The sequence below is a fragment of the Strix aluco genome, chromosome 1 (assembly GCF_031877795.1).
Source record: "Strix aluco isolate bStrAlu1 chromosome 1, bStrAlu1.hap1, whole genome shotgun sequence".
NCBI lineage: Eukaryota > Metazoa > Chordata > Aves > Strigiformes > Strigidae > Strix > Strix aluco.
The window spans coordinates 25,704,768-25,765,715 of record NC_133931.1 but is presented as its reverse complement, the minus strand read 5'-3'; the positions used below and the strand labels follow the sequence as shown (position 1 = coordinate 25,765,715).

The window sequence follows — 60,948 nt, the reverse complement described above, 5'->3', positions numbered from 1 at the left end:
CAGGACATGGGCTTCCAAGCACGGTCAGTTTGCTGACTGTCCCAAAGCTTCTTTGCATTTAGCTGAAAGATATTGCATTGTCTTACAGTAAGGTCATATTGCTTGCCTTTAAGTAGAGATCGAAAAATTCTATGGATACTTTATAAATAACCTACCACCATTCAAGAGCTAGGTAACATTTTTTTTCCCTCTGTAGACAACTACATTTTCAAATAGATGTATTTAAGGTACTTGGAGCTGGAATATTATGCATTTGTTTGACCAGTATGAAAATGTCTTCCTCCTCTCTGCCTCCTAGTTCTTTAGCATAAGCTCTGAGGCTGTAAAGGTTTCAGTTTCACTAAATTCTCATGAAAAACGTCAAGATCATTTGCTTATATTTGAATAACAGTTACAAACCACTGGCTAAGAGTTTTTTAGCAGCCCTGAATATCTTAGCTCTTATATCTAAATATCTGACTATAATATCTAAATATAATATCTGACTATCTTAGCTCTTGTATCTAAAAACCTATCACCAGAAAACAGGTTTCAAAATACTGCAGGAAACCCTTCTCACAGACTCTAGAGGAAAAAAAACCCCAAACCCAATTGAACATACTCAGCTCACGTGTTCCACAGCATCCTCATGTGTAAAGCAAGCAGGTACCCTCTGCGGATGAAACGCCTCCTGCACTTTGCTTCCCTTACACAGCTCAGATTCCTGGGATGGAAGTGACTGAAGGGCAGTGGATGGGGGGGGGGTGTGCATTCACCCCCATCTTCTGGGCCAGCCCCTGGAATTGCAATCTTAAAGGCTCCTAGAAAGGACACTTCCCATATGAAGCTTTCTCCTTGCTTTTGGCAAATTGTGGGCATTTGAGCTTCTCCCTATTTTTATTTCTTTCACTTAGGTGTGCCATCTTTAGTTTAGAAGCAGACAAAAACCAATGGCTTATTTCTTGCCTGAAAAAATGTTTTCACAAAACTTTTCTGCATGCAACCTCTCACAGTGTGCTACTCAGCCTTGCTTGTTCCTGTTTTCTCTACTAAACTTTTTGTTCAACTATTTCTCCTATTAGAAGGAAGTAAAAAATGAAGCGTGAAAGACCTCACCTATGGTGTAACTAGACTAAATTTAGATGATGCTCCCTATTTTACCAGTAAAATAAGCAAACTCTAGTTTCATGGTTTAGATATATTTATGCTGCTAGTTAAAAGCACCTCATCACTTCTACAGAAATAGACACAACTTCACTGATTATCAGAGATCACATTTACTCCCCTCCACTATAAATCTGCTTTATACATTCACACTTACTGCATTCCCAAAGAACCAGAAGAGAATTCAGAGCGTGAGACTTCACTGAAACCTTAGCCATGGCTCACAGCCGATGAACTGCAGGGTGCAGGTCTCTGGATGATTCTGCTATTTCTCAGACTGCTCTGCAGCATCTCTGGTCTACATTGCTTTCCTACATAGACACATTTTTTTGGTATTTCTAAATCTCAGCCTTTTACTATTTCAAGATCTGCAATCTTTTCATGTCTTGGGTGATGTGCCATATAAATTATGTACTGAACATTAGAAGATCCTAACATACACAACCTCTGCTTGCCAAAACTACTTAACATTTTCAGGGAAAATTAATTTGGGCAGGGTGAAAGGTAAATCCTGAAGCAATTTAGTTTTTCCACTGATGTTAGTAGAGGAGAAACACACACACACACACACACACGTTTTTATGCTTCTTTAGCTGGCAGCTAAAAAAGTTAATCTGCTTCAGTATTGGTCAAGGACCACTTGAGGACCATTTGGATGAAGTCACACAAAAATCAAGTGGAGTTGCCACAGCTCCAGCTACCCCACTTATAATCACACTAGTAGGAGACAAATGCAAGAAGCCTTGGTCAGTTAAATGTAAACCTTCATTATTCCAGAAAAAAATTAAGTATTAGCTTGTATTAGTGAAGCAGAAGCCTGAACTGTTAACACTCAGCGGTGTTGCTCTGCCCTCTGCAGACTAGACTGTATAATCACATTTTACCCCAAATTTTAAAGCACATCCAGCGCAACAGAAGTTGTCAATGTGAACTAAACATACATGGACACTATCTTCTAACGATGCACTGTGGCATGGCAAGCCACAAATAAAGTAAGTCAGGATTCAGTGAGTATCAGTGGGTGTTTTCTGTGTGTTCTCACCGAGGCCAAGCTGCCCGCTAAGTCTGGGAAATAATTAGTGCCTGAATAACACCTGGCATCCAAATTCAGTATGTAGTATAGGAAATATTTATGTCTGTTACTCTAATGTATGGCACACAGCATTTCTTCATGATGAAGAAACAAGATTTGTTCCAACTCCTATATGTAGAGCAACTTCTTCCAGGTACTAAGAATGTTTTTTTACAGCAAAATCCAGGGATGGCAAATGCTGCGATTCCTTGATTGATCTCCCTAAGTGACCAGTATGATGCTAGTGATAACCTGCCCTGACTGATACACAAAGGTACCAGCATCCCACTCTTCAAGAAGTTTATGTCACCACCTTTTACCCTAGGTAAACATCCAAGAAATGTGGTAAATGCATCCACCTTTATGAGCTCTCTATAATTCAGTGCACTCTCCTCATGTTATCTGGTAAAGAATGTTAAAGCTCATTTAATTCTTAGGTGTTTGCTGCATCCCCATTGATGTGAGAAAACTTATTGTACTAGTACTTACTGTTTTTTATGGGCTCGACGTTTTTGTACTAAGAGCACTTCATAACCCTTCTGAGAGAAAACATGGTTCTGCATCATTTTTATAAGGCTTCTTTTGGACAGGAACAACACAACAGAATTTACACAACACACAGTTCAGACTTGTTTCAACTTTTCATTTTATTGAAGTGTTGACATTTGAAAAATACTTTCCTTGAAGCACACATGCCAAGTCCCAGGCATCATATGTGGCCTGCACAAATGAGCAGCACCTGACACTCCTTTACTCCATCCCCCACGGGTTGGCCTGTCTGCAGTTATCGGGTGTCACACCACAGACAAAACTGGTCAGGTCTTGTGCAAAGAGTCTGGTAGGAAGAAAAATTTGCCTACGCAGCTCCCAACACAGTCCCTCTCCCATTGTGTGACTACCACATGTACTGGTTACGTGACCCAAAGACTCACATGTCAGGAAACAAGAGAAGTGAGCAGTCTTTCAACAAGTGGCAGCTTACAGTGCCTAGCATTTGAGAATACCTTCAGTACAGAACTGAGTGCTCAGAAAAAAATAGTATCTTTATTCAATTTTATATAGTGCAGAGCTTGCAATATGTAATGCTGTTATGCTTCTGTAAGTTCAATTTAACGGCAGGGCAAGCTCTTTAATAATTACTCTTCTGAGCTGTATTCAGCATCTGCGTTGGACACCCTCCATGCTTTGCAGGTAAAACAAGTGAGAGGTAGTCAGAGCAGCACATTGAAATTTGACAACCAAAAGCTGTAAAAATGCATTATGTACATCTGAATTGGGTTTCTATCCAGAAGCACTGCAGGAACACAGATTTAGAAAAGCTGTTATGACATTAAACCGCTGACTAAATTTCCAAGCGAATGCTTTTGTGTGGATTCTCATTTTGTCATCCTTCATTGCTTTTGTTTTGTTGAGGGATCTGCTGCAGACTAATACCGCAGCCTAGAAAATTTCCAAGCATATCACCTAAGCAAAATGAAAGTCTCAAGTTTTCACCTTGCTCATTTCACAAACAGAAATGGTATTATTACTTCCAAAGCAAAAAACTGGAGGAAAACAATGGTCACATTTATACTTAGCAAAACTGTTCTCCAGTACTTCCATCTGACAACAGCTGAATGGCATTCTTCAACAAAATTCTTTACATAATCCCTGCTATCTCAGATAACTGACACGGAAGTATCACTTAGGGTCTGGGCTACATCTTGAAAACCTCGTGCAATCTTACAATACCTTCATCAAATGAACATTCAAGCTCTAATTTTACCTTTCTTTACATTCTTTTCATCTGAGGACTTTGGAGTGGTTTCTAACATGTAACTGAAGAAAGCAAACTCAGGGAATTCTTAATACCACTCCTTTTTCCAACAAATTGATTATATTTAATGACATAGTAACTGTTCTCAGATCTAGAAATATGCTAAATTCTGTAATGAAAACCAATACAATAAGCACTATTTCTGCACCTGTTTAAAACTTCACTTGGACAAAGAGCTGCCACAGCGCACCATTCTGACCAAGGCCAGAAACAAGTAACTACACTTGAATAAACATGATGATTTCAGGGGAATGCTCATGTTTCCACATACATTTACCAATAAAGATTATCTTCTAACATTTTCAGTGCTTGGAGCGCGGTCTTAATGGCATTAATGACACAATTGCCTGACAACAATCTCAACCCAGAAAGAGAGCTCTTTCTACAACTCTCCATGCTAACAGAAGACTGAGGGATGAGGTGGCCTAGGAGAAACGCTGACTAATGCTGTCAGTAGATACTGGTGTTAATCCCTTGATTTCTCCTACACTCAGTCCTTTTGTCTCAATTCCTTCCTGGCCTCCACTTTCCAAGTGCTGCAGGCCATCTTGTCATAAAAGTCACCAGAACTGATGTCTTGAACTTTTGTTTCCGCATGATTTGCTCCACACACTTGGTAGTACAAACTGTTCAGAGAGGGTGACTATTTCTGTTGTTTAAAACAGGGTACAGGAGACATGTTCCTTTTCCAAGTCACATAAGACTTTGTCTCATGAACCAAGATGGGCATTAGGATTTTCCCCATTTCCTGCTCACAAGTTGCAAGCCCAACTTGTTCCCTACATTGTGGCACAAGTTCCAGTGCAAATCCAGGCCAAAAGAGCACCTTGTGGGGATACTTCGTCATCAATTTCAAATGGCCTTGGAACAGGCAAGCCAAGGCAACTCAGCACTTTCTGAAGTGCATTCTTCTTCTTCAAGAAGAATAAAAGTTGGTTTCTTCTTCACTAGAGCCTGTTAATAAACTACACACTACTGCTGGGTTCTTCCCTTACTGTTAGGACTGACGTTCTCTGGGAATGGAAATCGCTCAGCCCCCCCCTGAAAAAAATCCAGGAACACTTACTGCTTACAGTCCACACAGGGGTTACTTCTTCACAAAGGACAGAAAGGCAAGCAGACATCTTCCAGTAGCTGCTTGAGCATTAATCAACTGGTCTCTGGTTCCCTCTGTCTCCTGAACCTGCAGTTTTAGGCTCTAGCAGTTGAAACTTCAGTCTGAAACACCAATTGCATTGAAAACAATACATGACCCTAAATATGTCTGTACCATTATGCTAAGTGGTACCTCTCCAATGCCCACTCACCTCCGAACCTACTAGCAAGGCTGCATGTGGCACTGGAACACGCACTCTAGAGCACCAGAGCACTGTGTACGTCCTCTGCAGGTTCTAAAAAAACACTCATGGAGGGGGAAGGTGAGCAGGATGCAGAGTACATTATGCCTCTGGTCAGTACCCGAATCTGCTCTTTCAGAGGGGTACAGACAAAGTGACAGATTCGACTAATGACCTCTATAAGAAAGACCATGCAATTGTTTTGGAAAAACAACAGATTGACAATGCACAGATTAGGGCCATGAGCAAAACTTCACAAAAAAAGACATAGCTCTGTATAGCTAGAATTGCACAAAGTAATTAATTTTGAATTTATCTGTACAGTATCACATACTGCATAGGAAAAATACTGACAGACTTCCCATTTTGAGACACTTTTCAACGTAGTAATTGCCAGGACTGGTAATCCTTTCCTTCCTCTCTGCTCGCCCAAAACCCAAATCCATCTCCTGTGTTATTTATACATAATGAAAAGAAAAAGCTCATGAACTATAGTGACATTAACTGAAATCAAGACAATTCACCAACCAGTAACATGATACTGGAAGTAGTTTTACAATGTTACTGGGGGAAGGGAATGTGTTGAAACAGGACAGTTACACTTTCTGAATACATAGTATTTTGAAGTGAAGCTGAAGTGAAAGCTAAGTGAAACTGAAAAAAATCCACACTTGAACATCAGTGGGGATATATATTTTCTCACTCTTAAAATAGCCTGAGCCTTTTTTCTCCCTTGAAAATATTGATAGTCATATACTCTTCAGAATCTCTTTAAAATTGCACATTATTTAATAATTGCACAGTAACTTGTTCACCTCTTGCAGTGAAGGCTGAAGGGAAGTCCAAGAAATTCACTGTGGTAAAAGTCTTTAGTCAGCAGAAAGTGCTTTGAAGAAAGCAGTAGGAACTGGAAGGAAATTTCCAGCACCTGCAGTTTCTGGCTATTGGTAGGTAAAAGAAAGTGAAGTTTTGGGGTGTGCTAAAACCTCTGAGGTGAGAACTGATCTCACAGTAATTTTTTAAGAGGTCTACAATCACTTGCTCATTAACAGCTATGAGCAAAGCAGAACAGCAGTATTAATTTATGTGCGGAAATTCATACGCTTGTGAGTCATGGCTGCATCCCAACCCACCATTTTGAGTCCAAGATTCTGCAGATATGGGAAATAAGGCTCTCTGCTACACAGTAGGAACAGTCTCAAGGAACTTTGCCCCACACCTAAATCTGCTGATTTCCTCTTCCTTTCTTTAACATTACTGTCTATGAGCTTTAACTTCATTTAGCTTCCAGAATGCCTCCAAATTGGTTTCTTCTAATAATTCAACTGCCCATATTGCTTGCAAGGCAGTTAAATTGAAAAAAGGCTGAAGATGGGTGTTATAATCTATTTCCAGATATAAGTATTCAGGTTTCCATCTGTTCTCAGAAAACTGTGTGGGAAACAAATTGAGTTTATGACCTACTTCCACACAAGTAGGTACCACACACAAAAGGACTTCATTCTGCATGTTTACCACAAACCCACCGAAGCTGCTGGTCTGCTTGGAGGTCAGTTAATTCATCAATGGATCGCCAGCTGCACTGACAAGCATATGCTCGTGCTCCTTTCTTCTTTATCATCTTCGCTCTTAGTTTACTGAGCTCAGGCATGTTATTCCTGCCAATCAAAAGAATTCAGTTTAGGATCATTCATTTTTTGTAACGAAAAAAGATTAATGAAGCCATTTCAATTCAGAAAAGCTCTTGAACATTTCTGAGTACCACTGTCATGAATGAATTTAGGGATATGTTCAAATTCTGTTTTGAACACAATTCTTTCCTGAGAGCAGTCTTGTTGCATAATTACTGTATTCTCAGATCAACTGGAGACTGATGTTTTTGTAAGCAACGTTCTCTGTTGGGATTAGAGACCCTGTGTCAGCCTCCAGAGAAAGAGTTGGGAAGAAAACCAGGTAGAGTTAATTCTTGTGTTAAGAAATGATCCAAAAATGTATTTATCTTATCAAACTTACCATAAAAATACCTATGCATAATGGGTACAATGACAGTGTTAAACTTTTCATCAGGAGCTGTTACTCAGGATGGTTGTTAAAGTGACTGAAATTAAATGGCCATAAAAGGAAAGAATGTACATCAAACCACAAATAATCCCTGGGCAAGCATCAACCACAACAAATGAAAAACCAGCATGGCTATTATAAAACCAAGTTGTTTAAAAACAAGTGAAAATGTACCATTTTAACTATCCCTGCCCTCATGACCACCTCCTGGCCATCAATTACTGGCCACTGAATTGCTCAGTTGCTCAAAACCAGCATGAATAAGTTCAGCTAAATAAAGAAAACCCCAAAAAAACATAAAAGAAAGAATTTTTAGAAAAAGAGGTCAGACACCTATTCATGGAAGGCAAATGTTTAATCTTCAAGTTTGCTTTTTAAAATTCGGGTTAGTCAAAATAAATAGCTAAATATCTTGCTAAAGATTACAGATTTTAATCAATGTTACAAGTATCTGATACAAATGCCTTCCCTGTCTTTTTTTTTTTTTAAAAAATCTTAATTTCAAGATCTCAGAGGCAGAATTAATTTAGACTTTGAGTAAGTAAAAGAACCATATTTTTACTTTCATCTTTCCAGCTACCAAACTCATCTCAGGAGACTAGTGCAGCACTGTATTTTTAATGCTGCTTTAAATAACAGGAAAATAAGATTTGCATTCAAGGAGAAATACAAATTTCGAAACTGGACGGAAAAATACAGGAAAAACCTAACGTGTAATAGAAGAAAAATAATAATCCAATACTGTTCTACTCCGGCTGTCCCACCCCCTGGTGGCCAAACTCTGAACACATCCACTGCCTCCATCAGTTAACGGGCACAGACAGAGACTTGATTAAAATAAGAGGAATCCAAATTCAATGTCTGTATTAGGAGCACAACTACTACGTTATCTTTCACTAAGTCCTGGCATTAGACAGTTTTAGAGAAACTGGAAATAAGAATTCCTTAATTTTAAGACCTCAAAAAAACTGAAATAATTGAAGTCAAAGACATCGCAATATATAACAAGAAAACAAAAATCCCACCCCTCCATTTAATCAAACCTTGCTGCAAAAAGAAGTTTGTTAAGAAATCAAACTATTTGATTTTACACTGAACGTGACAGCATAATACTTGATACTGGAAGAAAGAAAATCTGACTTGAAATAATCACAGTCTGTATGAGTGAAGGTATGGTGAGAAGTGCGTGCTGAACAGTCTGCATTGATTTTGCAGGCATCCTGCAATGGCACACCAGAGGCTAACCCATCACACAGATTATCTGCCTGTTTCAGCAGTCAAGTTGCCTTTTGATCCATGAAACTTGAATTCTTTCTAAAAGCAGACAGGAGAGTAACAGGGGAAGAAATGGAAAGGCATGAAAAGAGATTATGGGAGATGTTGCATCTCTCTCTCTGCAGACTTTCCCACCTGATCCCCAAACAGGTTGCACACATATTCCTGTTGAGGTGACACAGGAGTGCTCAGGACTTCTCATGTTTCCCATTGCTATCAAGCCCCAAAGCACAGTAACACGATGCTAATACCAAACCCACCTCAGACATACCTGAAAAAAAGATAATCACAGGACTGATCCCAGATGTAGTCATTGAAAAGTGACACACGGAAGTCACAAGCAGTACAACGTAGTTCATCACATGTTCTGGTCAAAAAAGATCAGAAAGCTCCAAGAGCTTATTACAATCAGAGAAGTTACACAGATCATAACTGTTTTAAAGTGCAGTGCTTATGCAGAAATACTAGAAGCAAGGTTACCCTGCAATCTTAATTTTTTTACATCTCTGGTACATTCACTATGGTATGTGTTTTAACTATATGATCACGTATTATTTTTATAGGTTCCTAACCTCACTGAACACAGAAAACAAACTGATATTCTCTTGATATATTCTCTTCAGTCTTCCTCACTGGTATGGCACCTGACTAGCATCCAACTATGCACCAAGTGCACAATTACTTACTACAGAAAATCCCAAATGGAAATGCAATAATGTTCTGTAGGATGCTGAGGATAAATCTTTAAAGTACCCTTCCTACTAAGTTCAGCTTCTGTCGCAAAGCACTCTGGCTATTTTCAGTTCAGGCTCTGGGATGATTTAAACTAGCCCACTGATTTAAGTCACATACTTGGCATCACATAGAAAGGTGAAGAGAGGCAGGGAAAAATAACAATACTTTACAGCAACAATTCCTTAACTACATGTTACTGATTTCTAGAGTCTCATGCCTCATTTGTACACATCTTTCAACTCTTCAAATGAACAAAAGATCTAGTGGTCAACAGCAGAGGACTGGAAGGGACCGGCTGACTTCAGACTGCAGTTACAGACAGCCACATGTTTAGATGAATGTAAGGCTGTCCTGTCCAGTCCAAACGTGGAACTGTACCATCACAGAAACACGGTTGTGAATAAATTAATAAAGCAAGTGGAACATTTTTTTCATGTTTCCTACCTTTTTGAAATATTTGTTCCTATCCCATATGGTGAAGAGCTTCCACCCAGGTACACTGGACAGCATCTATATGGATTTCATTAAAAAATGTTTAATTATAGCAAAAAATTTTCAAGAAAGTAGTACTATGCTTCTCCCAATCTAACAACACGATATTTCTAAAATAGTATTTATTAAATATAGGCAAAGCATCCAAATACTTACAAACTACAGAATTTTAAAATTTTCATTACCAAGGTGTTCAAAGAAAAACTCTATGACAACCACTCTCTATAACAAAAAGAGATGGGACTATATATTGCAGCATTTGATAAATGTATTTGTCCATACAGCAAAGGAAGCTGTTGTTCAATAACTTAAATAATTAATAAATGTATAATAAATAATTTTGACCACATGAAAGCACATTAGTAATTTTAAAAAATTATCTTTATCTTTGGGTTTTTTAAAAAAGAGTGCTTCTCTAAATACTGTTTCTTTCTCTCAATACAGATTAAACAGTGGCAATATTATTAAACTGACAAGCTATAATCAAGCTATGTTCAACTAGTCAAAACATTTTTCATTTACCTTTTTCTATGAGCCTGTGCAACAGCACTATTTCTTTCAGGTGTGAGACTTGTAGAGTTAGACTTCAATTTCTATTTAAAAAGCAATCAAAGAATAAAAGACAGCATTACAGAAAGGTAACAATATTCTGTTTTACTTAATAAGCAGGAGCCAGAAAATCTCAGTCACAAAAGGGGACGAAGAATTTGGGAATTTTCTTGCTCAGGTTTCTGTGAGGGTTTCTGAGACAAAAGCTGCTGAAGTAACCGATAACTGAGGAACGAGGCTTCTCTTCCCATAGTGAATTCCCAGAGCTGCCTGAAGGAATTCAACACCACATGATCACTTTGACTTTACAGTCAAGGCTTAGTATTTCACACCCTCTTTTTAATAATTTTGCTTTTAAAGACAGTTTTAATTTAGTAACCTTCTCCCTCACTGTTTTTGAGCTTTTGTGTTACTGAAAACACATCAAGAACTTCTATTATTCAAAAAGGTAAAATGTCATTGAAAAGTTTCTTATTTGCTGCACATAAAACAATTTATTTGAATTCTAGAATAATAGAATTCTAGATTCTAAATGGGAAGTCCTAGGGATATAAAATGATATAATTATACAAATTTACTGACATAATTCTCTCTCACTCAGACATACATATTGTGGTATATGAGTGTTTGCTGTTGGTTGAGATTTAGCCACTCTGTAAGGAATCCAAGACAAACAAAGCAAAACCAGTGTCACTCATGAAAATAAAAACAATCTGCACAGGGGGTTATGAAGTATAAATAACAGTTTTCTACTGATGATACCTAAATGAGTATCTGTTTTCAATGTCTTCTATCATTCTGTCTTGACAATGTAAATTTGCAGCTTCATCTCCATCTCCTGCTGTCAAGCAACAGAAGTCATTTGCAGATGACACAAAATGGGGAGCAGTGGTTGGTATGCCAGATGACTGTGCTGCCATTCAGAGGGACCTCAACAGGCTGCAGAAATGGGCTGAGAAGAGTCTCCTGAAGTTCAACTAAGGGGAAATGCAAGCTCTTGACCTTAAGGAGGAATAACCCTCATGCACCAGAACACACTGGGAACTGACCAGCTGGAAAGCAGCTTTACAGAGAAGGCCGTGGGAAATCTGGCTGACCTTAAGTTAACCATGAGGCAGCAGTGTGCCCTTACAGCACAGGTGGCCAACAGCATCCTGGGCTACAATAGGAGGGATGTTGCCAGCAGGTCGAGGGAGGTGATCCTTCCTCTCTACTCAGCACTGGTGAGACAGAATCACACAATCATTTTGGTTGGAAGGGACCTCTTGAAATCATCTAGGCCAGTCCCCCTGCTCAAAGCAGGGTCAGCTTCAGCAGCTTGCCCAGGACTGTGTCCAGTTGGGTTTTGAAAATCTCCACAGCCTCTGGGCAGCCTGTCTCAGTGTTTGACCACCTTCGCAGTAAAAAAGTGTTTTCTTGTGTACAGATGGAACTTCATTTATTTCAGTTTGTGCCCATTGCCTCTTGTCCTGTCACTGGGTACTACAGAGGAGTCTGGCCCCTTCTTCACTCATCAGGTATTTACACACATCGGTAAATCCCCCTGGGTCCTTCTCCAGGCGGAACAGTCCCAGCTCTCTCAGCCTCTCCTCATATGAAAGGTACTCCAGTCTCTCTTAATCATCTCCATGGTCCTTTCCTGGAGGCTCTCCAGTAGCTCCATCTCTCTCTTGTACTGGGGGGCCCAGAACTGGACACATTACTCCAGATATGGCCTCACAGACATGTCTGAAGTGCTGTGCCCAGTACAAGAGAGACATGGACATAATGGTGATTAAGGACTTAGACCATCTGACATACAGGTAGAGGCTAAGAGAGCTGTTATTATTTAGCCTGGAGAAGACAAAGGTCAGGAGAATCTTATCAGTATATAAAAATACATGATGAGGAAGAATAAAGAAGACCTAGCCAGACTCTCCTCAGTGGGGCCCACTGACAGGAGGAGAGGCAATGGGCACAAATTCAAATACAAGAAATTCCAGTTAAACATATGAAAAAACTTCTTTACTTCTTGGGAGGGTGGTCAAACACTGGAACAGGTTACTTAGACTGTAGAGTCTCCATCCTTTGAGATATTTAAAAGCCATCTGGACATGGTCCGGGTCAATCAGCTCTAGGCAGCCCTGCCTGAGCAGGCAATTGGACCAGATGACTTCCAAAGGTCCCTCTTTCAACCTCAACCATTCTGTGATTCTGTGATATTTGACACTATGCTCTATCTTGAACTGGCATTTCCTTTAATTGCCTGTTACTGCCTGGGTAAGGCTGTCTCTTTATATCTCTCCTGTTCCTCACTATAAGATCGTTGCATTTTCCTTTCTGCTTTTATTTTCCAAGTTCATCCCACAGCTTGTTTTAGTTCATTTTTTGCTTTAAAACAGTTTTCGTTTATGGTGCTTTTCTTTCCATCGCTGAACCTCATCTGTTCTGCATTTGTCCAGACTCCTACTCACCAGAGGTGTTTTGGTAAAGCTGCTGTCATTACAGATTTCATCAATAATGTCATCTATATCTTCTTCACTGCTGTCAGCACTCATTAACAGTTTAGCTGATCTGAAAAACAAACAAATCAGCCTTCATTTTGTAGCATGACCAGAACAATTCTAAGAATTGTAATTTAAAGCATAAAATTACTTACAGCCTTTTTCCTCTAATATATCTGCAGTACCTAAGGCCATCATGACTGGACAGATGTAAACTGCACGATGATGCCTTTCAGTCCCTGTTGAACTGTCCCATCATATTTTGGCTTGCTTCTTTTATTTCCAACCACTTCTAACCCTGAATAAAACTATGATAATATAACCCATGCTGCACTTACTGAGCAACAGATTGGACAGCCCTGATTTTTCACATGAATCTTCAGCAGCAGGAATATAAAAAGGTTAGAGGAAGTTCTCTCCTCATGCTATACAACTTCAGGGGTTCTGAAGAAATTCCTGTCAAATAGTATGGATTTAGAGAAATCATCTGCACTTTGCTTTCACTCAGGTGAAGAGTCTTGTCACTCAAGTCTGCTATTTGCTAGCTCTTTGTCAAAGAAAGGGAGACCTGTAGTACTGCTGCATCAACCAATCAAGAACAAATCTACTGAGAAAGAACACCACTGTGATTTTTAAAAACATTGTAATTAGATTGACTAAATTTGGGTGCTCATCTAACCATTATGCAAACAACAGGCAAGTTCAGTAACGTGGCCAAAGGCAGGGGGCTTGTTGGTCTTGTACTAGTCATTTGGCTCCCCAAGATCCTTGCCTGGGTCTCTGAGATGCCTGTTGGGTAAGTGCTCTGCAGTCCACCTGTGGAGACATCTGGCCAAACCCCCCTGGTCCACAGACCTTCCACCTGGAGTCTGAGACACGAGGGATGGAAACCTGGGAGACACCTGTGAGGGCTGGGATGGAAACCTGAGGGCAGGCTGCAGTGTGGCAGACCGCTCGGCAGTGCTGTCAGCAGTGACCCTGTAACAACCAAACCTGTCGGTATTCAGACCACCATTTTGAAAATTTTGAAATTTGAGATGGCTGCATGAAAGCATAGAGTGTAAGTTGAGTATTTACTGTAGAAGATACAGTTAATAGAAAAAGTATGAACAGAATACATAGATGACTGAAGTATCAACAGAATAAAATGTTTGCTAATACTACTGCTAAAGTTCTTCCTGCACTAAATCACAAGATTTATAGATATTTTACACATATCATGAGGTCAGTTATAGAGCTATGTAACCCTTGGTCCTAACTCAAGCAAATTAGTGGAGCTTTTAACGCCATATTTAATCCGAGGTTGGGATACTCCCAAGAAACAAAGACTATCTGAACTCAGCTCGCTGGCACACGACTTGGGTGTTTAAAAATAAGTACTACAGGGGATACTCGTTGCCCGCCAGCCAGTGTTTCGGCCCCCGAGCCTCAGCATTTTCGGTTCCTGAGGGGTCTCGCCGACCGCCTCCCGCCTCACCGGGCGGGGGAGGGGCGGGCTGCGCGCCACCCCAGCGGCCGCCCGCTCGTCGGGAAGGTGCGTGACGATGCCGGGACCGACGCCGGACCGCTAACCTGCCCTCCTTCGCCGCCGCCTCCGCCTCCTCGCCGCCGCCGTGCCGGTGGCCGCCCGCCGCCCCGCGCCCCGGCAGGCGGCAGAGCCGCCTCTCCACCTCATCCAGTAACCGGTCCAAGTCGTCCGCCATCTTGCCGTTGCCAAGGCGGCCCCGCACCGCCCGGCGCCGGCAGGGGCGGGGTCTTCCCGCCGCGGCGGGGTGTGGGGTGCGCCCGTGGGGTTCCCGGGGAGGTCGTCCAGAGCCGGGCCCCAGCCTGCCCCGCCATCCCCGGGAGACGGGATAAAAAAAAATATACGCCAGTTATCACACTCCGGCCGTAGTCGGCAGGATTCGAACCTGCGCGGGGAGACCCCAATGGATTTCTAGTCCATCGCCTTAACCACTCGGCCACGACTACGCATGCTAGAGACATTCTCCCCACCGCCACTAGGCCTGACTCGCCGGGCCGGGCCGGGCCGCACGGCTCCGCTCCGCCTTGGCCGGCAGCCTCAGAGCGGGCCGCAGGGCACGGCCGGGCCGCCCACGGGATCGTTGCAGGGAAACGTTCCCTGGTACAACGGTGGGGATTATGGTTTGGTATTTAGAGCACGTCTCCTCACGGGGTGGAGTGAAAGACATAAAATAGAGTTAATGTATTTGTAATATTGTTCACTATGCCGTATATCAGTCTGGTTTAGAGCAAAAAGCAATGGTTACACTTGGCTAAGTCCCACGGGAGAAGCCCGTTTTTTCGCATAGATTAAAAATACTTGTTGAGAGAATGGCCCTACCTCCCGTAGGTCCAGGTCTGCTCCCCGGCTGATGTCCCCGACAGCCCTGGGGGCCGGCTCTGGCACAGACCGGACCGCTGGCAATGCTGGGCTGGGGGGTGGCTGGTTCCTGCCGGTTCTGGCCGGTTTCAGCTGGGGCGTGGAGGGAAGCGGCTGCGGCCCTGTGCCACCTCCCACCCGGCCGCGGGGGTTCTGGGGCTTCATGTAGTGGTACTATGGGGCTGCCTTTCACTGACGGACAGACAACTTCAGCAAATGGGATTTTTTTTGGTTTTGCACTTTATTTAGCATTTTTGAGGAAAGTCCCATAAAACAGGGTCTCGCCTATCGCCCTGTTAATAAAACCAGACAAATGTAGGAGGTGTCAGTCACCAGCCTTCCAATGCATGCTCCAGCCTCTTCTGACTTCAGAGACAAATGGAAGGTCAAATGTCTCAAGGTGGGCACACCGCCAGCATTGTCAATGCCGATGCTTCAAGAGAAATGATGGAGGTGAATGCTGTATATTATTATATTTGTTTAGAAACCCAAGGAAACGAGAGAGAGAGAGAGAGGTCCCGTTAAGCAAAACAAAGCATTGCCGTCTGCTCAGGTTAGCCGAGACAGCTCAGTGCTTGCACCCCCCTGTTGCCAAGACCGTTCAGAATTTGTCAGCCAGTGAAGTGGGGGCTGCAGTCCTTAACAGCTCCAAGCAAAGCCTCTCAGTTACAAGGTGTTTTACAATTCTCCTGGTATCCCATGTAATGAGTTGCAAGCCCTGTTTGAATTCCCTCGTACTTAAGCTTTTATTTCATCGTTCCATTTTCCTCCCCATGCATCTCGGGGCTCTGTTAATACCCCAGCCTGTATCATGGCAGTGCTGCTGGGGGAGATGTGTTGGGTAGAACAGTTGTGAGCCTTCCCTGGGTTGATGTGACGGAAGAAACTAAATAGTGTTGATGCTGCTCCAGCTCTTTTAAGTGGTCCCTTGGTCAGGACTTGGTGTCGTGTAGGTAAATTCAATCCAGAAGAAGTGGATTTTTGGGTGGAATTTTTACATTCATCTCTTGCAGCTGTGGAGAGTTTAAACTAATCACAATTCTCCCTGGTATGCTATCATCTCTGTAATTTGAAAAAGGATCAGGAGCCCACAGGCTTGGAAAATCTTGAAGAAACTCTTGTCCTGAAATACATCATCACATGTGGAAAAGACCACTTGCTGCATCATCTTAAAGGAGCTTAAGAATGCCGAAATCCAGTATCATTCTGGCATTCTTTCAAATGGCCTTAGAAATCTGAGTACATTCTCTTTTGACTGCAAAACAGCTTCTTTCCCTTTCCATCAATCCTGTGGCTGTCAATGTGTCTGCTGCAAGGTGCCAGAAATGTATGGAGTGTCTATGGGATAACAGTGCCAAAGTCAGGGGTGCCTCAAGGCCTTCTCCCATGAACCCACTGCAGCATTTGCTCAGTTGGAAAGCATTTGAAGCCAAAAAGAAAAAAAAAAAAAAGGCACAGACCTTTAAAAATTCCTTAAACTGCAAAGATTGTTTTTGTGCAGATTGCTGCCTGCTGTTTAGATCCTTGTTGTTCAAAACTTCTGAAAGGCCTGATTCAATCAAAGAGACTTACTGGGTCAAATTGATTCCAGACCAGTCCCTGGAATCACACCGAGGTGAATTTGACATACTGGGCCTTCAGCTAAGCTGTGGCTGGAGAAAGGAGTTGAGGTCACACCCTGAATTTTGCCCTCTCTTAGGAAATGAGTGAATTTGCTTGTGCAAATCACATCTCCCACTGACTGCTTGGGGTTTATATTGGTGCAAACAGAAAGGTTACTGACTGCTGAGGGCTGGAAAAGTGCAGAATGACCACTTTGTCTGATGATGATGCTTTTTTTTTTTTCTTGATACTTTCTCAGTGTATCCTTAGGAAGAGAGGACACAAAGCTGGAAGGCAGTCCTGGGTGGAAGCCATCATGATCTCTAATCCTCAAGCTACTGTAAGTGTTCTCGGCAGTGCTGATGAAACTGGATTTTGCCACCACAGTGATGAGGACAAAAAATCTTCCTAGGGCAGGATGTTAATTTGTCTCTTCTGTTTTCTCTGGAAACCAAAGAAAGCCCTAACTGAGGTTGAGCAGAGCTTTCCTCAGCCCTCTTTTCTGAATGATGAACTCTCCACGGCTCGGGTGATGATAGAGGTCAGCAGAGCCAGGGAATACCAAAGCTGTCATTTCCTAGTGCTACGTGCTGCCAGCCAGGAGAGAAATGATTGCAGGGAGATTGCATCTTCTTTTTGATGTGGTGATGGCATGTTGCAGTCCTTTTTGCCTTCCCACCTCTTGCCCCAGAAGCTGGGATGGAGGTAGCTCAGTGACTGCCTCTCACCCAGGTGTTCTGCTGCCTCCAGCAAATGTTGAACCAGTTCAACTCCTTGCTCCCAGTCACAGGATATTGCTCTAATCCTGTTCCTGGTCACACTCCAGTATAATATAATTTTGAGTGACACCACACGTATTTTCCAGTAGTGGTACAATGCATCACCATGAGTGAATTCGGGCCGAATGTAGATTCTTGGCCATAATTTAACCACTAGCAAGCATTTCTGTGGATGAAATTATTCTGTGTAAAGGTATCAGATCAGGAGACAACTTCTTGAAAGACCGCTTGGCAGCAAAAATAGCAGTGTGTGCAAGATTCCTCATATAACATTATTCGTCTGTGATGTTGAGAGACAGCCTTGGATCAGAGGACAGTTTAAGCTGGAGGCCAATTCAGTCTTGGACTTCACTGCTGATCCTTCCATCAAAGGTGCTGGCTCAGAGGGTGGATTTTCAGTTTGCTTTTCTGGCACAGCTGCCTCACCCATGAGGGACCAGACTGGCATCAGAACTGGAACAACTTTCAGTTATTTCCAACCTTTCCTTGAATTAATCATTTCAGGGTTAGGGTATGTGAGCACCCACCACCTGATCCCTGGGCACCTCAGTTCTCTTGCAAAGGAAGATACTCCTGAGAAGAGCAGGTGAGTGTCAATCTGAGCCCTTGCTGTAAACATACTTTTCTGTCAGGGGTAAACATACTTTTAGATGCTTGTAGCCACACATGCCCATTTTCAAATGAGTGCGACAGTGTGGCACTTACCGAGGGAAGCAAAAGTTTTTCAGGACAGTATACAAAGCAAAAAATTACTTGTCTGGGGGCCTTTTAATGAACCTGGCATAGTCCTGAAAACTGCTTATAACCATGACATTTCAATCTCCATGAGGGCATAACAAACATTGTAAAGTCATTTCTGGAAAAAAACTGTTAGCTTGTAAGGCTGTGTATCAAGGAGGTCACACTTCCAAATCAACGATAATTATGTGTAACTTCAAATAAAAATGGTGTTGCCAGGCTCTGCGTGGCTTTACTGCACCTGCATTCTCTGGCACCAAGGGTGTCTGTCCCTCTAAAGCAGGGCAGGGGGAGCCCATGGTGATAAAGCAGGTTAATGCAGAGGAAACATCTCATCACAAGGAAAAAATGTTTCCATTTAAAAGATAGAAATAATAATTAGTAGTAAGTATAAAATTAATTGGTCTGCCAGGAAGGACCGAAGCTGTGGAACATGAGTTGTAAGGAGAAAGGGTTCAGCAGAGGGGACTGTGGGCTATTGTGAAAAAAAAATCCTTCCTACTTACTGCCCATTGCACAGCTGCGGTGAGAGACCAACAACACGCAAGACCATCCTTGCTGAGGGACACAGGAGCTGAAACTAAAGCAGCGATAGTGTTACATCACCCTTGCCAAGGCTGGAAAATATTTTTCGGGGATGATTCTCCAGCTGGGAATAACTAGCCTGTAAGCCATGGGGTTGTGGCGCCAGTATGCATGTGAGGGGCAAGATTGCTGTTTGTGTGAACTCCAAGCTTAGAATCTCACTCCTTGGTAGGGTTCAGATTTTTTCTTCCTCTGGCCCGAAGATGCTGCATCTCAGAGGCAGTCGGAGGTGGCAGTTGACAGGGTTGGTGTTCTCACACATCAGGTTCCAGATATCCTCCTTTGTTTTACTGCATAGCATTTGCCTGACTTCGTTTTCTCAGTAAAAGAATCCTGCTCAGTGAAAATATGTTAGTCAGAATCACACCTGTGTAACAGGAATGCTATTTGCATGTGTGATTTTGTAAAGGCTTTTACCGTTAAAGTGACTTAGAAGAATGTCAAGAGGAACAATGTCTTTTGCAGCTGAAAGCTTCCTTACAAAAGCTCTCTCTAGGAGCTCAATAAATGCTAAAAGGAGATCCTCGTGTCTGTATCAACAGTTTTTTTCCAGTGTAGCTAATAACAGTGCAATTTTCGAAAGGGGGCGTGTGATTAAGGGCAAAGTGAAAATTAAAAGCTAGAACCCCACTGATTTCAGCGGGGTCAGGATTTCACAGAGAAGGTGAAAATTCAGTCCATGTCATCGCAAGTATTTGTTCCTTGCCCGAGGACACGAACCGGTAGCTCTCCTTCCAGCTCCAAGTTGCATCTCCCAGCAGAGGGCATTGCAGGGTGACATTACTGGTTTTTAGGACAATCTGGCAGAAGGTAAGCTGAACTTTAAGGGGTTGTTTGGGCGGTCTAAAATTTATTTTAACGACCTCCACTGGGAGAGTAGATTATCAGTCATTTAAAACCAAAAGATGCTGCTAGCAAACTCTGGAAGATAAAAGGAATTTTTCCTTGCACTCTAAAAGACCCTAATGCCTGAAAGAGAAAACTAATGCCAGAAAGAATTTGTTCTTCAGTGTCTCTATCACACAATTTATTTTCCTGTTTTAAATGACAGTGTAGACTGAATTGCAAAGGCTTGTTTCGGGCTGACATTCTGTAAAAAGTAATAAACGGTTTCCTATAAAAATGAAATGCAGAATTAAAGTAAAAATTATGTGAGCACCAAGGAGAAGGGCGAAACTTCATAATTTGTGGTAGATGTGAATGAAAAACACAATTTCCAAAAGTGGATGTAAGAAAGGAGATTTTTAAAAAGACAAGGGTGTGCTGGTATCAAACCAAGAAGCTACAGGGTACCCAGGTACCCCCAGGCAGTACATAGCCTTCAGTGCCAGGTTTCTGTCTTTCCTGCCATCTCTGCCCCAAGCCCTGCAGCCCCTCACATTACATATCAGGAGCACATCCAGGGGTCAGACAGGGATGTAGCCACCGCGCAGGGCAGGTGAAGTGTCCTATGACCCTTTCCTCATAGCCTGGCCAGTCCTGTCCCATAACAGTAGTGAAAATCTGCTTTCTGGAGGCAGTGGATTTACTGTACATGATCAGATTGACTCCACAAGACAGGCATCCTGTTAGGTCTCTGTCTGCAGGCAACTTTTAGTCCACCTTATTGTGTGGCCATCTAGCAAAGTGATTGGGCACGTGCCTTGGAAGAGGAGAGTGAGGGACTGAGGGGAGAAGGGGAGGCTGAGAGGTGGGTGGAGCAACAGTACTTTCTCTTGTTTAGCATTTATTCTTTGGCAGGTCACAAGAGGATTCAGTATGTTTGGAAGTCAGTACTATCATTGTAGTTTTACAGGTGGGGAAACTGAGGCACTCAGGAGGTTGTATCCTGCCCAGGCTCATCAGATAAAATCGGGACAGAAGTACTAAGAACACTCACATCTCTCCTGTTGATGAAGCCTCAGCTCAGTATGCTGTACACTCACTGGGCTACACGATATTTATATGCTGTGGTGAGAAACACTTGCAAAGTTAAAAAAGTGCAGGTGGGCAAGAGTTAAAAAGCAAATTCCCCCACCTTGATTTTTGATAGCGTTCTCACTCAGGTTAGTTTACAGTGTTAAAACCAAAGGGACTTGAACAGAGCAAAGGTCCTGAATTTGAATTTCAGTGAACGATACTGAGGGAGTGGTTGGGGTATTTTATAAATACCCTAAAAATGCCTAATAGGCATTCTGCTCTGGAGGACTTGAAAGGACCGTAACCTTTCCTACAGTTTAACAACACATTTCTCCATAAAACTAACTTAAGAGAAATTCCCTGCATTCCCACACTGAACACTTAGCAGTCTTTTCAAACTTATGATATAGCAGTAAATATAGCTTATAACCATAAAATTAAGGTTATGTGGACTTGTAACTTTTTATTTTATGCTAGCTCTGTGGGCCACTAGCAAATTCTACAGAGGTTACTGTCCTGAAGTCTGCAATGAATTACATGAGTAAAAGGAAACAAAACGCCAAACAGAAAACAACCCTCACTCTTTAAACAGACACATTGGGTGTTTAAGGGGAGAAGAAGGGCAAACAAAGGGAAGGGGAATCCACCATGAAATTCACAACTTCTCATGCTCTGCAATTTCAATTTCTTTGTGCTGTACAGGGAACTTGCTAGCTTACATGGCTGTCATTGCACTCATGGGGTGTTTAATGGCTACAGAACAACTCAAGAAAGGGTGATAGATCTCATATATAATGAGTAGTGTTTTCTTGGAATGCTACCAATGAGATTCTGGCAGCCTGTGCCAGTTGAAGCTCAAACACTGTGCAAAATTTAGATGATTTTTATTGTGGTGTATTAAAAAAATTGGTTTCCGTGTAGCTGCATCCTTGCAAACTGTATTATGGATTGTGAAGTTACAGAGCCCCTGGCTTCTAAAGAAAATGTGGACTGCTTTTATTATGTGGTTTTACAGTGCCTAGAAAACATTTGGCTTTCCAGTAATGTAACTGTGAACTAAAAGATAATAAAGATAGTTTGGTGGGTTTTTTTTTTTTTTCAGTAGTGACTGTAGAGTCAATGTGCCTCAGCTTTTGGGTTCCTGAACAGAAATTCTTTAAAGTCCTCTGCTTTTAAGAAGATAGGTGAGCAGAATTTTGTGGAAATTAGCCCTTTCTAGGATAAATTTGTGACCTTCTCCCAGCAGTGCTGTTGTCTTGAAAACTTTGAAGGCCAAGAGCCACCTAATGAACAGTTTTGTTTATCATGAAAGCTCAGTTTACTGAAATCTCTATCTGGCTTCTGCAGTGATTACAAGTATTTGGACAGCATGGAAATTGGATGCATCTTTACTGACTCAGGCCCTTAGCTAAAAGAAATATAGCCACAGCAGGAGGGGGCTAAGGAAGGGAGCAATTCATTTAGTTTTCCAATAGTATTGCAACAACATGGCCATCGTAATTTAAAAGCCTTTGGAACAGTCTTCTTCATTTCCTCCTATCCCACTCCCTCAACTTTTTGTCTTGGTCTGGCTTTTGTTCGCTTCACGCAGCCTGCCAGACCAACCCGAGCCTGCCTGAACCCAATCGGTTGGTCCCTGACGTAATCCTGAATGGTGACCTGTGAGGCCGACCTCAAGATTTGCCGGGCGGAAAAGGACCCACTCAGTTTTAAAGTGCTGGCTCTGTTTTGTGAGGAGCTGGCAAAGTATGTTTTTCTTTTTACTTTTATAGCTTGTTCCAAAGTCCATGGAGGATACACAGCTGGCTGGCAATACCACAGCTAATTCCATGGCTGCAAAGTCTTAAAAAGCCTCTGGTGATGATGCTCGAAAGCAATGCACAGGAGTAGTGCACACTATGTAATATGTATGCTGCCTACAGACCTGTGTGCTCTCCACAAATGCACAACATTTGCGAGGTGTTTCATTAATCTGTGGTGGAAATAAAGCACACATTTCTACAGATAGCAAGTTCTAAGTGCTCCTGATCTATGTCAGTTTTGATTTTACCCCACTGCTCCGTGTTCTCCCTGTCTAATGCCACTGAAATTGAATGACAACTTCCAAACCTGTTTTACATTTTGGAAATTGCTTGTGTCTGGGAGAGAGCAAGCTGTTGTTTTGAAACTCTTTAAATGAATATTCTGATTCCAAATGAATTAATATTTTTCTCTTGTTTGGTTGTTTATTGATGATAGTTCTGTTTTCTCTAGCATATAAATTTTTGTGGGCTTTCTTTTTTCTTCTTGACTTCTGTGGGTTTACCATTAGTCTGAAAAAGTCTACAGGACAAAAAGAACAAAAATTTACTGATATTTCATCTAAATCATGACCCAGAAAAGCAGCAGGAAGAGAAATGAACAGTAATGACCCTTACAGAACTAATCTCATTTTCTCTTTTCTGATTAAGGGGAATTGCAAACATAATACATGTCTCTGTAGTAGCAATCTCAATGACAATTCTATGAAACGTGGAAACTAGACACGTCTCCCAAACACTTGTGGTAGCTAGGATGAGGCAGTATGTATTTTCCTGTTGTTGGGTAAAGTCACCCACCCAGTCTTTACATAATGGCCACCTGTGAGCACTGACATGAATTATCTTGCTGTGAGCATGACAGAGCTCATCACCTTCACTCAACCAAATGTCAGCATTTCTTAATAACATAAACAAATCAGGATGAAGGTCACACTCCAGTTAGATTTAGGTACCTAAATCTAGATGGGTTTTAAGTACCTCAGGGAAGCAGCAGCATCAGAGCCGGAGTTTTGAGGATTTTGAAAATGGTGTCTAATTCTTTTTTTAATCTCATATTTCCTCAGTTGCTCACAGTTCTGCTGCTAGCAGGCTCATAGCCATCTGAGTCCTAGCATCTAAACTAGGTGGGGATCTAGAACTAGGTCTCCAAATAGGAAAGATCTTCTAGATGTTCTCAGAGCCCGTCTCTCAGGGGCAACATCAATAAACGCTGAAAAGGTTGCAGCAGAGCCTCCTTTCTTTCACAGGTTGTGGCTGTATCTTCTTTTAAGCCATCCCCACTCCCAAAGCCTAGAGATTAATGCCCTTACTGAGGATGTGGAAAATCCAGATTCAGTTCCATCCCCTGCTCAAAAAAACCCAGAACTATTTTTCCCACCTATTTTGGGAAAGGGTTTTAGTCTATCTTGTTTGGAGAGGTGTTCTCAGTTCCTCTTGTGGTGCAAAAAAGAAACCAAAACTCAATAGCTATCATTTAATGGTTGTTTGTTGTTACATTAGTGGAATTATCTTTGAGGTGCTTTTAGGGACATACTTCTCCAAGAGTGTTTAGAGTGATTTTTTTATTTCACACTGAATAATGAATGGATAGGAAGAGTTCTCTGTAGGCCTTGGAGTGCAGATTGCAACATGAGTCCCTCTTCCAGGTGAGTCTCCCAGCAGGATATGCAGCCATGCTTACATGACTTTCACCTGTGAGCCTGGAAGGGGTGTCTTGTGGTTAGGACAGTGAGTTTGAACCTTTCAGTCAGAGGAAAGAACTGCTGAAGTGTTCTGTCCAGTAGGCTACTGTATAAAACACTGATGGTGGGATCTCTGTACACCAGCTTTTTAAAGATCGTAATGATCTGTAGCTAGATTCTGAAAGAAGAGCTTCAGAAGTGACTCTGGATCTCTTGATCTCAAGGAGAAGGGTACTCTGCAGCACAAAGAAAGGAGCTTCAGCTGTGGGGTAAAAGGAGGCTGCTGATGCCTCATTGCTGCCCATGTTTCATGTTAACTAGCTCTAGATATGTGTTCCCTTGGTGCTGGGGGTGTTGGGATCCCTTCCTGGGATTTCTGACTCAAAATGCACACGTGGGAAGCCAAGATGTGGAGGGGTTGGGTTCTATTTCAGCACCTACAATTCAGGCACTGTGGCTTTTGGCATTCAGTTCTTGCTTCTTGTATTGTCAGAACTGCACAGTTGCCTGGCTTAGTTAATCTTGCTTGCCCAAGGTTAGAGTTCAGATATGCAGCTGTTCATGTCTATCTCAATGGGTTGGGATTAACAAATCACTTCTCTTTCAACCATTATCTTGCGAATATATCTGAGAGAACGTCCAGCTCCATAGTATTTTTATTTGTAGACAATCCAAGTTTTAACTGTTGGTTACCCGCAAGGCATAACCATATACTCATTCTGTGGGTACTGCTGAAGTCCACCCCGAAATAGGCACGCATCTTCACCCAGGTTTCTGTGAGGCCTCTTCTGTTGGCCCTAGCACAGCATATAATAGAAATCTAGACTGAAGTTGGCAAAGGGATAAATAAATGCAATGTAGTCTAAGACTGAGGAAAAGAATGGCATTGGATCATTAGCTTAATAAAGTATTTTTAGCTACAGCTCCTCTGGATCACATGATGAGCAGTGTTCTTTCACTCAGCGCTTTGGCAAGTGCTGGGCAGAGCCACTGAAGCAAAAGGTAGTGAGCTGAACAGCTGTCTAGGAAAGAAAATAACTTGCCTCAAGAGATACTAATTTCATAAAGGTAGAACATTGGTTGGGCATTGACAAGGTTCAAGAGCTGTGTCCTTTGTTTCCAGGCAGTGAAAATACTCCTAGCATATTTGTGTATCTGTGCTCTTGATTTTGACTTGTCTTTTTTCTCCCCCACCAATTTCTCTTCCTTTCCCAAGTACCTTCCTGGCCACAGGTACTGAATTACTCCTTCTTTTTGTGTCCCCTGCAACCCCGCCTGAATTCAGGGCCCTGCCCCTAGCCTGCCTTGTCCCCATCTTGCACCCTTTGGGCACAGGACCCCACTGCTGAAAGCTCTGTACCTCCTTACCCACAGGTCCGTGGCACCGCTGAGTTCCTGTCCCCTTCCTGCACACACTGGCTATTCATCCAGTCATCATCTTCACCTACCCTGGCACCCACTCAGGGCACCCACTGATGTCCATCTCATATCTTCGGTGTGTCACCAGCCTTGAGACCTGGCAATATTTTGTGGTTCTTATGGGAGAAAGAAGGGCAAAGATTTATTCCTAGAGATAAGACATAGCTTGTGGAGGATGAGGGGCAGAGAAAAGGGAGGAGAAGCTGTTGTGCTTGCAGGCAGGAACAGGAGAAGAAAGAGGGTGGCTGAGGTGGGCAGACATCTCAATGAGGGGAACACTTTCAAAAAGAAGCAGAACAAGGGGGCCTTGGCTGGTGTTTGCTGACTTTATCACAGGCTACATTTATCCAAAACCAAGGGGGGGGGAAAAAGTTTTGTCCAGGAGAAAAACTGGGAGGATTTGCTCTTTGTTGGAGACCAACATGTGATCAGTTGTGTATGCCTACCACCCAAGCACCAAGCTCCTGTATGATTAGTTTTAGTATAGTTTTAAATTTGCTTCTATTACTTGTTTTTACAAATGTCCGTGCTATATCCATCATGGGAAAACCAAGACTAGCCAGTGAAAGCTGAGCTGCAGAGTTGTCCTATGAATGTAAAATGGAGTTTTATATAATCATGCATTTTATAATCATTAAGATGAATTGTGATTTTTTTCCCGGCAACAAATGACAATATCTGCAAAACTGCACCTGGAGCAAGGCTGTTTTCTGTACAGTTCTGATGGAAAACATGAATCGTGGATTATTACAGTTTTGGGTTGGTTTTTTTTTTAATTACAGGTTTTCTATTATTTATTACAGTTCCTTTAGGACAACACTGGAGTCTTGAGTATTAAATGTGTTCATATGCTCTGGGGTACCTGCCTGTAGTTTACATGCAATTTATGGAAAAGAAGATAAGTGTTTGAGAAGACTGAACTCTACAGCCACTGGAAATTGGAGGGAGAAAAATTTTTACAGATAGATCTCACAGTCTGAGTTAAATCTTAATCACAGTCACACTGGTATAAATCCAGAGTCACTCCACAGGGAGCTTAATAGGGTCCTGACCACATTGCTGCTGAATTAAACGCAGCTCATGCCTAGCATGTTGCAAGCCACTCTTTGGTGGAAATATTCTTCGGTGGATGTATGCAAGTCCAGACAAGTTCACAGGTAGGATCCCAATTGTCCTTCATAGAACTATTTTCTGGTGCCCTGCTGGAGTTCCTGGTAACCAAAGAAGCATAATACAAAGCTATAGTACAACTCTAAATATTATAGACCTAAGCGAAAAATGTAACTAATGAAAATATTACAGAAATGTGATACTAAGATTAACAAATGTCATTAGTCAGGTTGCCAGCTCTGTCTAAATAGTGCTATAATGACCCCGAAAGAAAATTAATAGAGTATTTCTGAAGACATTGTAGGAACTACACAATATAACATTTCATAGGTTGTGTTTTCCCCTTTGTGTGCATAGTCAGGGAAGAATATACCACATAGGAAAATTAGTGAGCCTAACACATTTAACATCATGGCTATCCCTGGCATGATTTCCACAGTTAGTTTAAAATTGTGTTCCATGGATTTACAGTACTTTCTTTGATTTGCTGCCAATATTTACTTAAGCAAATTGAAGAGCTCATGCTATACTAGGGTAGAAAGAGTGATAAATCGCAAAAATGCAGTAAATGTTAAAGCTAAAATTTTTTCAGCAGAAAACTGAAGAACTTATTCTCATGACTGATAACTTTAACAGATTGAAAAGAAAACACACAAACACATAATACAGTCAGTTAGTGAAAGTTTACAGGTTCAAATATTTGCAGCACCTGAAGAGATTTTTGGTGAAGTATTTTTACTGGGTTCACTGAATCACAGTTCATTAGTGTTCAAAACAAAATCTTTGAATCCTAGAAAAATTCTGTTCAAATGTGAGTACTGAGAGGCTAAAGTCTCCCTACAAAAAAGTGTCTGCAGCTCCAGTGTTGACTTCAGGATAGAATTTGGCCCACTGCAGTTCTTTTCACCTGTTTTCTTGTTGACAGATTTGTATTGCTTTTGTTTGTTTATGCATGTGTGCAGAAAACCACTGCAGAAATTGTATTTTCAGAACCATGAGGCACATAATACAGATGATATGGACCAGAACTAAATCTTGAACTGGTACACTCTAATTTTGCTGCACATCAAATCTAGGCTTAGATAAAAGTTTTACAGTTTCTGGGAATCTCTTTAAATGCAAAAAAGAGATGCACGATCTATTATTATATGCACACCATACTATTATATGAAGAATAAAAATCAAAATAATTTGAAATAGACTAAGTGAGATGTATTCTGTCTCTGGATTTATACTTGCAGGAACATTCTGTGTATTTCTGCAGTTATACTGGATAATCTGAAGATACATGTGCTACTTAATTCACATTAAAGCCGGATGAATATTCTACAAAAATATTTAGAAATGCTGGTTTCAACAAATGAAGCAGCTCAGTGAGGTACAGAACTAATGAAGTCTGGTATCTCATTGCCTTGTTAATGGTAGGTGGAATCTTAGATATTTGGCTGAAGCTCTCAGTCCAATTAAATGGTATTCTCAGACCTTTTAATGGTTTCTGTTAACATGGGGATACATAATTTCTTTTACTGAAAGGCTATTCATGGAAAATAGGCCTTGTCACAGATACTTACTATATATTGGTACAAAATTTTGTAAGAAATGTGTGTTGTCAACAAAGAATGATAGGAAAAGAGGGCATTATGAAATCTCTTTGATTTTGCTTCTCTACATAGACCTTCCAGTGATGTAAGGATCAGGTACTATTGTCACCAGGTGGGGGGGGTAAAACCAAATACGCCCTTGAATAGTAAATAGAGTATAACAAATAGCAAAAGAAAGAACTGAAGTGAATCACTTGAGAACAATCTAAACAGCTGAAATATGTTCACTGACACAGTTATTTGAACAATTGTGAATAACAACCAGATGAATTAAAGTCAGAGTTTGTCCATAATAATTCACAAAGAGAACAAAAGGCTTAATCCACTAAATAAAACATTTGCTATGAAAAGCTTGCCCGGCTCTAGTTCATATATTGTAAAAGGAGGTTGGCTTAAGATATGCTTTATTACCAAACTCAGATAAGGATACAAAGAAATGTTGCCTGAGGGCTTCATTAAAGGAGCTATGGACTATGAGATCTAAGAGTGGTCAATAGGTGAAACCAAGGTATTTTTCAAATTTTATGACTTTAGCGTAATAAGAAAAGGATGTAACGAGTGGAACTCGCGGGAGGAGGCAGACAGTGGAAAGTCAACATAAGACAGAGTGCAAAAAGATAAAACATCTTTTGGCAAGCTTATTTTGACTTTTTAAACTGGAAGGGTGAACTACTACACCATTATGCAATGACTTCCACCCCATTTTCCCTTGGTAGCCCTCTGTGTCAGTGGACACAGATCAGCTGTGGGTTTAAATTTGCCCTGGCACTTTGAGACCTCACCTGATTCAGGTCTGTGAAGTTCCTCAAAGCAAACCCTTGCTTCTGCAGATTGCTGGGCTATTCCTCCTACTGTAGACAAATGCATGTGGCTTTACTGTGATACTTCCTCAAGGTTATGTTGACCTTAACTAGTGAGTCAAGTGGATACTATCCTGGTAGGGAGGGAGGACTTTGTGAGGGTGGATAATGAAAGTCCTCTCTCAGTTTCCCTGGGAGACCACAACGAAGAATGCTCACACACACAAAAAAGTAAGAATGTGCATTTGGAAGGAGCGTTCATTACTGGCGTGTTACTTTCTGATGGAAGACTTGCAGGGCATTAGAGTCACTGTAGCTTGCATCCAAGTCCAAGTCAATGAATTACTGCACATTCTCTGCTGAGCAGGACTTCATGCTTTTTAGTTCTTTCACATGCAGCAGTTTTATGGATTTCAGGGTATAACTGGGAAGGGATTGTAGGTTTGTCCTGAAAATTGCAATCCTTTGAAATGAGAGCTTTATTCATTTGTAGTCATATAAATTTCATACACCATTGCAAATCTTAGACACATCTTATGTGGAGCAGTCTTTGGGCAGTGCTGAGAGTACCGGGTGCTTAGGTAGGTAACTAATCATACCTAGAGGAAGGCAGTTGCTCACTTGCAACAGCTGGCAGAAATTACTATGAAAAAAGAGACAGGTACCTCTTTCTTATGTGGGAACCCTCAGAAGAAGAAGGGTCTCCACTAAACAAGAATCTTTGAGGATTACTTTTATAAATTTCTCCCCAGTTCTCTTCCATTTTCTTGGTCATTCAGGGGCTCCTGAGTTTCCTTCAATGCTGGATGATGAGTTCAACACATGGGGTTTCATTCACAGCAGGATAGTGGAAGGACTGTAGTTAGTGGAGGAAGTCTTTTTGCTCTAATAGAGATTTGTATCTTCATTTTCACTTGATTTTGTGGGTAACTTGAGCATTGACTTCTCCAGTTCCCCTCCATACTGTCCATATTCATCCGTGCTTATATTATTGTACTCTTGCAGCTTCCAGGCTGCTTCCATTAAAGGCAGAAATGGACATAGATGAGCACAGTTTCATTGAATGACGTATCCTGTCTAGTTTCAGATTCCAGATTACCTCTTCTCCCCCATCCTGCATCTAAGGCACTCACAAAAACTGACTTCATGGTTCTGAGGACCAGACAAATCTGCAGAGGAAACAGGGTGGTCAAATGAAAAAAAACAACCCTAAAACCCAAAACAGTCCTCCCAAAATTCCAAAGCAAAGTACAAATTCAGTAACACTGGAACTGCTCTGTGACCTTTCACAGGTGGGACTTGAGGAATTAAGGAAACCCTAGAAAACTGAGGTCATGTCTGCTCAGCCTAGACATTAAAGATCCCGTGGTGCTTTACATACTATGGGAGGATTTACCCCCATGTCCTCACCAAAATGTAACCGTTTTCCCAGAGAAAAAGAGCATACTATACACTGATTAGAGGCTCTTCTCCATCCTGGAAGTGTCTGCATTTCGATGATGCAGCTTGTGCCTTTGTGTAAACACACACACAAGTGTATACAGAAGGACTTGGTATTGCAGGGAGCTTTGCACACAAAAGCAAGATTCCCATGTTTAGACGGAGTGTGAACAGGCTTATGGTCATGCCTTGTGATGTATTTTGGGATCCTTTTTAAGATAATGTTAATTATTTATCATTAATATAAATGGATGACTAGCAGTGCAAGCAACAACATGTAACAGCTGTTGGGCTTGATTGGGCAAACATTCTGTGTATGGGTAGTTTTACATGATGGCAGCCTTTTGACTTCATCAGAACTGTTAGCACTATTGGTGATACTTACCAATATTAAATTCAAGTTGGGAAAATCATTTAGGTGAGAAAAAGAATTTGCAAGTATACAGTTAAACTTGCAAGAATATTTGCAGATCATAGCTTTGATTTATCATTAGTGTTTGCCAAGTTCTGTGCTAATGGGTCAGAATTTGTCTCTCCTATTTCCTAATTTAAAAAAATCCCAACACAATTTTATTTCATCTTTTAAAGCACTTTGACTCTAGGGATCAAAATAGCTTGGACTTCTACGTTAAGTTATACCAGAGAATAATTTTTGTTGCACTGCAGCATAGACTTTGAATAGTTGCTGTTTCAACAGAAAAATAAAAACCATCCACTTAATGTGTAATTAATAGTTTGGCATTTCCCTAAGGCTTTGCCCAGGACCCTTTCTGTTTCTGTTTTGTATTACTGAACTCCCTTGCTAAATATTTCCAGATCATATAGATTTAGATAAGACATGTTCCAGAACTTATAACATTTTTTATTTTGACTTTTACAGTATTTATTAGTGTAATGAAAATAATACTTTGACAAGTCCCCAAATAAATGGTAATATTCACCCCTGGATAGCTAAGTGAAATGTTCGGTGGCTGTAGTCCATGGGTTATTTAACCGCGCTTGCATTGGAGACATAAAAAATATGACAAAAATTTTAGTGCACGTCTTAAAAACCTGTGACCCTCTCCTTTGACCAAGGCCCTGATCCTGTAGTTTGAGTAACACAGGAGGACATTGGCAGACATGAGAAATACCACTGAAATTCATGGAGCTCTCCTGGGGATACAAGGAGACTGCAGGATTGGGACCTACTAATGTGATCCTTTTGAGTGCCTTTGTGGCGTTCTTTGGGACCACTCTTACCTGCTTCTATGCATAATAAAAATGTGTATGTAGAACAATTTGGTGAAAAACCTGTAACTCAGAAATGGAATAGCTAGTAAAATGTCAGAAATTCACAGATGTCAGAAAGCCAACTACGATAAATTGATATGAACTCCTGCATTCCTAGAGATAAAGAATTTCACCGCATTCACCGATAGGTATGAAATTATCGAGGCCACTTTTCTACTTAATGCTATATAAATGTGCACTACTTCTGACGAGCATAGAAAGGCCCATTTCTGTGTAACAGATTGTGTGATTAAGGCCTGTAAAACCTTAAAGGCAACATTTGTCATCTTTGTTAAGCTTTTAACACACTTTTGAGACTATTCAAAAACTAAGGAGTCTTTGGAATCCAGGCTGGAGCTCGGGACATGTGTGCATACCAAAAGAAGGGCTTTGTAGAGCTCTCTGGCCAAAATGAGAACATTTTCTCCTTTACGGGGCAGACCTCAACTTATGGCTCCCTAGCCGTATCTTCACACCACAATTCTTTTCCTGGTAGATGGAAGTCAAGTGGTCTTTACCTCCACTCCCTTTTGTCACCCACACAGGTTTACAAGTTAATTTTTAAAAAGAGAGACACCAGTTCAAAAACAAGAGCTGTTGAGTTTCTCTTTGGGAATATTTAAAAACAATGTTTTAACATTTCCCAAACCAAATATTTCTTTTACTAAATGAAAAGTTTCAACATTAAAAAAAATCCTCCATTTTTAAATCCCAGCCAAAATTATTTTTCCAAATGTTACTAAAACTCATTTATAAGTTTATGCTCTTTCGAAATTTCAGTTGTTTGATACATTTATTGTTTGTCTAAAAATTGTCTGAGTTGCACAAGGCTTGCTATACGACGCCTTCACCTCATCAAGGCTGAGGGGCACAAGGGTGTTTTCCTAAAGTAACAAAAACAGTTGAAATATTTTAAGTAACTTAAAAGTATTTTTCTCCTCTTGGTCCTTCCAGAATAGACCACATTGAATGTACATTCAAATTTTCATTTCCTTGGACCATGCCCACTTGTTTGTTAACATATCCACAGGGTTGGGTGTGATTTGTTTAATGAGAAGGTTCATAATTGGAAGAAATGCCCTCCTGCCTCTCTTTTCCCAACATATACTTCCATGTGCACATAAAGGGTATGTATCTGACTGTACAAACACATGGAGGAGTTTGAGATTCATTTGATATTAATTCTGAGCACACATTTTTTCTTTCTTCAATATATGGAAGAGCGATCAGTTCCTTGTTTGGTATCACTGCACAGACATTGTCTAACACCATCTGGGAATGATCATAGCATCTATGATTGGAAAGCCCATGTTTTTACTCTGTCTTTCCTATAAGAGTGTGAAACTTCACATGCTGGTCCACACACTACCTCAATCCTTTCCAAATAAATTGTTTTTATAACAGCTCTACAGAACTCTGTCTCTTTGCAAAAGCCATGCACCTTGCAAACTAATTGGATGTGAATGTAATGAATATGAAGAGGAATTAGCCAGCTCTCAAGTCTACTGTCCACCACTGTATGTGCAGAACATCCAAACTTTATAATCTCTTTCTTTCTTCCGGTTATTTTTTCACTACAGCTACCATCATGTGATAGATCAGTGGTGACACATGAAGTACATTTCTTGTTGATTAAGAAGCTAAGTGGTGGTAGGTCATACTTAGCTATTTATGTGTCTGAAAAGTTAGCAATATTTCTGAATTATTGAAGGTCTCCTTTGAAACTATATAAGATTAAATCTTTCTGATTTAGTGTGATTAAAATAATGTAAGATTAAAGTATGATTAAAAACCTGATGCATGGCCTGCCAGTAGAGTTAATATATTACTAAGTCTCCTCCCAAACACAGTTTCAACATTCTTATTGACATGTTGAAAAACGCTGTTGGCATCTCTGTGCAAGTTATGCTTTCCTTGTTTTGTTCTGATATCTAACTCGTCTAGGGATTATGGGGGGAATTTGGGAGTCTCCTGTGTGTAGGTGCATAAGGAAAATGACTGGGAAGCAGGTAGAAACGTAGAAGAGGGACAGAGTAAGAGCAGTAAGAGAAGGCTGGGAGGGAAAAAAATGGCAGGTATTGAATCCCTATTGAGCAGATAAGAGGAATTTCTTTCCAAACAATCAAACTACCATTCTGTGTTTTTTAATAAAACTCTTATCGTAAGTACTGTTACCTCTAGCATGTTCAGATGGATAACTCCCATGACTTCAGTGGGAAGACAATAAAGTGAGCCCTAAGTACAGCTGGAAATCCCACCTTTTGCATGTTTTTAAGGTTACATGTTCAATTTACACTGGCCATATACACGAAGTTGGACCACACTCTTTTTAGCTTCAAAAAGGAGAAAAAATTCTCAGAAAATGAATGCAATTCCTTATCTCTGAGATAGTTCTGAACTTTCAAGACACTATTCTGAGTTTCTACGTCCTACATATTTTTGTGTCTCACTAGTTAGAAATATTTGTATCTGAACTAGGGCCTAAGATATGCTGCATCTTCTGCTTCCCTAAGGTTTTTGTGACTTCAGGGTAAGCAGCATTTGAGTGTGTGGGCAACTTGTCCCAGCTGGGATGGTGTCAAGTGGGTTCTGCTTGCTTAGGTTTATCCGTGTGGGAGCCTCTAGATGCAGTATGCTGTAGATGCAGTGTGCTGTTGATGCAAGACAGGTTTGTAAATTTTTCATAACTTGCCAGAGTTACACTGAAAGAAGGTCTTGATTGTTCATTTTTGTCAAGAGCAGGAAGATCACAGATGACCAGAAGAAATGGCTTCTTATTCATAAAACAAATAGCTCATTCAGTTGATCTCTCTGAATAGGCCAAAGAGAAAGCCAGGATGGAAACAACAAGTCCACATTTACTTAGACCTGGTAACAACACAACTTGAGGTAGCTGTTGTCTAAGTCTAACTGAGGAAATATGATCTAGGGTTCCTCCAACTGCAGATTTCCTTGGGTTCTGGAGTCCTTTTTTCAACAGCCTTTTCACAAGTCTTGTTCTAGGCCCATTGACTCTGCCTTTGGAGAATAGCTGAAGGCAGGGGAGGGTAAAGACATGTTAGAAATCAAGAAATCAGAATACTTTTTGTTTAAGCTCACATCTTGTGTTTCTACCTCTTCCATTTATTCATGTTGCAGGCATGTTCAAGGGAACAGCAATACTTCATATGGTACACACTAACAGATGAGTTGAAATGGGTCTTTTCAAAGAGGGGGTCCATGAGTGTTCAAACAACAGCAAATTAGACATGCTCTGTAGGACTAATTCAGCAAAGAGATTAAAACACATCTGGGGGCAGCCATAACTTAAGAACATGTGCAGAATAATACAGATGAGCAAGTGGTCAGCATATTTGCCTCTCTTCCAGGTCCTCCAAGCTTGCTCTGGGTATGCTGGCACTGCCAGTTTTTTTGGCAACCCACCATTTTTGCAAGTGGGCTTGAGAAAGAATGCATCACAATAAAGATCTAAAAACACTTGAACAAACAGATGCATGGTTTACCTTCATGGTCTTTTCCCTGATATCCTAGAGCTCGACTGAAATCTCTGAGTAAAAAAAAAGTGATGTCTGAGCATGGAAAAAGCCATCAATGTGTCACAGAATCACGCGAGAGGCTGGAGGGGAGAAAACACAGCCTTTACTGAATGCTTAGCTACCGTTTCCCAAGCGAAAATACAATGGTTTCTATGCTGCTCACAATTACCCTGTTATAAATCTACAGACTTCTTCTGTGTTACCTTGGATTTACAGCATTGTAACCAGCTTCACAGTCTTTTTGAGTCTGCTGCTGCCAAGGAATTGTATTTTCTCACCAAGGCGCACTCAGGAGATTTCTCTCTGTGTTGTCTCCCAGCAAGTGAATGTTGTCACCCATCTTCTGAAGATGAAGCATGAAGATACAGCATGTCCAATTCCCTCTTCCTTTAATGAAGATTCCTTATTTAGTCAGGGTTAGAAACAAAAATTTGGTTCTAACAGGCATTCGATTGTGCTTTGCAACCTTCTATTTTGATTTTGAAGTTACCAGGTTAATGCCTGAAGTTTTCGCTCAGTCACTTGTCAGACAAACCCATTGGCTTCATTGTGAGGTTTACTTGTATCAGCTCAGTCACAAAGCTATAGGGCTGGAAGGGGTCACAAAGTGTCCCACCCCCCATACCACAGCAGGATTCCATGATAGACGTGTATGTCTAGTTTGTTCTTAAAGATCTGCATTGTCTTCCCCAATAGGTTGAAGCTTTGGCCCACTGCTCACTCTGATGACCTCACAGACTGATAACTCTTTCCCTCTTTCCCTGCATCACTCTGAAATCTTCTTTACTGCAAATTAATTTTTCATCCTTTCCTCTGTGACCAGTTCATCATCTCTATCTCCAACAGCCCTTTTCATACTGGAAGACTGTCATCATGTGCCCTTTCAGTCTTCTCTTTTCTAGACTAAACAAACCCAGTTCCTTCAGCTTTTCCCTCACAGGTCATGTTTTCTAAACCACTTAACATTCTTAGTTTTGGTTTGTTTTTTTTTTTTTTTTTTTTCTGTGTAAAAGGGAAGACAGTTGGTCTGTGAAAATTATTTCCTCATAATGGGTCCCTGTTGTGAGACGGTTTCTTCCTTCCAAGAGAGTGTTACCCACCTTTGAATTAATGCTAGCCGGAAGGTCTCATGTTATCTATTGTCAGTCTCTGTGGCCACTGTGTGGTGTGGAAAATGAAAGTAGAAGAGTGAGGAAGTATTAGTGAGTAGGGATAATGTATGCTAATGTATGCTAAGTTGTACAGATTTAACATACAGATGATAGATTGATTGAAAAATCCACACATTTAATGGTTTCCAAGAAGCCCATCTCTAGGAATCCCTTCTTAAAGAGCGAAGTTAGGTGGTACTCTTCTTGTGAGACCCTGGAGGATGGATGTGATGGAGTCATGGAGCATCAGTGCTGATGATCTGAACTAAAAATTGTTTGCACTGCTAGAGGGAAAGCTTTCTCTGTGGTGGAGTAGAAATATATTTTCTCCCTCTGACCTCATGCCAGTGGTATTTCTGGAGGAAGAACTGGTCAGGCTTGACCCAAGAGTCCAGAGTTAGCTTGACTCTCCTCTAGCGTGAATATGCAGGAGTTCTGTGTTCTACTGATTTTTGTACCTGAAGCTTGAACCCCTCTTTCCTCTGTTACTCACTTTACTTAAGGGCACCAGAAAGTACAAGGATGCTGAAAAGCCTCTTGAAGTCCAGGATTTATTTTGTTATAAACCAAGGGATTGCAGCCTGGCATCCGTTAGTCCCATGGCTAGTCAAAATAATGTAGGAGGTTATATTAGCATTTTCACATTTCCTTTTCATGGGGGTGAAAGACTGAAAAGTGTCTTCAAATATCTCTAAATCTATTATCATGTTTATTCAGCATCATCACTTTTTGCCCCTAATTTGATACATCACATTTTCCATCTTTCCTGAGTCTGGCACTGCTGAGTGGCTGCAGCCTATTGATTCTGGACTGCAGTTTTTCTGTGACAATCACACAGCAATTACTCTAATGAGTAACATTTGCCACAGTCTTAAACGCTGAAGGGAATACAAATCCTTATAGAGTCATCCTACAAATCTAGGGTTACCTCTTAATTAGCCCAATTAATTTCTGCTGAGCTTAAGCTCTGTTTACACTGGCCATGACAAAGGACTTCACCTCTGCTAGAGGACAGAGTTAAGCCTGCTTCCAGCTGAGATGGCTTATGAAATGTTTTCACAAACCTGGGTGGATAGCACCAAATTGTGTCAGAACCACATTTACAAACTGCGTTCTCCTTCAGGGACTGGAGACCCAGTTCAGGAAAGGCCGAAAGAGCCATTTGTGTCATAGTTTACACTGTCAGAGCACAAGGCAGACACTAGCCAGCGGGGTGCAGCTACAAACCAGCCAAAGCCTGTTGGACGCTGTGTTAGCTGGAAATAAGGAAAGCACAGGCACTGCCTCTGCCCTGCCTGTGAGCCCCAGTGGGATGATTTGCCATGAGGAGAAGCCAGTGGGGCTGACCAGGAGTGAGCCGTGAAGGAGCCAGTAGAGTGGTGCAGTCATTTTTGCAAAAGGTAGTCTAGTGGTGGACGTCCTTTGACCTTGATGGGATAATTGCATTTCATTGCCTTCCATATACTAATGCAGGAGGGAATTTACTCAAGGCTCTAGAGATATTCCAGAAAGCCACCAAAGAGAGGACCTTATGAACCCTCCTTCAATCCAGCATCTCCTGGATACATCTGCAGACTGACTGCCTGGATCTCCAGATTGATCCTGAATTGTTGCTGATCCCTTTTGCAGCCTGGAAGAAAGTCACAGGTTTTCTGGACCAGGTTGGTCCTTCAAAGTAATTTGTATCTTCTATTTTCTGTGTTTGAATGATAAATACAGTCATACACATGTAACATTATCAGCAACAGGGCTTCCTAAAAACTGAAGAGATCCTTCTAATCTTCTGACATTACCTGATTATTTTTACTAATTTCCTGGACATTCAGAGCGTGTTTACTTTCCCATTTTATATTTTTGCAGAGTGGAGATGCATATCATCAGGCTGCAGTCTAATGTGGCTAATTAAATAACGTCGTCCACGTTCACATACAAGAACGGCCAATTCAGGAGGTGCTAGCAGTTCTGCCACAAGCTGAAACACCACATCCTTCATTTTGTTAAATTAAAATACAACTTGCTAAAAAATACTCTTTTTTCTGCCACTGGTAGGATTAGAAATTGCCTGGTGCCTAGTTTGGCAGCAGGAAGGATGACTTTTTGGACGGATGTGTAAAATAAAAACCAGTTGCTGACGATAGCAAGGCACTTCAGGTTTCTGCCATGAAGAATAGCTTCCAGAATCAAGAAAAATGTGAAGTCTGCGTTCTGTGTTCTTTACTGATCACTGGTGCAGGATGCTATGGTCTATCAGTTGTTAGTGGAGACCTTCAACAAATCACATAACTCTTTCAACCTTTCTATTTTAACTGTGCAAATGAAAAAGTAACTGTAAATCTTGTTGACAATTACTTCTATATCTATTGGCAGGTGGTCAACTTTGGCCTGAACAACATGGGAACAATATGTGCAGCACAGCCAATGCCCATTAATTGTCTCTTCAGTTTCTCCTGCAATGTGTAGAACACATTTCTCCCAGGTGATCTGCTTCTCTAAACAGTACAAGCTTGTCTGGCACAGAATGCCAATAATTTATGAGTTAGATTCTGCTTTTCAGTAATATTTACAGTGTGCTCTGATGTAGAACACATTAGATACTTTAAGTACAGAAGAAAATGTAGGAAAAGTACTTTTTTTTTTGTTACCTTCAAGAAGCAATTAAAAATTACTCTTATTTTTCTATGGACTGTTTCATCAGCTGACACAGACCCAGGGCCTGTTTTCTTCCTCAGTCCACATATATATGCTCACTAGTGAATGGCACAGGATACAGTGGAAGCAGCTTCCAGACATTTTCCTCTCTGTGGCACGGGATTGCTCTCTGGATTGCCTTGTCATCTTGACTCCTTGATGTACTGCTGTCCTGTTTAATCACAGTTATTTTAGTTTCTGTAACTTGTCCAAGACCTCTCCCACATTTCTGGGAAGGACGCTGTGACAATAGGCAAGAATAACTGCTCGGCTGCAATGGATACTTTTCTAGTGGGAACAGTTGACCTTTCACTTTCTACTTCTGAATTAGTCTCTCAGTGCTGAATGCTTTATAACACTTATTTAATGAGCAATCTCTTCTCAGCTCTCCCAAAGACTTAATAGCAGAAGCTGCAGCAAGATCTCCTATCATCATCCTTTTTTATTCCAGAGGCATTGCGGAACATGCACCAGTGTTTTATATAATGTTGTTACAGCTAAACCCAAGTTATGCACAAAAGCAAATGTAAAGGAACAAATACTGCATGAGTTCTACCTCTTTAACACTTTTCATTCAATTTTATTGTACAATTTAGTCACTGGAAACCCACTGAGGCTGGGAATATGTTGGGCTATTCTAGTCCTGTTAAATGAAGGTTCAAACTATTGTTTAGACATGAAGTAGAGTTGAATTAAGTCTTCCTTATAATTTTAAGGATCACTTGTGATTTCAGGCTCTTGGGTCTGGGGTTGTCTTTGGACAGACTTCTCTGTTGTCTTTCATCAGAGTAGAAATAAATCTCATTTTACTGTGGGGGAAACAAACCCCATTTGAGATACCTGCAGTGTATCATTTCTGTTGTTAAGGAACCTTCTCTTCATCAGCAGTGCCCTTCCTAGCCCTTTAGCTGCTTTCTGCTACTCTGTTAGCAGCCCACTCCTTTCCAGCAGGCTCTGGATGGTTTTCACTCTTCAGTGACTTGTGGTTGCTTGCTGATTTTCAGATGGAAGGTATGGTAAATCTTCCTATTGATTGTCTCAGAGACTCAAGATAGAGAAAAAAAGGTTTCAAGGAAAACTGATGTCCAACCTTTACTTAGTTCTACTTTTATTCTAATATGGCAATAACTCTGCCTCTTCAGAGACTGTCACACTTGTATTCCTTGGTGTTGGTGGTGGGAGGGAGTATAGTCCACAAAGCAAATTGAAAACCACCCTGAAGTTCATTAACAGGATTCTGGCCTGCTTTAGTGTGTTTTTTAGAAATTTTCTAGTCTTATGTCTGGATAATGCTGCACCAGGTACTGTATTGGGCCTGTAGCTACATCAATTAACAAAAAAGTTTTTTCTTACCTTTCAAACTCAAATAATCCAGCTTAACCCTGTTTGAAGACCTGAGAACATTGGAAAGGATGGCTGGCTTGCTGTTGCAGTGTGTCCTTTTGTGCCCACATTCAGCTGTAACAGGAGACCCCAGGCACTAGTCAGTGGGATCAGTTAGTGCACAAGCTGTCAGTGAGAGTGAAGCAGGCTCTTGGGATCCTGCTGGTAACATAACAGTGGGCTTATTCCTCTGTGTGTATGGCAGATTTATCTCCCACAGGACTGTGCACCTTTTTCACTGGACCTGAGAGATGAAGTTATAGGAAATGAAGCAGTAAATGTCTGATACCCTGCTGACCCACACAGCCCAGCTCTGCTGCTGCTGCCTTGCCAGAAGCAGGGCAGGCAGCCCCTGCCTTCACTGTCCCCTCAAACAGCCTTGGACGAGCCAAGAAGGCTTTTCAGTTGCACCTGCTCTCGACGAGGAGCTGTGAAGACCTCAGAGATGTTAGCTAGGGTGCTGAAGATACATCTGCAGTGGTTAGGCCGCCTAAAAGCATTGCATGGGAGGGGTGTTTGGGGCTGTTCACAGCTTTGGGCTGGCTCTGCAGGGATGTTCTCCTGCCTGAAGCATAGCTGTAGGCCTGGGGCATGCCAGGGCAGTGCTTGGCATGCCAGTGGCAACCAGTTCTCTACCAGGACCAGTAAATAAGAGAGAATGGGCACAATATTCAGACTCTGGGGAACTGCATTTGCACTTGTGAAATATTTAGCCCAGGGTGTGATGCTTCTTCTCAGGCTTGTATATGGGGCTGGGAAGAGAAGATACAACTGGATTACAAAGGCACTCACAGACCTGGGAGGATTCTCCTTCCACCTTGGCTGGTTTAGTTGAGCAGATACAACTTTTGTTGCAATGCCCAGCCTTGGAGTTTAGGGCACTCTTCTGGAGAGCAGCACAGACACAGCCAGGCTCTTCTGCCCCTCTCTGAGGGTGGCTGGAATCCTGCAGAGAGGTTGCTGGGCATGTTATTTTCTCATTAGGATACACTAGTTCGGGCAGACTGTATTAATGTACATATTAATATACAGTCTGCCCAAGCTAGCGTATCCTAATGAGAAAAGAAGAGCACTTATCCTGCAGGGCTGTGTCTGTGGGCAAATGTTAGGATTCCCAAATGCTTTCTTCTTTTTTTTTCTTTTATTCAGCAACACTTGAGTCACCTGTGCCTATTCCTGCAGAAAGATTTTCCCTGCAGTATCTCAAAACCTCATTGGTAAGCCTCTGAGCTGACAAGGTCCCCCCTTGCCAGGTCTGGCAGAGCTTTCTCAGCCCTCCTCCTTGCCCTGCCTGTGCTGCAGGTGATGTTGGACAACCTGTGTAGTTCCTCCTGGGGGATGGCATGACACTCTATCCTGGAGCATGCTGTCTCTCTGCTCTGTATCCCATCAACCAAAGGCAGGGCCATAGTCACAATCAAAAATTTCAGTGTGAAACTGTCCTGCTCAAATTGGCAGGTAAAATAATGTGGCTTTTCCAAATATGCCAGATTTTTACAGCTTGACATACTTTCTTGGGGAATTCTTGGTGCTGAGCATCTTTGGGTGTCAGAAATTAAACATGAGAGCTCTGAGTGATTCTCTGAATGGTTGTTTACTCCTGATATTCACATCTTTGAGTTTATTCCTGGTGGAGGTGGTGGGGATTAACCCCATTCCCATCTCCAAAAGAGGGAAATATATTGTAAAATCAAATTTTCAATGCTGTTATTGGCTTAGATGAAGACCAGAGCCAATAAAAACAGTTATTGCAGCCTTCAGATGAAATAACTGATATGCAGTAGCTTTCCCAGCTGTACAGGCACGAGGAGGATGACTGGATTCACATATTTTCTCACACATATCTGCTAATGGAGAAGTCCCATGTCCCACTGTAAACGTAAATATCCAGTAATGTTATATAAAACTATGGCTTTCCCTGGAGAATTTTTGCTTCATAAATTTTTGGTAACTTGGGATGGATGTAATCTTGCTGCTATGTGTTAAGTAGAAGCAGGGCCTGTTGCTGTCAGAACGCTACACTGAAATCTTGAGCAGTAAGGGATATCTTATTAGTGGACACAGAAATACACTTGCCATGTATTCCGGGACTTAGAATTTAAAATGTGCCTGAATATCACCTGTGAATAAAGTACTGCCTCCTGCCTATATTATATAACACAAGACAGGATTATTGCTTCACCAGAATACATGAGAATAGTTACTGCAATGGTGGCCTGTGAGGTTTGCCTATCACAAACTTGTTTTGGCCACGGGTAGCTCATTTAAGTGATGCTGCATGATGCCTTTTTCCAGTGATCTGAAACATAACAAAGGTGTATTCTCCCTTATGGCCTCTGACCTAGCTGGGTTTTGCCACAGACAACATGTATTTGCCACTGGGCATAAAAGCATCAAAGGATCTGATGTTGGTGATATATTTAGTCTTTTTATGCCATTGGACATTTTCTCATCTAAACCTCTGGGCACTAATTTTGCTTATCTTTTGTTAAATTGCTTTCCTAAAGAAATATAAACATATCATATGATCTTGACCTGATTTTAGACAATATTTTATGTAGCTCCAGGTTAAAGACTGACTAACGAATCCTTTATATCTATCTTCAGACATTTGTTGGCTGAAAGATGACATGCTCAAATTGCATAAGGACCCCTGGATATATGAGAATAAGTCTCACTGCCTAGGCTGGAGTTGGGACCTGTCTTTCTGAGACACTGCAGGACATCTTGGTATCCTTTCCAAGAGGGTCTGGGATCTTTCCAAATGGGAAAACCCATTATGAGCTAGATCAGCAGTCCGTGGAGCTGGCATGGGGGAACTGGATGTTGTTCCTAGGCTGATTCCAGGTATGTGATCTTCAGAAACCTGGATGAGCTATCTATGCGTGAGTCTCTATCAGCAGTAGGATTTTGTCTAGAAGTTTGAACTTCATTGCTCATCCAGAGAGATGTTTATTCAGCATGCTCTGCACTGACCCTGTTTGTGGATGTCACATGAACACAAAGCAAGTCAGTTTGTTTGGCAGAACAGAGTGGGGGTGGTGTGTCAAGGGGCAGAGAGATCCTTTTGCTCCTCTGTCAAATATATCTAAGAGGCATTGTTACCACTATTAAAAATACCACTTACAGATGACAAAGAGCACACACACACTTTACAGGTTAAAAATATGCGTCTGTAATAGTATCACTCTATGGTGCTTATAAACATCCTGGAGAACCTAGCTGAAATTTATGATACGTGCAACACAGTGTTAAGGCATCATTGAGCCACCACTGTTTAAAAAATCTGGCATCCCCTTTAATTGCAAGGCTAAATAGTTTTAAATTTATTTACACCCCACCATTTCCTTAGGGACCTGTTTTCCATAAACTAATGAGGCACTGGTGCAAGAGCTTTACTGTTATTCCTGGCAGAGACCATTTTGACTCAGAGGCATACTTCACTAGGCTTTTTTCTTCAGTAGCTCAGTGCAAATAATAAATAGGAGGAAATACATCATGTTTTTGCATATGGGGACAAGTTGCAGGACTGTGAAAGGTTAAACAAAGCAATTACAAATTGAAATACATGCTATCTCACTTGTCCACACAATTTTTCATGTCTTGCCCTTTTTACCTATTTCAAAATTGCATGTACATATTGTTGAAGACCTGCTCAATCCACCAGCAACCAAGGAGCATGCAGGCTTGCAAAAGGGAAATAACTAGATCAATATTCCTTATTGTGTCCAAAGGGCTGATATCACATTTCTCTTCCCTTGGTTAACAGTGTGCCACACAGTGGATCCTTCACTTCACATTTGAGATAGAAAAAGACTGGGTGCTGCTGAGACATACAGGACTTTTACAGCAATGGACAAGTTTAAGGTCAACTTTTAGAAGTAAAAACCCAAAGCTTCAGTGCATTTTCTAAGTGCTGAGTGAAGGTTTTGTAAAGGGACTGGGCACTGTAATGTATACTCCCAAGTACCCAGTTGCATCCAATTTGCAAACTAATGGACATCAGTGTATGCAAAATGTGAAAGTATAGAAATCAAAACCTTTTCTGACATAACCGTTTCAAGATTCACTTCAATTATTCACTTCAATTATTCACTTCTCACTAAGGCCCATAAATATGGAAAACTGATTTACCGATGAAGGAAAAATGGTTATTAGGAGAGTGATTACAATTGATTGCTAGAATATTAAGAGTACTTTGCATTAGCATATTTATCTGAAAAATGTCAAAATGAGTGTCTATGATTAATCTCAAGGCATAAATCTCTTAAAGCAATTACATGTGAAAACATGTTGCTCTGCCCATGGACACGGGACGATGGGCACGCTGTCCTCCTTGGGCATCTAAAGCCAGCTGCCTATGTCAGGGTCTGCAGTTTCTCTGTGGTCACAGGGAGAGAGAGAAGTGAGGGCAATTAGTGGCTCTGAAGATGGGATCCTGCTCCCAGTTTGCTTGGAAGGAGGATGGAGCGTCCCTCTCATTGACCACTGCAGAGGACCTGGGCTGCTCACTTGGGGAGTGGAGGTGAATACTCACTTTCTCCCAAGGTTATTAACCTGTTTGACATTTGTGAAAATCATGGTAGGTAGGAATGATGTAATTTTCCCAAAGCCAAGGAACAAATGTGCCAAAGCTGAAACCAGAAGTTGAGTGTCCTGATTTGCTAGTCACATACTTTAACTAAAAGACCACCCTTCTTTCTGGAGAGAAGGAGAGGTCATTATTAAACGCAGGAGAGGTAATGTGCAGAAATAGTGATGAACTGAAGCTATAAAGCAGGATTTACTTTTCTTTTTTCCCCATTCATCCCAGATTTAATCTAGTTTCTTTAGGCACTAAGGGGAATATAGTCCTTTATCTGTAAGCCCTCATGAATGTAAAGCAACTAAATCTGACAGAGGTGAAGGTTTCAAGCATGGGACATCCCTGTACGTTTCACAAGCAGAGGTGGCCAAGGGGAAGAAATCCATATGAGGCCAAAACATCAATGGATGCAGTTTCTACAGAAATACTTCTTTTGCTGACCTGTCTTTTGCTCATGGTGTCACTAAACTGGTTACTGTTACAGGAGGGTATGCTGATACTTCCATGTTAATAGCTGCTCCTTTACAAAATTTATCTTGATAAAGTTCACCTTGGAGATGAGATGAGCATTAAGACAAATACTAAAAATTATAAGTAATCGCCTTCAGAAATAAGTGATGATGCTTGCAGCTCAAAAGTATTAATCAGTATGTGTAGAAATGGATTAGGTGCATCACATTTTGACTTGTATCTTTTGTATATTGTATCACTGAAACATGAATCTTGCAGTAAACTAAAGGAAACATTTTCATACTGAGAATAACTATTGCAAGATGCTTCTGAATTGCACTTGAAAGAATACAGTGATAAGTATAATTTAATTCTGTTGAATTAAAGCATATTATACAAAGAATACTGTTAAAAAAAAGGGTTCAGTTTTCTGACACATATCACTAGATCTTCTTGCTAATCCACCCTGGTAGCCCAAGTTTAAATTTTCCATGTGAACTTTTTCTTTCTTAAATCTTAGAAGGTGATGAGGTCCCACGTTTGTAGAGCAATTCAGACTTTCCATTTCTTTATTATGTGTGTATGACGTAAAGCGCTTTTATGTACAAAGTAAATAATGGCTTTTAGATATAAGCAGTCAGATTTGTAAATTTAAATATTATTATATATTTATAACTGCAGCCAGATTATTTGATAATGCCCATGTCTGTCTACTCTCACAAAACGCGTGAATGTTTTCCTTTCATTTTATGATGCTGTATTGCACGTCAGTGTATAAGCACTTTAAAATATGCTTACAGATGTACAGGCATGATGAAGCCCACGCTCAGCACTTAAAGCGGGGGACAGACCCTTGACTTGAGCATGCTGTTGGCAAAATTTGCTGCTGATTGGGGACAGAAATGAGTTTTTACACTAAATGTGCTGAACGTGTTGGGTACCGCATTTGGTCAAGGGTACCTACAGCCACAGGCACCCACCCTGGCAGCCAGGTACCAAGATGCCCAGTGTGGTGTTTTAGGGAGGCTGTGATCTCCTGCAGCCTGGCAGAGGTCAGGCAGGTGCTGCAGGCAGGGAGGTGAGTGGGCAGAAACAATGGCAAAAGTCACAGCGAGCTCCATTCCCATCACTCCTGCCTCATCTTTGGTGCACGCTGGCTCTGATGAGCACAGCACAGGGGTTTCCCTCTCTGCTCTGGTTTAGGCTTGGTCTGCAGGAGGGAAAAGGAGAGAGAGCTTCCTCCTTGGGTCTTTGCCCTGAGTGGATCCAGAGGAAAACTAAGATTTGGTCAGTTTTGGACACAACCTCTGTCCCTGGCTGCCTCTTCCTGTGGCTTTCCTTGCACTGGTTGGAGGTGCCAGGAAACCACCATGGTGAGCTGCCTCTTCTGGAAAGCATGCATTCATGTGCACGCATGCATACATGCACAGCCTGGGTGCCTCTTCTTGCAGCCAGGTGTTTTGTTGCAGAAACCAAGGTGAGATGAGGATGGGGCAAGAAGGGAGAGCAGGACCACCACTTTAGTCAGCAGCCTCCAGGGCAGAAACAGTAAATGCCTGCTAAAGCTGCCTGGCAGGCAAAAATACCAGCAGGGTGCATGAGATGATTTTGGGGTTATTCAGGAAAAAAAAGGTACTTCCCAGACTTGCCCAGATCTTATTCCAGCTTGTCACTCACTGTGACCCTACATACCCCTTGGTGTGCTTATTTTTGGTCAGTCAGCCATTCTGACTGACAGCAACACGGCCAGAAAACAGGGGTCTGGTTTCCTTGCACCTCCTTCCTACAGCCTCAGCCCTGTCCTGCTCGGTGTGGTGTGGGGTGGCTAGCGCAGTGGGACTGCCACGAGTAGGGGATTAACAGTGTCCAGCTACACTCCAGGGCTAAAAGCCACGTCGGTGGGACACTGAGACCGGGCTGCCTCGAGAGGCAGAGAGCACCTTTGTGAGATTTACTCCCCTACTTAGACCCTCATAATTTTTTTTTCCTTACCTTTGCAGAAAAGTAATTCAATAAATCATCAAAAAATGCCTCATACACTCACAAGGAAAAATCATTACCTTCATGTTTTCTGCATGTGTACAGCATCATACGTACATTACAAATGTCACAAACGTGTCTTAGAATCAGGCTCCTTTATTTTTTCCAGATGGCAGAAAAACAGCTCTCTATGGCTGTTCCTTAAAACATATTTTTACTTAAACAATGCTGTTCTGATGAACAATGCTACTCATAAGCAAATAATAACGCTCAAGGCCCACTTTGCAGCATTTTACCTGACTACCCAAGACACAGAGAAATGATGAATTTTGCTTACAGGCTCTGAATTTTCTTTGCTTTATGGTGTAATAGATGCTTATGAAAATTGTGTAGAACAGGTTATCAGATGTGGCAACATTTTTTCCACCCTAGTAAAGGCTTTGAATTTAATTTGGTTATATTTTGTAACAAAGTAGCACTGAGCTGAAGAACCAGAATTTTGAACATCAAAACTCCTGAGACTTTTTATTTTGATTATTTCAAAACTTTATACAATGATCTTGAAAATGTTGAAAAAAATCTCTTTGAATGCAGCTTTTCCTATACAATGCCTTATTTCTGGCAAAAAAATATTATCATTACATGTCCCAATTAGCTTCACTTGACATGAGGAGGGTCATTTAAATATCTTGAAAATATTGTGTATTTCTCTGCAAAAATTCTGAGATTTTACTGGGAATTTATGAGCAACCACAGTCAGATGCAAGTAAAGGGAATCGTTGGCCTGCCTTAACAGTTAGGGGATGTCCATCTTGGTGTTTTTGGAGGACATGAGTCCTCAAAGCTTTCACTTCCATCTTTCCATCTTCCATCCCCCTGAAATCATGGCTTTTTTGCTGCCATTACTAGGTGAGGGTCAAGCTGATAAAACAATCCCTTGTGAAAAACAAACAAAATAATGTTTTAAAAATTTCCTTCTGAGTCTGTCTTCCTGTACTGGGACAAGTAATTTATTTTTTCTTCTTTGTGCTCCATTTCCTTGTCAGTAAAATGTGATCTTGGTCCTTGTGTTAAATGGTTTAGTCTCTCCTAATGTGAGTTCAACATTTCTTGCACAAAAAATGGGACAGATCCTTAGCAAGTGCGACACAGATCAGGTCAGACAACACGGTTGGGTTTTGCATGCAAATACCAATCTGCTGAAATCCAGATTTCTGCCTATCTGCTCAAACTAGTTTCAATCAGAAATTGCTGACTAAAAGCAGCAAGAAAGAAAGAGACTTTCACCCATCTGCTATGGAGAGTTTTATTAGAGACAAAAAACACTGAAGAAAATTCAAAGGAAATTAAACATTGTGCGGCATTTGCAGCAAATAAGGCACCTATAGGAAGCCTCCCCAGCAATCTTTGCTGAAAGGTAAATTTATTTACGAAGACAAACTCCACTATGTTGTCACAAACCATAGTATAACTTGCAGTTAGAAAAGACTAAAAATGCCACATACACTCACTCTTGCCTTAGTAATGGCATATTGTGTCAAAGAAACATAATCCAGCTGCAACTGGGTCAGAGATGGGGTAAAGTGTAGCATTGCCATGGAGAGAGTGAAGGGCACTTTTGCCACTGATCTACCCTGTTTTTCAACCTCAGAAACCCAGCATTTACCACGACAACCCTACCCCACATGTGCATGGAGTGTTACAGCTATCTGGAGCATGTTAAGAAAACAAAGACATACCAAGACATGTATGTCATGTGGACTTGTATTAATTTTACAGCATTTTGAAGGAAAAATATGCAGGACACTGCGATTCCTCCCTCTCCTTTCCAAACTTTGTTGGTCATCTGGAAGGTTGTCCCTGTGCTGTATTTTTCTGGGACTTGTTCATGTCCTTCCCACAACCGGGTGGGGGATGTCAGAAGAGAGCAGTACACCCAAGGGATGAGTTTTGGACCAGCCTGGAAAGGTGAGGCATCCATGCTCCCGCTGTGTCTTCGTGCAGCACTTCCTTCTCTCCAGGTTTCCCCTGCAACATCTATATTCACAATAATTTTTGCAGACAGTGCAAAGTCTAATTTGGGGTTTTGATATGGTATGAATTTACACTATTCACTATACCCACAAGAAGATGCTTCAGGTTTTTATTGCAGCACTGTTGTTCACAGCACACACTCAGGCTTGGCTCTCTAGTAAGGGTTCTCAAGTTGTTGACAACCTGTTCAAAAATACTGCCATGCTCACACTGTATTTTTTGAAGCAATTATCTCTGTTGACCTAAATCTACATCAAGTGAGGTCTCATTTGGATGTTTTCAAAATAATCGTCTGAAAAGAGATTAATAAATTGCATTCCTGAAGTTGAATTTTCTTAATTGGTTTTCAGCCTATTGCAGATTGCAAAGCACAGCCTTCCTTCACTCCAGAGAGTGTTATACCAACTCACCAGGTCTTTTTGTAAGGGTATGAGAACTTCCAAGTCATTAAATGTACTGTTTGCATGGTGTGATTCATTTCTGGGAGAGTAATGGAGATTTCACTAAGCTAGAGTGGCTTCCTAGGATCCAGACAGTGCGTGATCCATCAGCTATTCCTGAAAGGGGGGATGTGTCCTGAGCACATGGGTTGGACTATGCTTTGGTTACACCAAAGGTGTCTTGGTCCTCTGTTGTCTCAGGAGACCAAGGGCCTCCAGTTGTTAGAAGCTCTAGAATGCTTTTTCCCAGTCCTACATCCTCATTATACACACAGACCTGCAGTATGACACAGCAGAGGGTAAACAGGTGCCTAACAGGTGGAAAAAATATCAATATCAATGACATTAATGGCGGAGTTGTACTGATGCAGGTTTTTAGATATTTTAAAAATTTACTTCTACAAACTTGTTGTGAGCAATTTCGATCTTAGGGACCAGAGGGACCTTCTGAGATCAAGCATGTGCAGAAGACCTAGGATACTTGTTTTTCAGCCCACATTCAGGTTTGCTCATACACTGCTGCATTTGCAGCCCCAAACAATTCCCATTAGCTTTAGCAAAGACTTCTTATGGTTGAGTGCCACAGAATTAGGCCACATTAACCTCACCTTTCCCCATGTGGGCTTTAAAAAATGGAAATGAAAACAGTTGAGAGAAAATACTGGCCTTCTGGGAAAAGGACAGGTTCTGCCTGCTGGTCCCAGAGGGAGTATATAACACCGGGATTAGAGTTACTAAGGAGTGGCTTAATGAAGCTGGCTGGCTCTGAGCTGGTCATGGTTGTACCTGTGGGAATAGCATCCGCGTGCCAATACAGCATGGCCATCAGTTGCCTTTAGCTTAAGAACTGATCAAATAAAATTAAAATGGTGTCTTCATACATTAATTTACCGGGTTTTTTTATTTGGACTTAAGCAAAGCTTTACGGATCTTATATATCGATATAGGAAGTAATGTATGATAACTTCAGTCCACTAGAAGGTAAATCAGATGAATGATTGCTCGTCTCCTGAGTCAGCAGAAACTGGCCTGTAAGAAAAGGATGTCTCTGCAAAGCAGTTGACTGTCAGCTTCTTTGGCTGAGATATTTCAGGTAGTCTTGCTCAGGTACATCATTGATTATATCCTGGCATTAAACAGGGCCATTCCTGGGCCTGCAGCCTCAAGGTAATGCAGCAGCTCTCCTGCTCTCACAGTCATATCAGGCAATCACTTTCTCAAACTGAATCAGCTCCATTTTAAAGCAGTTTGCACTCTTTAGAAGTGCATGCCAGAACCTCATGCCATCTGACAGTTAAAATGTTTTAATTACCCTCATTCATGTATTCATGGCTAATTTTATACCAATTCATTTTTGCATTTATGTTACCTTTTAATCATCTTGTCCACTCCACAGCCTTTACTATCTCTAAATATAAAGTAATACTGATACATCTCTCATCTGCCTTTTTTTTCCCCCTTTTCCTCCCTACTGATTCCTTGCAGCCCTGTCTTGCTTTGGTGTGCACTGGCCTTGTCTGTGCCTGGTGCTGCCTGTATCCAAGGAAATGCCACTGCCCTGCGAAAGTGCTCAGCTGGTGTCATTCCCCAAACCACCACTGGGTCAGCACACCCAAATGCATTTTTGCTGGAAAAATCCATACATCTTTCCTCAGTCCCATGAAAATATGGCACAGTTATCTACAGCTACTGTTCTGCTGCACGTGTGGTCAGATAAATTCCTGACTACCTGGCAAGAATTTCACAACGGGAAAAGAAGGATCATATCCATAGCTGGAGAAAGGGATCTAATATCTTTTCTGTGATGCTGGTTCAGAAAGCTCACCTGCAGTCCTGCCCTGGGAAGAGCTGGTATTTTCCTCTGGAGCTCATGAAAGCTCTGGCCACCAGACTTTGGTATCATGTCCCCAAAGCACCAAGAAGTAAAATATGCCTGTGATCATCCTGGCAGTATTAGAGCAGACAATGAGAACATCTTCAGTACTGACCACCCTGACCAGTGTACCACCAGTTATTTGCTTTTGGTATCAGCTATGCAGTACAAAGGACATACAGGCTAAGTCTGCACTAGAAAATCAAATGGTGCAAACACTTGTCTATGATCACCTGTACTGTTATATGTTTTCAGGCATGCTTTTGATCATTCTTCCAGACAGCTCCTGGACTTGGTCAGGAGGTGTCATGAGCCAGGGAGTGCTGTTCCAGTTGGTCCATTGGTCTAAGTATTTAAACCTAGGAGTGCTTAAATTACTAGTATAGCTATAAATCTCATAATACCTTCCTGCCCTACCAGCACCAATATTTCTCAAGTCTGCGTTACCTGCCATTGGTAGAGGTGAGGTCTGCACCTCTATGGTGGGAGTCACTGCCCCAACTGTGTCACTGGCAGTGTTGGAAATTTTGGGGATAGCAATACTTGCTGGAGAGAAATGGAAAGAGAAGGAGGAAAATGGGGAATCTGAAAGAGGAACAAATTAGTGCAAGGTGCTATAAATTATCAACAAGAGGAAAAAGAATGGTTGCATTAAACAAATGTATCAATTGGTTTGAACCCCCCATCTATTTACATTACAGGTTTTTTCCTAACTTAATCCTGAAGTTTGCTGTTACCTGGGCTGGTGTATGTGCTGGTATCCTCAGACAAAAGTACAGCCTGCAGTTTATCTATCTGGCAAACCCTTCAAGTTGCCTTTTGCTAGAAGAGACAGCCTGCTTCTGAGCTCTCGCAGCTACACTGAATCATTCTCTTCTCGCAATGAGCCAAATGGTGCAGTCAGGAAGTACCACAACACAGGAAAAGTCTAGACAGAAAGGAGAACACATTCTTCTGTAACAAGTATGACTTACTGCATGTGTTTTGGTAAGACATTCTCAGTTAAGGTTTATTACAGCAGATGCCTATCCATTTTATGAGACAGTATCAAGTAGTTGTTCCTGTGATGACCATTTCTTGTATAGTTTTTAAAAAAAAAGATTTTATGATTCATGAAAAGTAAAAGATCAACAGTGCTGGTGATAGAAATCTGCTGTTCAAAGAGCAGGTGAAAAATTACTTCACTGTTAATGTGGCTTAGGTTTACTATAGAAATGCCATCTACAACAGTCAAATGATAGTTGAATTCCTAAGTTCCATAGATCCCATTTTTTTTCTGAGGTCTTCCTCTCCACCCACATTTGTTAACTTGGAAAAGAGTGGCATTATCGTTTCTTGACTGTCTTATTAATACTATACTCAGACATGCACCTTCTGGATAACACCCAAGCAATCCCACTTTGTCTAGCTGGACAGTTACTGCACTCTGCCTTCTCACCTGTGGCCAAAGGATGTTTAGTTCTAATTCCTCAAAAGTTTCCCAAACCCCCGAAGGCAGCATCAGTTCCTACATGTCAACACTTGAGCTTACTGAAAAAGATATGACACCATCTGTGACCAAAGGGTGCTGCTGCAAGAAGCTACAGTAGTAGGTGAGAGTCCCTGGATCTCCACAGAAGATACCTTCAAGTGAAGGTGAATTCCAAGATAAGAAGAGAAGGAAAGGATGGTTTGGAGAAGATGTGCCTGGTTTTGGAGGCTGTTCACTAATGATTATTTAAATACAACAATATTGCAGATTCTGAGATCATTTGTGAAATTTTGGGAAGCTCATCTGTCCCAACTTTAAAAAGCTTCCAACTTATGCAACACCTAGAATCAATTTCTTCTTAACAGTGGCAAATTTCCCCCTCAGTGAATCAAACCAAAATTTGACATGATCTCAAATGGCTACTTTTTGAATGTACAGGTTGCTCACTTGCAAAAAGCCAACAAGGCTTGATTTTCTCCAAAACTATGCCTTAATTTCTCTCTCTGATCATATGTCCATGTAGACTAGTATACCTGAACTGAGGAGACTTAAAACACTGGACAACCCCTCCACCCCGAGTTACACAGTAGCAGCAGAATAGTCTATCTATGTTTTGTACTTTAATGTATTGGCAGATTATAGTCACTCCACTGTTTAAATGTCCCTGAGACTTGCCTTCACTGTAGTGACTGTGCTTACAGCTCAAGTATTTGTGTGCTCAGAAACACTCCAAACTCCCCTCTATGGTCCTCTGTCCACCTCTCCCCTAAACCTTCTTCTCTTGTCCTGACCTGTTCCCTAACCTGGAGGGAAGTATTATGGAAGATCCAGAGGACTTTTATTCACTGCCCCAAGCCGTCATCATTGGCTGACAATCCTTTGGTCACAGGTAGCATCAGCTCTTCTTTCCCCAACTCATCTTCTCTCAGGCTGTTTGATCTGGTCCTGCTTCAGAGAAGTCATCCCAACAAACTAGGGATCCGGACCCACCTGGGTTCTTCTCCAGCCATCCCCCTTCTTTATACTCTGTGAAAGCCGACCAAAGTTAAGCAGAGGGGGCATGTTTTTATTTCTTCAATAAATTAAAGGCAAGACCCTTTACATGAATAAAAGTCAGTCCCCGGAGGTTTTTAAACCTTCCAAAAATAGCCCTCAAAACTCAGCCAAAGTGAATGCAGCCAAAATTTCCATGGAAAGCACCATGAGATGGAGGAGGCTGTGCCAGCTAGCACGCACACAATGGCTGTTCAGTCCCCTCCACCCTTCTCACCTCAGCAGATTTTGCAGGGAGACAGAGGGAAGGTTGGACTCTGAAATGATGTCATACCCTCCTTTCAGGAGATTACCAAAGCTTTCAAAAAATGTCTTACAAAATCCCTCACAAGAGGCTATTAAAGAAACTAAGCAGTCACGGGACAAGAAAAAAAGTGCTGTCAATGATTAAAAATGGCCAAGAGTCAGAAACGGAAGAAAAAGTAAAAATGACTGATTTTAGATAGGCTGAAAGAGAAAAAGGTGCAACTCATGCTGTAGAATATCATCACTGAGGATCCTGCAGTGAACAGTGAGGGGAGATCTTGGATGTGAGCAGGGTTACACTGCCTACAGGTGACATGCATGGCAGCTCTTGGGAAGGTGTACATGAACCACTTACAGGTGCATTTAAAATGAACTTGGATAATTCATGAATTAGAGCCCAGCAGACAGATCTATGGAGTCCTTTACTAAACTAACAGTGTCCAAAACCAATCAAACAAAAAATCCTACTGTTTCAAAAGAGAATGCTTTGATACCATGGAAATGATAGGCACAATAAGGAGAGGGAAACATATCTTCATCTGGTATGAAACGATGTATCTCAACTGGAATTCATGGAGCAATGCTCTCTTTAGATAACTAACAAGGATCTGACCTTGTTTACTGGCATAAATATTGAAAATGGAGAGCAGAAAAAATAAGTACATATGCCAACTGCTAAGAAGGTGGCATCTTAGAAGTAGATTATTCCATAATTTGAGTACCACTGAGATTTTCAGGAATTTCCTTTGAAACATCTTGGCAAATCTTGAAAGCAAGATATTAGACTAAGCAGATGGTGGATTAATGGAGTATAACAATTCTTACACCAATGGGAGGTCTTCAGTAAAGCCTGACATGGTACGGCTATTGCTAAAGCTAGAACATACAGGATGAGTTAATAAAAAATACATATGTTGCTTTTAAGAAGTTAGTAAGGTATAGCTGAAAGATCAGGTTAATGGAAAGGAAAGCTCTATGTTTTTTCCTGATTTTTCCCCTGTACATGCATATGTTTCTATATGACCATGTGCACACACAAGCATACTCAGTACTCTTTGCAGAGACTAATGGATCTAGTGTGACAGATTCAGCATCTGTGAGTTTCCCAAATTACCACACCCGCAGAAAGAAAGGGTTGTTTAAGTCCCTCCATCCATCCCTGGCATCAGACTTGTACAAAGCTGTGTTTCACACAGCTCAGATCTTTCAGATGCATCACTTAAGCCAGTCATGAGTGGGATGAAGTGTGGGGGACACTGAGAGGGAATGTTTTACAGAAGTGAAGGGCTTCAGGGAAAGGATTTGAAATGGAAAAAGGATGGACTGCGCTTCTCTAGCTGTCAGATGCAGCTTGGAAGTCAACCAGGATGTTCAGAAAAAGCAGTTTTTCATATCCTGGTGACTAAGTTCTTCTTCTTTCTTTTTTTCCCTCTGATGGTTTTTAAAGTCTTAAACTTCACTTATACAAAACCAGAGAGCTATGTGAAAAACTAATTTTTTTTATACACAAAGTTCTGTCTCCTACCAACGAGGGCAAATGTGGAATTGGTGCCAGCACTGAGGGAGCTGCACGCACAGAGGAAGTAAAAAGCTGACCAAAGCATCTCTGGAAATCCATTTGTTTTTCAAACTCTGGTTTCTAAGATTGTTATTATTTTCTGTTATTAGAGGCCCTAGGCAACAGTGGAATAGCACTGGGCATGGGACTAGCAATGGCAATTCCTGACATAGACTAAACAGGCGAGGCAGGTGAATAGGAAAAAGGTTGCAACATGCAAGGCACAGATCAAACCTTAAGTGGTGGTGCTGAGAGCTGAGCATGTCCCTTGGGTTCCACAGCATTAACCACAACCTCAGTTTTTCTCACCTACATCTTGCACACCTAAAGGTATCACCAGTCCCATCGCTGCAGGTTGCAATCACCCATGGGTCCAAGGCACCTGCTGTTTCCTGCTGCCAGGAATGAGATGCCTGGCGCACAGCCCCACTGAACACCAGACCCTTGTCTAGGTGACTGAATTGAAAGTAAAAGTCTCTCTCTAGTCACCGGACTTGAAAATTGTTGTTGCTAAAAAGAAAACCAATGTTTTTTTTTTCTTCTGGTTGAAAGTTGTTTTTCACCTGATTAGTGACAAACCCACACATGGTTTCCCTGCTCTAGCAACTCCTGGGTTGCTGTACCTGCTGGGGCACATTCTCAGGATGTCCTTGTGCTCCCAGACAGTGATATAAAGATTGGAGCCATCTCAACGTCCTTCTATCTCCCTCTCATCAGCACCAAGAGTTCAGGTCTTCAGAGACCTCTTGGAGTTCATTGTATATTGCCTTTCTTATCAGTTATGTAAATATTCAGTACTTTGTGTAGGATATCTTGATAGATTTCTCTCTGTTTTTTTCTTTAGGACTTTTTTTTTTTTTTTTTTAAATGTGGCTTTCTAGGAATGGGTGACCTTCAGGGTGCCAGCTTTCCATGTGACATTTTATTTTACAGATTGAGGTGGTTAGGATTCAGCCACTCAGGTAAGAAAAAAGTGCTGCTTCATCAGAAGTAATGTTGTCTCTGTTTGAGCTGAGGTCACCTTCAGGACTTCTGTGCAACCTGCAGTGCAAACAGTTCTGAGAGGACTCTCTAGTGGTAAGTTAACTGACCATCATGATGGGATCTAAAGATGCAGACAGTCTAGCAGGGTCCATGACAGCCTGAGGCTTGCAAAGGATGCACCAGAAGAGGACAATAAACACAGCAAATGGTCCCAGCACTCTCTTCGGGAACAGCTGATCAGCACCTTCTGCTATTTGGCACCACCAGTCAGGCAACAGTGCTCCCTCCTTTTCTTGGAAGCAAACCTGGTTCCTAATTTCTGTTATTGCACTGTTCAGTGTCTTGATCATCACTTACGAAGCTACTAATAACCTAGGAACAAAAAGACAAACTGTGATGTAGGCAAAAATAACTGAAACCCCATCCCTTTCCAGAACTTTCTTAGTTTCCCATCCATGCAAGTGATTGCTGGTATTTTGTAGTGTGCTGAGCTGGTTTGAGTTCCTGCATGCATTTAGTATTGGAGAGGCTGAAGTAAAATAAGAAGGTTATGTATACAAGGTAGGATAACCAAACATTTTGATGCTGCCTGTGGCAAGGTACAAAATGAGAAACATGAGGAGCAAAATGAGAAGAAACAGGAAGATTTTTTTCTACTTTTCATTGGATTACTGCAAGTGAACTGTATTCAAATTGTAACTCCTTACACATTAGTGAGTGTGTTTTGATTTTTGCTGCTACTGTTTGACCATTATCTGAATGTGATGTTGCTTTGAGTTTAAGCTTGTGCATCAGCAACATGTAGTTTACAATGCACCTGCCCTACGATGAAGAAATTAATGAAGTTGTTACATTGTGCACAGCTTGGTATGTTTGTAGAGTACCTGTAACAAGGGCTCTTCAGGCCCTTTCTTCCAAGGAAACACCTCTTCAAAGTCCCTTTATGATGTTTGCTTTTTGTACATGATGCTTTTCTTTCTCAAAAAAAGACAAATTTTAACAAGAGGGAATTTAACCTGTTGGCTGATATGATTTTTTGTGGGTTTTTTTCTGATTAAAATATAAATATAATGCATATGTGTATACACACAGACATATATATGTATGTGATATATGTATGTGTATATATATATGTATGTATACACCTATACAAATATATGTAAACTATATAGAAATGCTTCTATCACATGAAATGATAGAAATAGCACAGTGACAATTAAATGGTACATGATCTTACAGGGTTGTGAGGTTAATAGTGGGTTTTTTCCCACTATTTGGGTAGAGGAACAGATCGAAAAGATACATAAACAGCTACTCCCTTGTCATGGGACTGGCAAGTAACACAAGCTTTCAAAGGAACTTTTAGTTGAGAATCCAATCCTGGACATCAGCACAGATCAGATAAACACTTTTTTGTACTGATAACCCCTTGAAATCATCATAAGCCACGTGGGCATGCTTTCCAATAGACTCCCCTGCATAAGAAGTTGATAAATAGCTTGTATAACATGTTTGTCCTGTAGAGATGATTTACTCTGAAATCTACAGAAGTCTGACAGTGAAGCTGGCTCAAGGCTTGGAACTGTTAAGCCATCTTGCTGTCAGAAAACCGCATTGTTTTTACTGAGTCAGACATGCTAAGCAGAGCTCTTTACATTGCTTTCCTGCAGCTGCAGCCAGTCTGTATGCTTGTGCAGTAAATGCACTGTCATCATCCATCAGTGTAGGTGGCAAATAGGAGCAGGCCAGACAAGCAGCCAGCTTTCACATCTCTTCTGGGTCTGTCTCACATATAAAAATATATAGTGTCATTGACCACTGAACAATTGAGATCTGGACTTAATGGACTGTGAACAGTGTGGTCAAAGGGCTGTGGTCTGTGTGCAGCAGGAGTCCACAGCTCCATGGCTTTCTGATGCCAGGCTAAGGACAAGCTTTTTCTACAAGACCAGTCAGTCTTTTCTCCTTTGAAAATTCTTCAGCAAATACAGTGTCTTTCTCCATGCTGTCCTAATGAAATTGAGCAATCCAGTTCTGGTCCATCTTCTAAGACATCAATAAATGTAGATAATCCAGGATCAAGCAGCCTAAATCCTGGGCTATCCATGATCCTCATAATCTCAAATATTTTTGGAACATCCATCTAGCACAACTTTGGGGTTCCTCGAAGTAATATTTTTAATAGTTTCACAGCTGAAGCAAAGATAGGGATAAGCTTTGCATACCGTCATTCATTTCTAAAGAATAAACATAAAGTTTGCAATATTTTCAGGGATGTGGCTTTTTTAAAGGCTGAGTCAAATTTCCTTCAGATGTGAGGAGTTTCTTGCCCAATAGAAGACAATTCTGTGCACAGAAAGTGGTGTTTGTCAAAGTTTGGTTTCAGTCCTGCTGTGTTGATGCAGTAGAGGAGTCTTTTCCATGTACTTCAGAAGTCTTTTAGAGTTCAGTAACATCATCCAGACCATAATGGGCAACTAGGCTGGTTACTGAAAGTCATGGACATAATTTTCAGAAAAAGTATGAGGTGGTCAATATGAATGCTTTAGGGTAAATATTTAAAATGATAAATTATTATGTATAATATGTGCCGTGAGGTGTCTGCTGCCTGCCAGCAGCATTATTTGGTGAGACACACTCTGTACAGCAAAATTATAAAGCATCTTTGTCCATCAGAATAACTACCTGTTCAGTGGTGACATCATTACTGAATATGTCTGTCACCATGGCTTCATCTGTCCTCCCTAAGGTCATGCAGTATGAAAAGACTGTGAAAATGTATGAAAAGGGTGTGAAAAGCCTATGATTATTGGTGAAATCCATTTCTAAACTGGATCCACTTATTTCAGTACCATTGCTTGAGGCTCATTTTCTTAAGTTCTTGCCCTACAGGTGTTTCTTATCACAGTGGCAAACATAATTTCTGTCATCTTTCTGTCATACTAGGTCAAATAGTTATTCTCTGCACAAGGTCTTTTGTATAGCAAAGTTTTATTGACATGGTTTCTTGTAAGAGTGTTGTAATACACTTCAGTGGCATTGAGTTGGTGTGTCTGTCAATCATTTGCATGTGTTAATACCTGAAGCTGGTCTCTGCATTGGATGGGGTATCAGCACATGGAGTATAAATTTTGTCAGGTAATGAAAGCTAAATAAAAAATCAAATTTATTTGTAGGTAGACAAGCTCAGGAATTTGGTTCTGCAGGTGGCTCTAGACATTGCAAATAAAATGACTGGGACAGTAGACACTATAGACAATTGTCCAGCTTCTTTTCTGTAGCCCATGACTGTCTTCCTGATGTAAAAGAAGCATCCACAATACTGCTTACCACATCACATGACATGTTTGCTACTGCATCTACGCTTATTCAAAACATTTCCCCTTGGCTTTTGGTACCTGTTGTGGAGGAAGACACTTCTGCTGAAGTTCAGCCAAATGCCCC

General features: G+C 41.3%; 1 protein-coding gene and 1 non-coding gene across 2 annotated transcripts; both read right to left on the bottom strand.

The window, feature by feature from the left end:
- Positions 1-2,844: 2,844 nt before the first annotated feature.
- Positions 2,845-14,666, bottom strand: CFAP418 (cilia and flagella associated protein 418). The gene is made up of 6 exons (XM_074815463.1): positions 14,536-14,666; positions 12,934-13,033; positions 10,454-10,524; positions 9,884-9,949; positions 8,976-9,071; positions 2,845-7,026 (listed from the first exon to the last, which is right to left on the bottom strand). The coding sequence occupies exons 1-6, from the start codon at positions 14,664-14,666 to the stop codon at positions 6,867-6,869; spliced, it is 624 nt and encodes a 207-aa protein (XP_074671564.1). The 3' UTR covers positions 2,845-6,866.
- Positions 14,667-14,852: 186 nt separating this feature from the next.
- Positions 14,853-14,934, bottom strand: TRNAS-AGA (transfer RNA serine (anticodon AGA)). The gene has a single exon. It is a non-coding gene; the product is annotated as a tRNA-Ser (tRNA).
- Positions 14,935-60,948: the final 46,014 nt, after the last annotated feature.

Bases quoted from the DNA above. Each gene is read 5' to 3' on its own strand.
- CFAP418 (XM_074815463.1), bottom strand. From the start codon at position 14,666: ATGGCGGACGACTTGGACCGGTTACTGGATGAGGTGGAGAGGCGGCTC. The intron at 9,072-9,883 runs GTAGGAAACATG...TTTTTTGACCAG, and splicing joins GGAACAAATATTTCAAAAAG to AACATGTGATGAACTACGTT. The intron at 7,027-8,975 runs GTATGTCTGAGG...TTTGATTGGCAG, and splicing joins TGTGATTATCTTTTTTTCAG to GAATAACATGCCTGAGCTCA.